Genomic DNA, 72,089 nt, shown 5'->3' with positions numbered 1-72,089 from the left:
GATGATAATAATGATAATAATAATAATAATAATAATAATAATAAGAATAATAATTCTTATTATTATTATAATAAACCAACGAAAATAAGACATTGCTTTTTGAGAAAAACCTGTGTAAAATGCTCATTTTCTGCGTTATTTTCACTGAAACCAAATGTACTGTTCTGATTTCCTTTGTCCTTCATGAAAGCAAACAAGTTATCTTGTGTTTTAAGCAAATCAAGAAATCATGGAGATTGGAGTTGGGGGAAAAAAAAGAGAGAATTATTTTTGCCCATTTTCTGACATGCTGTAAACATGTGACTAAAACCCTGAGAATGTAGTCATTGCCTAGTGACGAGTCGAGAATATATCAAAATTTTTTCCCAAATGACCGCTTATAAGTTTGAAGATATCTTTGATGCTTATCGACACAACTTGAACCTGTCCCTATAATGAAATAATTTTCCAACCTTAGGGTCGTCATCATTTTTTTGTCCAGGTCTCTTTCATGATTTTTAATTGTGTCTCCTGCTATATCCTATTTTCGTTTCTAAAATAAAAATAGAAAATCAAACTTATTGTAATTTTCCTTACCCATCCCAGACAGCCAAACTTCCTGGTGTGGGTGCAGACCTTAATATTGGGAGATGAATACGAATAGATGTGCTGAATTGAACAATTCCTCCAGACTCGCCAACAGTTACCATTCATACAACAGGAAAAGTCATGGCTCCTTGGAAACATATCAACTTTGTGTTCAAATATACAAGCCCAGATTTTGTATAAGTACATGTGTGACGACATTGAGAAAAGATCATTATTTCAATGCCCATACTTTTTATGCTATTTTTATTTGGTGGCTTCCTGTGAGGGTTTTCTTTTCAAGAATAAGGTGCCTTGACTCCAGAGGTTGAAAAAAAAAGAAGATTTAATCATATCTTGTATATTAAAGCTGAGGTACATTAAATGAGATGTTTCATAATTCATATCCTATAGGGATAGAGGAGTGAGTATCAATTGTAATATTATCTACGGATGAGACCATTGTGAAGGGGCTCGTCTCACACATAAAGTAACTTCTTCATCTCTTTAGTCATGGGACATGGAAAATTTTCTGAGTTTGGGCTCTAAACACCAACACATGAATTTGAAATGAAACGATAGATTTGATTTGACTGCAAACTTTCAGCTTTCATTTTAAGGTATACATCCAAATAGATGAGAAGCTGATCATGGCACAGATTCAAAACTGCATCAACATCACTGTTGACCTTTACCGGTATGTATAGAAACAACTGTTCCACTGATGGCTTAATCTCATCAGTGTTCCCAATGGCACATTTTACATACATCCCTCATCTCTGCACACTGACAACTTTATTACAACTATCAGCTCTATCTAACTTCTCATAAGTGTTATGTGCAATACAAGCCAGTGGCCACTCAGACTTTTCTCCTCTGCATTTGTATTTTTGCACTTTTTTTTTTTTTTAAGGCAGTAGTGAAGTGGGTTTTTATTTGGTTTGGTTGCTCTGTTGAGTTAGATAACAATATTTGTAATTTTATTCCATCTATCCATTTCCTGAACCGCTTAATCCTCACAAGGGTCGCGGGGGGTGCTGGAGCCTATCTCATTTGGCAATGGGCAGTAGACGGGGTACACCCTGAACTGGTTACCAGTCAATCGCAGGGCACACAGAGACGAACAACCATCCACGCTCACACTCACACCTAGGGAAAATTCGGAGTGCCCAATTAACCTGCCATGCATGTCTTTGGAATGTGGGAGGAGACTGTAGTGCCCGGAGATGCAGTTTTATTATACTCTTTTATTTTATACAAAGGGAGGCTTTGGGAACTTATTGGGATAAATATGGTACCTCTGGTGAATTATTTGCTGTATCATATGTAAAATATTACAAAGAGGTTCCTTGAATCCTTAAAGGCCCAGTATGCCGGTTTCACTCAGGAAAATGCACTTTTTAAATACAGGATGTACACACTTTAACTTTCTCTCAATCTATACATCTGGGTTTATTTTAATCTTTGGTGGTGATTTCATCCTAAACCACCCCCACCCCCCAGCCTGTATTTTGTCATTTTGTGTTTGTTTTGCAAACAGCGGGCCGTTTCTGTGGAAAGACAGTGTTTACACCCCTCCAGCCAATCGCAGTGCAGGGGGGTGGGGTGGGGTTGGGGGGTCGCAAACGGACCGGACGAACGTGTCGGCTGCGTGACGTCAATCCAGCGGCAATTTGAAAGCACGCACGGATTATTATTATTTTTCACTCACTCACAGACGCTTACGTGTGTGAATGAGTGAGTGAAGAAAAAAAAAAATTCCGTGCGTGCTTTCAAATTGCCGCGGGAGTGACGTCACGCAGCCGACACGTTCGCCCGGCCCGTTTGCAACACGCCACCCCGCGTTCTGGAGGGGTGTAAACACTGTCTTCCCACAGAAACGGCCCGCTGTTTACAAAACAAACACAAAATGGCAAAATACACACTTTGGGGTTAGGACAAAATCACCACCAAAGATTAACATAAACACAGATGTGTAGACTGAGAGAAAGTTAAAGTGTGTACATCCTGTATTTAAAAAGTGCATTTTCCTGAGTGAATCCGGCAGACTGCATCTTTAACCAAACAATAAAATTCAAAACAGGAAGTGCATCGGTAACTGAGCCTTCTAGTGCTTATAGACAACATGACAACATACTTTTATACCACTGTGCTTTCATTTGTAGCCTCAAACTATCATGTGTCTACTTTAAACCAAGGACCCACTTCATGCAGTAAAATTATCCACATTACTACAATTTCCTTTTCTACAGTTTATTGCTTATCAGCCGGAGTGATGCAGAGTGAGACAAACACCAATAATAGTTAATAAGAATGTCAAGTTTAGACTAGTGAGGTCCCATATAACATTATTGTCACAAAATGTTGAAGATGGACTTCCACGTTAACAATACACTAACCCCAATTGGTTGAAGTGCATTTCAAAGCTAACTCTATGAATTTATTTTGACCATTGGCTTAAATCGGCAACTTGAAAAAAATAAAAAAATTGAAACCACATTTGGGTGGCACGGTGGCTAGTGGTTAGCACGTCCGCCTCCCAGTTCTGAGGACTCCGGTTCGAGTCCAGGTTCCGGCCTTCCTGGGTGGAGTTTGCATGTTCTCCCCGTGCGCGCGTGGGTCTTCTCCGGGTGCTCCGGTCTCCTCCCACATTCCAAAGACATGCATGGCAGGTTAATTGGGCGCTCCGAATTGTCCCTAGGTGTGCTTGTGAGTGTGGATGGTTGTTTGTCTCTGTGTGCCCTGTGATTGGCTGGCAACCAGTCCAGGGTGTCCCCTGCCTACTGCCCAAAGCCAGCTGAGATAGACTCCAGCAACCCCCGCGACCCTTGTGAGGAATAAGCGGTCAAGAAAATGGATGGATGGATGGATGGATGGATGGAAACCACATTTCTGAGTGAATATTTTAGCACGACCATAAATTTAAATAGGAATACAAGTCAAAAGTCAAATGCCACACGAAGTTAATTTGAAATTGAGTAAAAAAAAAATATATATATATATATATATATATATATATATATATATATATATATATATATATATATATATATATATATATATATATATATATATATATATATATATATATATATATATATATATATATATATATATATATATGTATATATATGTATGCATCTATTGTAAAGGAACAGAAAACATCAATTCACCATCATTTGTTTGCAGAGGGCAGCACAGACGTCACTCCTTCATTCAATTCACGAAGATTTTTTATTTTTTTATTTTTTTTTTTACGTTTGATGTTCATGATTGAATGGTACTGGTTCGATGTACTTTATTATTGTTTGTAAATGGAAAGTACTGAATAAAGTTAAAGAAAAAAAAAGAGCAAAATCTGAAGGTCAGCACTTTTCCACAATGCACTAGCCAAAAATATTTGTGTTACAGGAAGTTACTCGATAACTATTGTAGAAGATTTCACATGTCTGGAGATCCCCCACCACTATCTAATTTGCCATAGCCTAGCTAGTTTACCTTTGTTGGTGTGCGTCTTTTTCTTTATCCATCCATTTTCAGAAGCGCTTGCTCCTCACAAGTGGTGGGTTTGCTGGAACATATTATTATTATTAGTAGTATTATTATTATTGTTGTTATTATTATTGTTATTGTTATTGTTGTTGTTGTTGTGATTATAGGCCTGCGTGTGTGTGTGTGTGTGTCGGGGGTAAAGGAAGTCCGCACTTCTGCACTTCCGTGCTAAAGCTACACCGATACCCCGCCACAGATTCGGTAGAAATGCATGGATGGGTGGATGGATAGTTATAAAATTAAAAAAATAAATAAAATAAAAGTATTTGACGCATGAGCTTTACAGGGTTGAACTATAGTCTAAAGACAACCGTGAGAAATACAGTACTACTCGTATTGCACCTATATTTGTTGTTTTGCTTTAAGTCGGATCCGCATTGTACCTTTTTTACACCGTGTTACGCTTTAATTGTCTCATTTGTTTATTTTCATAAAACGCCAAATCTGCGACAGTATGCAAATGTTCCGCTTATGAAAAAATTAAACATTACAATTGAACGTGATGCGGCCGAGAGAGATTGCATTTGAACGTCGGGATAAAGACAATTTTTTTTTTTTCGTTTTTAAAACTTCTATATCATTTCGATATTTCTATTTTTTAATTCGTTGTTGTGACATATATTTTTCCTTCACCGAAGGAGAAATATAGAGGTGTCATATTTTCTAAATGTATGTGTGTTTTACACTCTTAAACAGTTCACTCCCTGATTTTTCACAATACAATTTAGAAAGCATGCCGAGCACCTCCGTTGTTTTAAAATGGCAAAATGTAAATTGCTATCGTTATTTCTTTTTAGCACGCTGATATTTTCGATGTTATCTTTGTTTTTAAGCCGTGGATTCAGCTAACTCCAAGTCTTAACATTCGACCTGCACGCATTATTAAATAAAAGCGGACGAAGTTAGGAGAAGTCATATAGGGGTTACGAAAATAGATGGAATTAATTTGGAGTGTGTCACATTTACGTATATATAAATAAATCAACATCCATAAATTCGTAATAACGTGTTTTAACACGTCGTTATAGTATTGTAATTACGTTGACATTGTGAGATGAAATTAAATATATATATATATATATATATATATATATATATATATATATATATATATATATATATATATATATATATATATATATATATATATATATATATATATATATATATATATATTAATAGTAAGCCATCCTTTTTGGTTTTGTTTTGTTCAATCTTCTGGCCGTTTTTGCATTAAAGGGAGACTCAACCATGCTTGTGAGTTTTTTTTTTCGCATTGTTGTTACAACGTGTGTATGTATGTGTGTACGCGCCCGTGTGTGCGCGTGCGTCCCCGCGTGTGTTTGTGCGCGCGCGCTGAAGAATTTAAAATGCGCAGAGAAAGAATAAGCACATTAGATCTTTAGTATTTTTAGAAAAAAATATCGAAAATTTGCATCGTTTCTTTGCAGTAATATGAGAGTACTTTTCTTAATTTCCAAATTTTTTATTCAAATATGCGAGGTGACCAAGACCAGGACCATAGGATAATAATAATAATAATAATAATAATAATAATAATAATAATAATAATAATAATAATAATAATAATAATAATAATAATAATAATCAGCTATATTCAGTAGACCCCGTGCTCATGAAAATTTAGAATAGGGCCTATGTTTGTAGGAGGCCACGTTCATATTTAAATGTATAGAGATCACAAACAAGACGGAAACGGAAAGACTATTTGCGACCGGACTTGTGTTTTTATCTCGGTGGCCTAAGATCTCAATATCCCTTTCTCCCTCGCTTATAGGAAAAACGACTTCGTTTTGTTTGGCTTTACGTTTTAGTTTAGCTCTAGAAGCTATACTTGGAGGTGGAAACATGACTATGACATCGGATGGACAAATTTAATAGATACCAATTAAATCTCAAACCTAAACGCTGGGGATCAATGAGCAACTCACGTTGAACTTATGTGCATGCATGTTTGGTTGCGCACTGCTGCTCCTCGTAGCCATGCGTGCCCTCTTCGATTCCCATCATCTCCCTTCTGCAGCATCTGAAAGCATACCTCGCCCTCATAAATAATAATAAATAACCGCGATGGTCCAATGAGATATGCGGAGCTCACATTGAAGGGAGTTGGTTGTAAATGAAAGCCATGCAGGCTTTAGATTTACTGCACTGATTAGCAGCCTGTCAAGCTCAAGAATTCAAGACACGTGATCATTTGAGGAAATAGCAAAACTTACATGAAGTGGTCAGCAACAAATCCAGAATCAAGTCGGCCCACTGCTCCAATCTGTTGTTGCTTGTTGGGCGTTCTCATCTCTTTTTATTCCCTTGATCCATGGTGGGGATCGCACAACCCAAGAGCTGTTATCTCGGAGCAGCCTGACCGCTGAGTGAGATGTGCCCTTTCCCGAGCAGAAATAAGGTGCAACAATCCCAGTAGTGTTTACAGTCTGCACTAGTGCAAGTCATATATCAGCACTATAAAACCTTAAGCAGTCGCCATGAATTTTATTATGGTTTAAACGCACTAAAAAAATAGTTGAAGTGGCTCGCCAGCAAAGGCAAGGGCACGATCACGTGTGCTAGCGTAATGGTGCTCGTTAACAAAAGTGACTGTTAATGTGCATGCCAATAGAACAATGACAGGGATTTTGAAATGCACATGTAGAAATATTGTCGACGAGGAATCACGTGCCTGCAGTGTGAATTTATTGAAATAGCTATTGGAGTGGGACAAAAGTTTGAAGCTTTTTGTAATTGATTCAATAGCATATTGTGAATGCGTTTGATTTGGATATAAATGATTGAAGAATAAACATGATTATAATATAGAGAAATAATCAAATGTAATTTTCCGCATCATCCCCACTCATGCATTCAAATAGACTTCATTTAAACGGTTTATCTACATCGACCGCGCATTACCAAAGACGACCTGGCAATATATTTTGTATAAGGCTTTTACATGATGTAAACATGGGAATATATATGCAGGACTGGAGAAGGCGATCTATTTGAGGGGGGGGTGGGGGGGGGGGGGGGGGGGGGGGGGGGGGGGGTGGGGTGGGGGGGGGGGGGTTGATTTACGCTCCAGCGAAGCTTTAACCCTTTGTCGGCGTTAGCCAATCAGTTTCCTCTGAGAATGAAGGTTGCAACACTTGTAGCGAGCAACTTGCTTAGAAAGAAAGAAGGGGGAGAGCGGGAGAGGCAGAGAAAGGGGGGGAGAGAGAGAGAGAGAGAGAGAGGAGAGAGAGAGAGGAGAGAGAGGGAGGGGGGGGGGCGAAGTAGCAAAGGGCAGATGAGGAGAAGAGAGAAAGAGAAAATCTCCTCATGCCTATCTTCATCTTCTCTATTTAGTGAACTCGTAAGTGTTTGATAGATAATGTCCGACAATGTCTATTTCTGGGACTCTGAGCAAACTATTACGTGGACTCCATCATAAGTCACGAGAGCGATGAACTTCCGACCCCTGCTCATTTTCCCAGCGTCCAATATTCCGGCTCCAGCTCCGCAGCTGCAAATGGGTGGAAGGCAGCCCGGCTCGGCAGCTTCATCGGAGCATCTCGCTGCCCGACTCCTACCCATCCTGCAGCTTCCAACCAAAGCCTCCGCTCTTCTCAGCACCCTGGAGTCCTTCAGTCCGCACCACCATGGCGCGAGCGGTCTTCCGACGGTCTACCACCCGTACATACCGACACAAACACGTCCCTTCCACGGACACTCGCTACCTCCGCTCGTGGCTGGAATGCGCGCCCGCGCGGCTCCGACTGCTTCCCGGGCCAGGGTCAGAGCGGCCAGGTCAAACTGGAGCCCCACCTCGGCCATCCTGGCGTGAAAGCCCACCCAAAATCGGCGGGGCAGGACCAGCTGGAGAGCGCCACATATATCCTGGAGTCCCGATCCACGGCACCGCCGGCCGCCATCCCCGGTGCGGGCTTCGGAGAAAATAATGACTCTTGCGAGGGGAGCGAAGACAAAGAGGGCCTAGATCAAAGTAAGTTATTAGGGCAGGAAATAGCACTTTGCAGAGAGACGCACGATGATTGTGGAGAGCGATTGTAAATGCTTTTAATGCTGCTGTAAAACAAGAACAAAGAGCCGGAGAGCCAATAAGCCACTTTGTGCCCTCGAACCATTAAAGCTGTACTCAAACACCAAGAGAGGATAGCTGGTCCAGTAGAAGGGACCTCTGGAAACAGTCCAACATTTTAATTGAACTGGACTCTAATTGATATGTTGTTTTTTTTTTACGTTTGTGATTTTGTTAACCCTGCAATTAATTGACAAAACATTAAACGAGGGTTTATAGGTGCTACGAACAACTAACTTCTCAAAATAAAATTCACAATAAGTTTAAGATAGCTGTATTACTATTTTTACGCACGAGCACGCACGCCCGCAAAAATACGTGCCCCCCCCCCCCCCCCTCCCCCCCCCCCCCCCCCACACACACACACACACACATACAGGAATTGTGCATCTCGCGTGGTTAATATGCCTCTCCCCTCCCTCACACATTTCAAAAACAGCCAAGTGCAACGTATTTTTAAAAAAATGATGGATGGTAAATGAAACGTGCTTAATGTACTTTTCCTAGGCAGGATGATGTTAAATCACTTGCTGCTCTTGATACATGTTATAATAGCATTTTTGCTCATTCGTGCAAATAATGTGCAGTGCTCTATATGTGTTTACATATCTACATGGCAGAGTGGAGTAAATTTGATACTTGAGAGTATCTATCTATCTATCTATCTATCTATCTATCTATCTATCTATCGATCTATCGATCTATCGATCTATCGATCTATCTATCTATCTATCTATCTATCTATCTATCTATCTATCTATCTATCTATCTATCAAAAAAAATATCACACATCCTTCAGCATAGGAGATAGCCACGCTACCAATTGAGATACGTCACACCTTCTGTTTGCGAATATATTGCTGGTGTGTCCAAAAGGAGACCAAAAATGGTCGGCGGTAGGAGAATTCCACCTGACTCCAGCCACTTATACTGACACATAGTAGGCGTGTCATGGCTCAGCTGGTAGATTGGCTAAGTTCTGCAATTGTTCCTGATTAAAAAAAATAAAAATAAATATATATATATATATAATATATATATATAATTACTCTCTTCCAAATGTAAAGTAAAGTTTACTCTGTTTAGACTGCTACTTAATATAGTCTTTTTTTCTTCCAGTAAAATTGCCGAAATTGACTGTGTCACCGTTCATAACAGTTGTGTATGCATGCAGTATACGTTCATATGCATGCAGTATATACGGCAGCACATAATCTATCTATATATCTATATAATCATCTCTATTCATTCCACATTATCCTGCCTCGCTCTCTCTGGTCAACTTGTGGCTGTTTTGCCCTGGTCTGTGGAATGGTTTTGACATTTTGGAGAGGATGCTTATTATCTTTCCTTTTGCAATGCAAGCAAGTCACCCCTACTGTTGCCCAAGTAGCAATTGCCAGCAGCTGGATTGCTTGGCTGCACTCAAAAGTGAACTGACTTGATGGACATACTGTTCGGAACATTATAGTTCTAGTCTTTCTTAATGTTAGCAAATTTAAGTGTAGTGTCTGTGGTTAAATGTTGGTTGGAGTGAGTTTGTGACTTCTAGTGTTTATGAACGGAATCAAGTACTTTTTCAGCGTGCAAGCTAATCACAGAAGTAAATGTAAGGACATTTTCGAGTTGTATTGTGTACAACTTCATTGTATTCTGAGTACTACTACAGACTGCAATATTTTCCAACTAAACATTGTGCCATGTCATAGAAGAAGAAGCTCTGTCATAAACTGACAAGCAACTGTATTTCTTTCTAGTTGGTATTTATTGGCAAGGTGTAGGTTTGGTGATTTCCCCAAAGGTATAGATAGCACTTCTCAAAATGGCCACTATATGTGTAGAGTTAACCATAAAGTTCGAGCTATACCTTTCAATACACCACACTAATTAAATTGAACACCCGACAACGGATTATTTTCACATTACTGGTGCTGGGCAACCATCCAGAACAAACTACAATATTACACTTCAATCTTTGTGCTGCTGTTACTGTTGCCGGCAGAGCTGGGAAAATTATTACCTCTGAAGTTTATTAAGTTATCACAGGGTGAACAACCCCATTAATTGGCGTGCTGCTGTTGGTGGTTGGGTGAAATGTACAAGAGGGGGGGTGGGGATAAAATACGACAGAGAAATGTAATAACGTGCCTTGGGATATATGAGGGGTCAATTTCTGGAACTATTAAGGTGAAATTGCAAGCGGAGGGAGAAAAAGGCGAGAGACGGGATGCGATATTAATCCAATAGGCCTTCCGCTCACTGTTTTCATGCGAGCTGCATTCATCATGGTGGACACATGCAGGAAAAGACACATTGGTCAGCAATTGAATTTTTCATGTAGCACAGCCACAGGCTATAGCAGCCTGCTTTATGGGAGTATCAGTCCCTTCCATCTACGTGTCTGTCCATGCCACATCTCAGCTGGACATTTCCGTTACAGCTACAAGAACCTCAAGACAGTAATAATGCACCAACAGCACACATTTTCCCCCTGTCTGCTTTCTTTCCATTGGTCAAAATCGGTCCTATCCTCTCAAGTAAACCATCCTCAAGACCGTTCTGTCTTCCTGGGTGACAGCCATGGTTGTGGCGCAGCTTACACAGTAATGGATTGTTCTAGAAGTGATTATACACGACTGTAAAGCAGCCACTTTAGCGAGTGACACAAGTACTGCACACCCAAGTCTCGTCATCCATCTTCTCCTCGCTTCCCTACCAGGCATTATTTTCCCTCGGAAGAAATCGATACCTTACGTTTGAGCCATGTTGGAGTTAATTGATTACACAGCGTATTAAGGACATATACGAACTGGTGATGGCCACTGACTAACTGTTGGGGAGAGTCGAGAGCTGCAACATGCAGCAAAGATATGAAGGCTCCCTAACTTTCACATCGACAGTTTGCTGAAATTGCATTTTGATTTGTTAAAAACAAACACATTCTTATTCCATAAGATCCTCTCTTGCTTGACTATGTGGTTCAAAATTATTTATTTTTGACGCCTTTCCTCACTTCCTTCACAAGCTTTTTGCCAGTATTGAACACTGCTCAAAATACTTTCATTCCATGAGTGGCATAATTGACAAGTTGAACTGTATTATATTAATAAAAAAATAAATATGAATTTTAATTAGTTTTTTTTTTCAATTGGGAAAAAGAACACCAATGGAGGTCCTGTTAACTCATTCACTCCCAAAAACATATTTATACGTTTTTTTATACGTTTTTTTTTATGTCTTTTTTTTTTATGCAAGAGCATACAGAAGGCTTTGGTGCAGCTTCTGACATGAAGAGGTGGCTTAAAATAATGGTAGTTACTACAAAAAATGGCCAGCAGATGGCGGCAGAGTGAGATCAACAACAAGCTCTTTTTGATAGTGTTTTCACCAGAAATGTGAATATCAATTAAATGAATCTATTCTGATTGCTACAAAACGGAAACATACAAAAATATATATTTTTTTCCTGATGAAAGAAAAGACTCGAATGTTCCTTTTTGTAGGTTCCATGTTTTGATAGCAATAGAACTCAATATTCTGTGGGGCTTTTAAAATCAGTCAAAATCCAGTAAAACAGCTGGGAGCAACGGGGGTTGCTTCAGTGAAAATGGCCGGGAGTTATCTGTCCCTCCCCCCCAAAAAAACTGAAGCAGTATTATCACTAGTATTTTTCACGATTATTAATAACTTAATGTTAACCATTTCATTTTAACCATGTCTAAATACTGAATTTTTAATATCGTTATTAGCTTTGCATGTTGGTTATTGTGTGCACCCTGTAATAGAAACTTGCATGTCCTCAATATGTCAAATATGGGTTATTGTAACACTGTGTGTATTATCAGTTGTGTATAAAAGACAATCACGATCACTGCCCATCGCAAGTAGCCTATGATATATGACTGCCATGGGTGTCGAACTATTGCATATAGCAGTTTTAATTTTCTGCTTGCATTGTTGAAATTTCATGCAGCAGAGTCAAGACAAATGTTTTCTTGCACATAGCACTGGGTATCAAAAGGAAGTCATTAAAAAAACTGCATGTGGGACTAGCCGTAGGCCTAGTAGGCTCTGTCTTTAATTGCAGTCTGTTTGGATGCAGTGGTGTCAAATAAAACAACCACTTCGGTCACGTAACCCTATTATTAAAACAATGTTGTTGTTTTTTTTCATCTTAATTAAAGCTGAAGGAAATTGAATTTTAAATCGCTACTGCCACTGTGACCGAAAAATGAACCAGCATGCACACTCCTTTCTTCACGTATGCAATGCGTGCATGAAGTCACAACCGCAGATTGAGGGCGGGAAATTCAAATACGAATCCAGTCTGAAAACTATTGGCCAGAAAAGAGCGCTAATCGTGACCCGCTAATGTGTTCATATGCTAATTATCAGATGTTTGAGTCATAAATGGTCAAATAAAAATCCTATTGTAAAGATATTTTTGGGCAAATTTCTACATTGAGCAGCTTTAAAGTTGGAAAGTTGATTTTGTGCTTGTTTTTGTTTGTTTGTTTTTTAATGCACACCATGTATGTATTTGTCCTTCATCCATGCAGATGACCCCTCCGCCAATTGGTTACATGCACGCTCCTCCAGGAAGAAGAGGTGCCCGTATACCAAATATCAGACACTGGAGCTGGAGAAGGAATTCCTGTTCAACATGTACCTGACGCGCGACCGTCGCCATGAAGTGGCGAGAGCGCTCAACCTGACCGAGAGGCAGGTCAAAATCTGGTTCCAAAACCGGAGGATGAAAATGAAGAAACAGAGCAAGGATCAGCCTAAGGATTAACAGGATTTGCAGGAGCGTGCGCACGCACTTATAGAACCATGCAGACCGACTTCATCCTGCACGCTCACACCCCGCGAGAACACTCAGTCCACGTTGTACGATTAGTAACAAAACCTGCAACCTCAACGAGAATAAGCATCACTGCTGACTCCATTCTGTTTCCCTCCCAATGATCGTTTATTGTTAGTTGTGCATTACGGAATAGATCATGTCTGCAAAGCATGTTGTCTTCTTGGAAATCGAAGGGTCTACACCACTATCCTCATGGACAGAACTCGTTTGTTTTGGACTCGGACAGATGCGTCCATGCACTTTTGGTATTTACGGTGGTGCCACTCACATCAGGGCACACAGAGAAAATCACGTGGTCATTAATAACCTCGCAGCCAGTGTCTATCTTTGACACGGGGCTTTTCCTTTTGAAATGATTCCATTAGAATGGACCAGGTGGCACACGTTGATAGCCTACATATTCTCAATTTAATCTTAGTAATGAGCAGATTTAGAGTGTTAAATCTTCTTTCAAATGGACTAAAAAGCTATTATAAATTGGAACTTTTCGACTCGTTCTTAATTCGATGTGGCAGGCTCTTATTCCATGAATTATAATTTATCGATTTTTCCTTCGAAAACAAATAATCGCATTATTGTTGAGAGCCACTGAGGTGATGCGCCTGTCTTTGGTCTGCCCAGGCCACGTATATATAGAAGGGCTGTCATGTTTTGGGCCCGTTTTTAAAATGCACGCAATTTCTGATGCTACAAAACAAAAAGCACATTGAAATTGCCTGAAATAATCACGTGCATTTCAGAAAGGCGCTCTATTTTTATACACTTCATATGTTTCTGCTATGCAAGTAATTTCAAAATACAACATCGCACTGAAGAAAGGGCCAACACATAGAATATTTTTCAATCGCAATATCGATGTTATTTTTCTGATAATGGCATCGCTTGGAGCTGTATAAGTCAACATCATTCAACAAAACATACAGTAGGTTTATGTACAGTTTTATTGATCGGAGAGTTGATGAAAAGGGCCATGTTAGAAGGTCATCTTGTTTTATGATATTTGAAGTGTCGTCGTATTTAAATGGCGTGCGGTGGCAGTTTTATGGGCGGACCATAAACAAGACATCGGCCATGCAGGCGAGCCTCTTGCCGCACAAGTCTTTGCAAAGTGAAGCGCTTTGTACAGACACTTGATGCACAGCGTCACATGCATATTTCAGGTTAAAATGTTTACATTGATTGCGCATGCCTCAAATCGCTCTATATGTGTTATTTTCGTTAACTCTTTGTAAGTGGCTGAACGTCCAGAGGAGAATGCTTGCATAAAAATAATAATAATAATAAAACAAAACAAAAAAAATAGGCTATAAAGCTTTTAAAAATGTGTTTTTTATTTATTCTACAGAACATGAGTAATTTGTCTTTTTGAGTTGTCTACATTTGTCCTCTTGAGAAACCAAATTTCCTCTTCAAATTGTTGTTGTTGTTTTGTAAAATGCTCTCAAATCAGTCATGCCTCTGCAGTTATTTGAATGAAAGTTGGTCACCAACACTGAACTAACATTCAATTATCTCATTTCACGCCACGTCATATTTACGCTTCCTGTGATTGATAGAAATGTTTACACTTTTTGATAAATATGATGGAGCCAATTCGTCTTCAATGCGGCAACTGGAATCTGTGAAGAAAGGTTGACAAGCGTCCCGCATAATCGTGGCGCTCTCAAGTCCCTTCATGAATGTTATCGTCTCTCTGTTTTTTTTTTCAGTGTTATCACTTGTTTCTCTAATGCTGGATTTCTATTAAAGAGACTTAATTACGGCAATGTTTCCTGTGACTGCCTTGCACTCCGCTAATTTAATGTACAGCGTGAAAAGAAATTTGGTTTGTTAACAACTTGCAGGTTTCGGAAACGATAGAATTGCTTTGTTGCAAATCGAAAAAAAGCCAATGAAAATAACAGTCCAATTAGTTCCCATGCAGGTTTCATTTAGGCCTATCTGTGGGAAGAAATGAGTGGGAGCGGAAAGACGGATAACTACAGACAACCGCAAGTAAGGGCGAAGGAGAAGATGAAGCATGAGCATGTGTTGAAAATATGTCTCCTCGGTTGCACACTGGAGTTTAAAGGAGAGGGGCGTCTGTTTGGCTGCAACACCAAAAGACTGTCATAAAGCCATAAACGCCGCAACCCCCACACGCAGATGATCGGCGCATTCATTCCGGGCGTCGTCACGTACCCTGCATTGGGATCCTGTGGACGGAGGTTGGCTTCTGAATTTGGAAGACCTCATCACTCGCAATAAGGCCTATAAACTCCGTGCTCATGTGGTATACATTTACAATTATATGTGTACCAATGAGCTTTGGGTTGTTGTTCTTATTGTTATTTTTGTTCCGAGTAAATAGTTTCGAAATTGTGGGGCAAAAAGTCAAAACATACCATTAATTATTTAACACAGTCTGTAGTGGAATAAATAAATAAATAAATAAATAAATAAATAAATAAATAAATAAATAAATAAATAAATAAATAGCATATAACATCACAAGGTTCTTACTGATTAAATAAAATATTCGTAAAAGAGTCAAAGAAACGATTCCTGCTGCAGATATTGAATATGGGATTATGTTTCTGAGACATGATATAGTTTGCCTCCTTAAAACAATACCCAACGCATTCAATTTCAGTATTGAATTGCTTCTTAGTAACTGTATAGGCCCACGCGGCAGCAAAACAGTGTGTATTGAATTGTGCATGTATAGATTTCCCCTTGAGATATTAATAAAATTGAACTTTTAAAAAGCGCATTGAATTTTTGGGGAGGATTCCGAACGTATGTTTACATCATTATTCTTTATTTGAGAAGCACACGAGGACACATTTTTGGGGTCTCTTAAAAGTGCAAATCATGCAGTCAAATGCTGTTGAAATTGTTGAAAAAATGAATATAAATGATAATGGTTTATGGGTTTCAATCCCTTCTTCCTGTATTTGCTGCATCCTAGAATACCGCATCCGAAAACACGCTAATTGGGTTAATTGAAAACTCTTAATTGTCCGTGAGTGTGCTTTTTTTCCCCCTTCCACTATGTCTGCATGCGTCATAATAGTCTGACGACAAGTCCAGTGTCTTATCTAAAGCCAACGAGGATATCCTTTTTTTTTTTTTTCTTTTTTTTTAAATAAAATGCTCAACACAAATAGGCTGCATTTGTGTGTTACCAAAATCATAATTTCATTGGCCTATATGAGTAGAAAATATTTCCATATCTCTATTGCAAATTTGATTTTTCAAAGTGGATTCACACACACACACACACACACACACACACACACACACACACACACACACACACACACACACACACACTAAAGAACAATTTCCCAACACTTTATTTAGGGATGTTCAATACCACTGTTTTTCAGACTGATACCAGTATGAATACCCAATTCTTAAGTAGAGTCACTGATACCGATAACAAGTGCCGATACCATTTTGATGCATAAAATTCATCCGTAACAGTGACGGATCATTTTAAAGGAAGAACTACATAACCCAATTTTGCATGTTCTCTCAAAAATTGCATGGAATTAATGGCAATTTTCTATGATCTTTTTTTATGATCTTTTGTTAATAAAATATGTGTATTGAACACACAATACAATGAATCTAAATAAATAAATGAGTTCTTAGTGGGCATCTTTCAGACATGTGTGCCTTATGCTTCTGATTGTAAAACATCTACAAGACTACAAGAGAGCGAGCACCACAAGTACTGATACCTTGAAATAAGTCCTCGTATTGGCCCGATACCTGATATTGGTACTCGCCTAGCCGTACTTTTATGTAATGCTCCAATGATGCAAAAATGAGTAGTCTTATAGCGAAATAATTGTTTAGATTAAAATAAATGAATATTATTCCCAAAAATTCACCTAAAAAGGAAAAGGGTTCTAAATGCTATGCTATGCTATGCTATGCTATGCTATGCTATGCTATGCTATGCCATGCAAACAAAGTTGTTTGTCTTGCCCGTAATGATGAGGGACCACTTTTCTACTATTCTTAGTAGTCCGATGCAGTACCAACCGATTATCCAAAGGTTCTATATAGCACCAAATGAAAACCAAATGGCTCTTAGATATTAATCTTTGGATCACTGGAAAAATAAAGGTGCTTCTAAATTGCAGTCTCATTTCTAGTGGTTCCATATAATGCTATTGTACACCAGTGGGGTTATTAAGGACTTAATAAACCCAAAAAGGAACCAGAAATTACTGTTTTGTTTTTTAAGTTGTTTTTTTTACGCACCAGCCATCCTATAATCACTAGGGATGTAACGATGTCCAAACATCACGATACGATATTGTCACGATATGAAGGTCACGATACGATAATTATCACGATATTGTGGGGGCTTTGGCGATATTTAAAAAACATCACAATATTGTAAAAAAAAGAGCTCATACTAAAAAAAAAAAAACACAATATTGTGCTTTCGTACATAACAGCAATGCATATAAACCACCTACAATCTCTCATAACAATATTGAGGCACTTACTTGCTAATGCAAGCACACAATGATCGCTTCACAAGCAAATTAGGTTCCCCTTCGTCTGACAATTAACATATTTTAAACATAGAAGATTAAAACATAGATTGTAAACATAGAAGGCCAAAACATACCTAATTAAAATTAAATTACACTAATAAACTAGCCACTAGAGGGTGCTAGAACTGCACAAATGGAAATCAACCTGACTTTTTTAACAGATGTGTTCCTTTTAAATATTGTGAACATGACGACGACGATATTGTGGCAGTTTTAATATCACGATATCACGACATTGCCCTTATCGTGACATCCCTAATAAACACACCTAGTGTCATCATCGCTGATTGATCTTCAGTTCAAAAAGGAATACTATAGGTAAAAGTGTATACCTTTCAAACAATGGTCCTCATTTCTATCCAGTATGTGTGTGCTTGCCGCCTTCCAACAATGTTGCTGAACAACACAGACTCTGTGTGAGCCCTCAATGTAAGGCTGGACCAATGAAGCTGCAGCCTTTGAGCGGATTTGCTGCGGTCCCAACAAAGCTATCCCATAAACCATCTGTGCACAGGACAGCAGATGATTGTGATACTTCACTGAGGTCTATAGCAGGGTCGGGGTTTCATTAAATCCAGACAGCCTTCCCTCTGCAGCTGCAGGCCTCCCTCCAGCCTGAGAACGCTGACTGCAAGCTGCTTCGCCCCACAATGTGTGTGTGTGTGTGTGCGTGCGTGAAGAGGTGTGTTTGCTTTGACACGCGGCACAGTAAATCTAAGAGAATGCAGCCGCTCACAACAATACACATTCATTTTGAATTAATAGGTAAGATGATAAAGGCAGTTATAAAGGCACACCGAGAAGCGTGAGAGATGCTTTGTGAGCATCCAATGGGAGGAGAGGTCACAGTTAGAGAGTGATCAGTAAAGCAAAGGTACACAATTATTATCATGTTCATTCTATTATCAAGACAGCAGTTCATGTTGTGATTTTTGTTTTGTTTTGCATACAGTGTGATGTCATGTGTGCTGCTGAAGTCATCGCAACAACACAATCACTAAAACTGACTTCATCTCAATCTAGCAGACTGAGCCTTTTTTTTTTTTGTGAATGAGCAATAAAACTAATGTTGTTCCGATACGTTTTTTTGGCTCCCGATACCGATACCCAGCTTTGCAGTATCGGCCGATACCGATACCATACCGATACTTAAGGGTTTTTTTTCCTCAACATGAAAAAGCTGTCCTGCCATTGGTTCAGAGCATTTAAGGGCCAATAGGATATCTTAGATCGGCACGCAGTGAACATGTCACATATCAGTGAATGTTGTGCACGAGCAAGACACAAGATGCTGCATCCAAAGTCCTATATTAGCATTGGAATTAATGGTATCGGCATGTTACTTGTGAGTAGTCACCGATACCGATACCACTGTTTTTATGCAGTATCGACACCTCTGCCGATACCAGTATCGGTATCGGAACAACACTAAATAAAACACATCAATGTCTGCAGTGTAGTAGTAGCATGCTTCATCATCATTGTGAGAATCTAAAAAGTCTTCATATTTTAATCTAAGTTCCAGCATCAGTAAAATAGATATTTGAAGCCAAGCCAAATGACCAATATGTCTTGAATTTCTTTTCCCTTTCAAATCAATATCTCTCCGTACCTGTCTACAGATACCCGGCATGTGTAACAGTCTTTCTTCGCTCCCTCAACTCCTTTACGCTTCCGCATCAATAATTCAACAAGCAGATATTATCCCTCTTCCTCAGACCTTTATAAAACAGAATTATCCCCCATGATGCAATTGGCTGTAAGATGCCATCCACCATTGTGGACTCAGTAAGCCAACCGCTGCTGGCTGCTCTGCACATGTTACAGCTGCAGTGACATGAACAGAGGAAGCGCTTGTATGATGCCATCAAACAGAAACACTAGGAGCGCATGTTGCAGCTCCCCCACAGTGTGTGACCTTAACAAATACTCATTCATGTCTAATACCATTCAAATGAGTAGACAGCAATGTATTTGTGGTTTTATTTATTTTGTTGTGTACGTATTATGACAACAATGACATTTCCATGCTGCACTATATTGTCATCATTTATACAACACAAACTGTATCACACAAGGCCATCTTATGAACTTTGTTTTATGTATATTAATGCTGCTGCTGCTACTGCTAATGAGAAAAATTAGAATTACAATACTGTTGTGAGATTGTGCTGATTATATTCCATAGGTCACATTGATTTAAGGGGAAGTCAACCCCAAACTATTTTTTACATTAATGTGTTATATGCACTCCTACTAGTATAAACACGACATTCTGATTCATATTGTATTATATGAGTTAAGCACCAAAATCCACCCGTGTTTAACCATTTTTCCGCTTGCTGTGGAAAATTACATCACAGTTACTCAGGGCTCAGGTAAGGACCAATCAGCTCAGCTTGTGAAGATCACATGGCCAAACTCATAGAACAGGTGAGCCGTGATTGGTTGTTTGTTGAGCCCTGAGCAACTGTGTTGTCATTTTCAGTGGACACCAAGTACCAAAATGGCCGCCCCTTGAGATGAATACAAAATGGGTGGATTTTTTTGCTGCTTAACTCCTATTCCACAATTTCAATCCAAATACAATATAAGTGGGGCTTCATAGAACATACTATTGTAAGGAAAATATTTGTGTTAACGTCCCCTTTAAAATAATGAAATGTTACGTTAATCTGTTGTATATCGCATAGGTTTATATCGGCTTTTTTTCTGAGTACATTTAATTATATTACAATGTAAAAATAATGTTGATTATAATCCCATACATAGCATTTCACTGATTGGCAGGGATTTATCTCATATTTGGGTGAACAGGGACCATTTGAATACCAATTAAAGTTTCCATGGCATCTGGTAGATAAAATGTAAGCCTAACTGTGTGATGTCTGTGATATGACTTTTAAATATGTGCCTACAGATTGCCTTGCGACCAGTCCAGACTGACAAGACCGTGAACAGGATAAGCGGTAGCCTATAGAAAATATTGCCTCATGTTTTTTGGGGTGCTGCACAAGAACATTCATTTAAGAGTGCATGTGCAGAAGATCATATCATAAATCCTGTCGTGACCCCTCTGTTGAAAACATGTGGCGTGGAAACTGTGCATTGGTCTTTTGAATCAAATGAATCCCACTTATGTTCACGCAAATTGAGACAAGATCTAACAGATTCTTGCAACCCAAAAAAAAGCTTTTTTTTTTTGTATTTGGTGTTCATAAAGTTGAAGGAGAAAATAGTGTTTGGGTTTTTTAAATAATTGCGTTTTGCATCGTTGAAAACATTTAAAATAATATTTGTGGTACTGTAATACATTGACTCATAAAGAGCTTGCCATGTGTTGGGTCTCCATCTCGTTGTTTTGCACACTTGCTATTTTCAAACACGGAAACAAACAAAACGAGAGGAGAAGGAAGTACAGCACGCACCAGGGGTCTGAAAGAAAAAAAAAAGGGGTGGGTGGGTATGAAGGTGATGAGGGATGCAGCATTGGATGGTTGGAAGAAGCCGCCGACTGTCGTAAAAACAGTAAGACGGCAAAGAAGAGCAAGAGAGCAGAGAGAAAGGGAATTCAATGCGGTGTGCCGCAATAAAATGATATGACGGCAATAAAAGTTTATAGCGTATAAATTTCTGAAGGTTAAGAACTAAACGGCTGTAAAGCAAACACGCCGAGAGAAAGGGGAAGGCGGCAGTATGGAGACAGACACACTGAAAGTATTAGAGACAACGCAGAGCCCCTTCTTCAATTTTTCGATGATGAAATTGATGGGAGGAGACAACAAATATCTGGAAGATGTCATGGAACTTACATATTCCAGATTTTTAATTTAGCTCTTTTAGAGTAAAAACGCGACGTAAAAACAAGTGGCCCGATTTAAGAAAGCGTCTCCTTCCTCTGCCGTGCTTTCAAAGGGGAGTTTTATGGTTTTGCTGCCGTTTGCCATGTGGGGATATCTTCGCAGGCCGCTTGGGTCTATACGTGTTGCTGTGTCTCTCCTCTGTTGTGTTTCCCTTTGTCTTCCTCACTTGCATCCTTACAGCGCTGGTCATAAAATCAGCCCCCCTAAAGAAAAACACCCAGAGCCTGAAACGCTGAAACGCTGGGGCCCTCACCTTCCGGCCCAGAGGGCAGGACGAGGCCCAGGCTGGAGCCACAAACGTTGGGAGTGCAGTACAGAGCAAATTCTCGGACTGCAGTCCGAAAACGAACGCGCATGCATTCAGAGGCCTTGTCGGCTTCCCAATACATGTTCGGAATTTTTTATTTTTTATTTTTTTGGGGGGGAGGGGGGGGGGGGAATTTTATGTGCTACTCTTGTGCTCTCTGATTTCACTGTACTCGTCTGATAACCACTCAGATTTCCAAAGGCTGAAAACTCAGGAACTGTGCTGCAGGCTCTTCAGATAATGGGAACAATTGCTTTTTACAGTCCGTTTGCAGCCTATAATTTAACAGGCTGGCATACACACACACAGATGCGCGCACGCGTACGCGTATATGCACGCGCAAGACAGACAATCGAATGAGTTAAACAAACACCAACGTTTTGATTTTTAAAATTAATATAATTGTCATTTGATTTGTGCTGTGTTTCCGATCATATTTTTTAAACAACAATTTAAATGAAGCGATAGGTAATATTACAATTGTTACTATTATTCACATTAGTTTAACCAATAGATATTTCAATTTAATTTCATATTATGATTATGAAATTGTATATTAAGTCAATTTAATGCTTAATTATTGATAACATATAACGTATTCATATTCAAATAAACAACTTTTTTCAACATGTTAATAATAGCTATTTGTTTAAATGAAAATTCACATTTCCGTTTAAAAAAATAATAATTAAACGCACTTATTAGTGTTTTTATTGTGTTTAGCACCAGTTTGTCATTTGTTTTGATTCCAGAAGTTCATTGTCTGCAGGATAAAGGTAGACTAATAATGACAATGAAAACACGAACGGTCTCGGCCATGCAGCTTGCCTTTCGACCAAAGTCCAATTGGGTGGCCAACAGCTTCCCGTGACGATGAACACAATAGGAAAATTGACTTGGCCTACTCGTAATAATAATAATAATAATAATAATAATAATAATAATAATAATAATAATAATAATAATAATAATAATAATAATAATAATTTATAATAATATGGATTTGACGTCGTCGGTTGACATTATTAATTATTATTTTTCATCATTTTATATTGAATTGATCAGTAATCATTCAAGTGATCTTCTGATTCGTCGTCGTTTTTTTTTTATCTCTATTCCCCAATCACTCCAGCTGACCATCTCCAATGAGAGAACACACTTTTATTTTAGAACCGTCTGTATGTCTTGCGCAGAATTAAACTGAGGCACACGGACACCACTTCTAGGGCTTTAATTTTAACTGGCCACTTGATGGCGCCCTTGCACCGTTATTAGGAGAAGGCAAATACCGCTCACATTTAAACTCAGGCTCTGGAAAAATATAGAAAGCTATATGCTATTTACATTCACAAAGTATATTATTCATTTATTTATTTATTTATTTGTTTGTTGAAATTGTGTGGATTTGTCCACTTTTATTGGTTGCATGCATATTCATGCATTTATTTCCCATAAGAATAAATGGCGAATGGAAAGAACTCAAGAAATGCAATCAATACATGCGATGTTTTTGAGTTTATTGTGTTTACACATAGAGGAGAAGCAAACAACAAACCAACAAACATAGGCCTAATCTTACCAATATGCTTTGAGGTGACAATAAGCAGCGGTTGACCACATAGAAACTTGTTTTATGGGCAAGTGAAAACGGCAGGCTTTAAAAAACAACTATTGAACTTAACCATTTGATGTTTTAAATGCTGTGCAATGAACTTTGGCCAGTCAGTAATAGATGGGAAAATACTGCTGTAGTTTATACTCCTTGTGAAATTGAGCGTACTAATATGATTTACTCAGCAGCCATTTCAAATGGGAGCTGCGACATTTTGGGAACACGTGCAGCGCTGTATAATCTTCAATATAGAGCCAACTTCACTTTTGCCTGATATGAGCGCGTTCAAATGTCACAATGAGAGTCAACACCATCAGGAAAAACAAAACAAAATACAACAGATTATTCTCATATATGTGGAGGAGCACGTTCAGATGTTGAAGAATGATTCAAGGCCTGATAGGCTACGTGCCGTCCACGTGAAATATTCTTCGGGTTTAATCAGTGCACCTTTGTCATCAAGCGAGAGGATGTAAACGCAAGCCGTCCTACAACTTAACCCTCGTTAGGAAGCATCCCTTCGTCCACAGCTCACACCTCGACAGGAGGCGCGACATCTGCATGACGAAACGACAATTAAAAGCCGTGGTATTCTTGCTCGGTTAAGGCCATTTACGGCCTCCGCTCTCGCAAAGGGCGCTCATAACCCCCTTTGTGCTTCTCTGCTGTGAGGACGTAAACAAGCAAACACTACCGCGTCAGCTTTATGGGACTTTATAGTTGCTTAAACTGTTTACAGCCGTTTCTCGAGCTTATTACGCAGACCCTCCCTTCTCGCATGTATATGAAGATCATATTTATAAAATGATCAGAACGCGCCGTCCAGACCCCGCGGCTCGTTTATTTCCGAAGCCAAAGCCACACTTGCACTGACACATGGGAGAGGAAAGAAGTGCTTGGCAATTAATGGGGACGTGGTGTTCTTAATGATGCAATGCATTGAAAACAACCTCTTATCTTCCTTCAATTATAATTTTCAGACTGTGGATGTGTGTGCAATTGGTTAAAACTTTTATTAACACACACGCACGCACGCACACGCGCGCGCGCGCAATTCTCCGCCTCATTCTCTCTCCTTCGATCTCTCCATCCTTCCGCTCTCTTTGCATTAGACGCGCGCCAGCCGACGCCAGCGGGAAAGTGTAGCGAGTGTGCACACGCTCGTGCATGTTTGTTCGTGCACGGAGAAGCCAATGGGACGGAGAGCTGATAATAGATGCAAATTATCCTGAAACACACGGAGACGGGGAGAGGGGGGATGGAGAGAGAGTGAGCCTGCGTGTGAGAGGGGAGAGAGAATATGAAACAAGTCATTTGCAGAAGAGTAAATCACAGAAAAGCTGTTTGAGAGCAAGACAGGGCTCCGGCTTTCAACGCAAACGCCGGAATTGTGATGCGAGCCAGCCTTTCCTCCTCCACTTGCCCTTCTCCGCAGGTTTCGCCGTCGCTGGATCTTTCATGGAATCGGCGTGAGAGTTGCAGTTTCTGCGGCGGCCGCATTGTCTGGTCCCGCTCCGGCTGCTCGTCGTCACCGAGATCAGCTCGTCGGTTGTGGCCGTGAGGGGGAACACCACAACAGACCCTCGCTCACTCTCTCCCTCCCCTCGGTCTCTCTCCGTCCGGGGCTGTTTCTCTCGCCTGAAAACACAACCGAAGCAGACAAACACAACAGAGCGTCGCCGCTCACTTGAACTCTGACTCGCCAGACGGGGGGGAAAAAAAGAAATCAGCAAAAGATGAGTTCATATTTCGTCAACTCACTCTTTTCCAAATATAAAAGCGGTGACTCGTTGCGTCCGAATTATTACGAGTGTGGCTTCGCGCAGGACCTCGCCGGTAGCCGGCCCACTGTCGTGTACGGTCCAGGCTCCGGTGCCACCTTCCAGCACGCTCCTCAGATCCAGGACTTCTATCACCATAGCGCCTCAACACTGCCCAGCAATCCGTACCAGCAGAGCCCTTGTGCGGTGACGTGCCACGGCGAGTCCGGCAACTTCTATGGATATGACGCCCTGCAAAGGCAGACGCTCTTCGGGGCGCAGGACGCAGATTTGGTCCAATACAGCGACTGTAAGCTGGGAGGTGCACCCGGACTCGGCAGCGAGGACGCGGAGGGAACCGACCAGAGCCCTTCGCCGACGCAGCTGTTTCCCTGGATGAGGCCGCAAGGTGAGAACTTTCTTTCTCTCTCTTTGCCGATCATCCTCGTAAAGTCGAGCCAATCTGTGACCTGCTACTCCGGAGGAGAGGGCCGAATATTCGCGAGTTTAAGGGAGGCGGTGGACTCAAGTTGCACATTCACTATAATGAAGGTAATTGGGGCTTCCTGTGTTCAAAGCGGAAGACAAAGACATGTTTATGGTTTTGTGACCGGCACCACGACTTGTGAATGACTTCAGGGTTTAAATTGCACCAACCATACTGTGGTGGATGGGCTAACACATAGAGAAGGGAAGCAGATTCTGGAAAGAATGGTGTGTGGTGTGTGTGTGTGTGTTGGGGGGTGGGGTGGGGGTCGTGTGTGCGTGTAGGAAGAAGTGAACCTCATCAGAAAGCCCCGTCTGCACCAGATGGGAAATAGAATATAGTTGTTGGAGGTCCAACAGTATTAGCAGCTCTCAAAGACTTGCTTTCGACAGGCGGTTCTGACCTGGGTTAAACTTTTACTGCATTTTCTCTTTTACGACTTACTTGTGCTCTTCTGAATTATTCAGCTACACGGGGGCCATGCTGACTGCATGTGAGCGATGGGGGTGTAAGGAGAGAGAAAAAGAAATGAGATTCCTTTTTATGTCAGTTTTTAGCACACGCACAAACACAGTGTGTGCAAAAGAGGGAGAACTGCAGCTGTAAATGAAACTGAAACATTCTTTGATTCAAATCGGATCGGTGGCACAGCACAGCAGGGAGTCTTTCTGCACACATTTTGTTTTGATATTTCTTGGTTCAGGAGAATCTTGAAAGTGTCCTCCACAATTTTACAGTATTGGCTTATAGTCAAACAAAAATAACAATCAAAGCTAAACAGCATCTTTCCCTCATGTTGCCCTCGGCAGTGATTCATCACTGCTGGTATAAAATGGCAGTACAAGTTCACTTAATGTCTTCGCGCCCGTTTCACAAGCCTGTGTAAACTGCGGTGCCTTCGAGCAACGTGTTGGTCCTTTGTGTATATTACCAGGGAGCTGGATTGTGTGGGTTGTGCCTACTAATTGTCCTGACACCTCTGCGCGTTTCCCGGCTTTTAATATTAACTAGCAAAGACGAGATTCATCTGAGGGCTCCGTGCTACAATATTAGTCCGGTGATGAATGCTCTTGTATTCTGTGTTCAGTGGTGAGAATCATAACAGGAAAAGGCGCGCCGTGTTCGTAGCTCTCAGCTCCATGTCCTAAAAACCATGGTGGGAAATGCTGCCTTTACACACACACACAAAAGAAGAAAAAAATTCATAAAAAAAAAAAAAACACAGACAAGACTCTTATCAATAAATGTGTCAGCACTAAGCGCAGAATTGTCCATGTGAATTCATTTTTGAATGTTTCTTTTTCTTTTTTTCATTGTTGTTATTTTTGCAAGCTCAAGTTGTAGCCTATAGCCTATTTTAGTGAGAACAAAACGGGAACAACTCGGTTGTTTTTCTTTAACGTGAGAGGAGCGTGCTTCCGATATGTTACTCATGTCTCGAGGTAACTTGTGTTGTCAATTGGTGCTATAAACACCACTGAATTAAAGGGAACTGTGCAACAATATATGTCCCCAAAATGAGCTGTGATCATTTACAGAAACATCTACGCTAACTATTGCAAACTCATTTCCACAACAATTTTATTCAGTTGAAATAATTGTCGCTTTTTTTTTTTTATCTTAAAAATTCTTGGATAATTTTTGTTCACCAAAAGTGATTTACGACTCTATTTATTGTCTGATCTTTATGACGAGTGGCATATTTGTCCGTGTGCCGCATCCATCCCCTTTTATGGTAGGCTATCAAAGCGTAGGACAAACAGTTTTATGGAAATATAATCACTCACATAAATGCCCCGTGTGTGTAATCTGTCGGGAGTCGAACGCCAAGCATTCCCTATTAAATGTGTTAATTTTATTTTATTTTATTTATCCTTTGATGTTAATGGAAGCGGTTTGTATGAGAAATCATGTTGAGTTTTTAAATTAAAAATGTGTATTCCATTTTTTTGTTTCACTGCACCCCGTTGAATAAATGCACTGTTTAAAATTTAAATGAAACGATCACAGGGTGTGGTTAATAATAACGGCGAGTATTTGGAGTGAAAGCGCGTACCTATATCCTTAGAATGAACTGTGGCCTGCAGTAGGTAAATTAGTAATTAAAAATCAGTTGGGTTTATTAATAATTTATAAACTTAATATTGAAGTTGTTGTGAATTGAATTGCTCTTCTGGCAGCGCAACAAATCTGCAAGACCTTGCGCAGGTCCAAAATCCATTCACGATTCATTTGCAATAATTGGTCTTTTCCCCTCCATTATTATGTGTGTGTCAGAGATCCCTTTTGTTTTTGTTTTTTTACATTTAAAATCCTGCTTTGTTATATGCACATGCTCTGTTTCGATGTGTAATGCAAGCCATCCCTCATTATTATTAAAGCAACAAAAAGCATATCGTTTTAAATAATACACTTCTTTTATAATACTGCCGTGGACTCCATAATATTCGTCCTAATGTTTGCGGGTTTACCATGGCGCAACCAGTGTCTAATAATACGTCCCCCATTTCCCTCCTTGTTTTCACCCCCTCCCCCAGTAGCTGCGGGAAGGAGGCGAGGCCGGCAGACGTACAGCCGTTACCAGACTCTGGAGTTGGAGAAGGAGTTCCTGTTCAACCCCTACCTGACCCGAAAACGCCGCATCGAGGTGTCGCACGCGCTGGCGTTGACGGAGCGGCAAGTGAAGATCTGGTTCCAGAATCGCAGGATGAAGTGGAAAAAGGAGAACAACAAGGACAAGTTCCCCAGCAGCAAGAGCGAACAGGAAGCGGTGGAGAGGGAGAGGAGGGAGAAGGAGCTCCGGGATGGCGGGGCAGTCGGTGCGGGAGGTGGCGGAGGAGGTGGCGAGGGCGGAGGTGGCGGAGGCTCGGTGCCAGTGGCGGGAACAGCTGGATCACAGGCCGCTTTGAGCGATGATTGCTGTGAGAAAACTCATAAGCAAATGTAGGATCAAATATATTCATTTGGGGAGTTAGTCGGGGAATCGAGGTGGTCTTCTGCTATTTGGTCAGAATTGGAGATTTGGCTGTCCTGCTATAAGCCGGTTTCAATCGACGGGACCGAACTTTAGTTTCCAAAACGGCGACTGGTCTGATCTATCTGGTCTATCTGATATAGGACTGGAAGGGCTTCCGTGCCTGTTCTGCTGACTGTACGGAATGAAGGGGGGGAGAAAAATGAAAAGAATTCAGAAATTCGTGGACAAGTAATTGAATGAGGGGGGGGATTAATCATCCAACATAGTCTACTTTAGTGAAGAAAAAAAAGAATGATACAACAATGATAGCTTCCTTTCTTTGTTGAACACTTGTCGTGGAAACATTTCTATATTGTTCGAAGTTGGTCATTAACAATTTTATCTTTGGCAGCTGTATAGTTTTTAAGTTAAAATGATGATGGTGCACTTTTTACTGTACTTCTCACTCTTATGTTGTTGTTGTTATGGCAATTGTTATTAATGATGAAGTTGATGGCGTAGCAATTAATGAAATGTCCAACAACATGAAACTGCCTATTTATGCCGTTTTAGTAGGTCGGGTCTCTTTTTTAAAACACTCTAATCGTCGTTTATCGTTTTAGTTCGTTTTTGATTGATGGTGTTTGTTTATGCTGTCTTCCTTTTCTCTTTTGGGATTAAAAGCATGCGCACAGTGCGGTTAATAAAGAGAAAATACTTATAAATAAAAACCATTTAAAATGTACAAAGTTAGTGCTGGATTCTACATTTGTTTTGAAGTTTGGTTGTTATCTTTGATCCATTTTTGCGATAATTTTTTTGGTCTACTTTGGAGGTGATTGATGACAGACAAATGGTCCCTTGTCCTCTTTTTCTTTAATAAATTCTCATTTCGGAATTGTATTTTATGTCATAACACAGACTGATAAAACTGCAGTTCAAGCCTCTTAAAAGAAAATACCCTCGCACGCGCACACACACAACCCTCTGCCTATTCAAACACACTTTTATTTATGGCACACTCCTCCAATTATATCGTTGCAAGTCTGTGTAGTCGCAGATTTACACTACCCTCAATCATCATCATACCAAACACTTGCAGCAGGGTTGTTTCCATATGGAAGGATCAAACGCAAAAACTGAGCATAGGTTTAAGCATAAAACCCCCACCCAATGGTTTAAAACATGCAGTCATAAAAGCAGGAAGTGGTAGTAATTTGTAATTTGGTCAATGTTGTACTCGCAGTATAAACTACAGTACTGCTTTAATCCAAATGGAACACAAAGTGATTTACTAAAAAAAAAAAAAAAAAAAGTGGGTTTTTATCATCAAACGTTTACAAAAGCCGTGCTCACTTGGAAGACAAAACCTCATTATCAGATACCACACAACCCATTTGATCTGCATAATGGCATCATATAAATGGTTCTTACATCAGTTCTGTGTTCTTATAGGCACAAAAAGGCATATTTTGTGTACTGGATTACACTGTTACCTCCTTCTCTCTCGCGCATAAGGTTGGTTTGTACACTGGACAGGGTGTATAATTCATTGCACAAGGGTTCGAATGTAACATTGTAGGACCCCTGGCAGTGCAAAGTGCTTACACCTGAGTCCAGTTATGCATGAGGTGCTCGTCCTTCCAATTTAATTCTGTGGTGCAAGCAAAGCCCACTTTAATGCTCAATAGTTGCAACACAGAGCCACGAAAAGTGATGAAAACACATTTGCAACAACGTGTACAGCTTGCCAAGGAAAAAAAGGGATTGAGTCCTACCTTCTTTCAAACAGTTAAAGCAATCACCAGAATATTATGCCACCAAATCTGATCTATACTGTATTCAAAAGGAACCAAGTAGGTGTTTAAACCTGTAAGGGTTGTATATTCACAGTCAACCTCCAGTTTGCAAGGACTGCAGAGAAACTGTTTCCATAGAACACAAGAAAATAGAAATAATGGGAACAATATGCTCCACGGCCAAAACTACCACCAGTCTGAAACATTTATTGACTGGAAAAACAATTTTAACCAATCACTTTACAAACTGAGGAATTGTAGTTTGTTTTGAAGTTGCACCTTACATAACCATTTTTAACTGTCACTCAAGTGTATATAATATAACAAAATACCATGCCTTAACATTTAGTCTATTCAAAATGATTTCTGCTTTGTATCTCTTTCCATAATTGGAAGATAACAGACACCAACGGTTAAACAAAACAAAACAAAACCAAAAAAAAAAACAGAAAAATTGCCCTTTTTTCAATATAACTTGTAGGTATGTCTTCAACCAAACAAAAAATGTATAATGTAATGTGGCTTGTTTTGCGCAACCATCATCTGTATACCTTTTATGAGATTTTTTTTTTTTTTGTGGCCACATCATTTATTGTGGCAACTGAAATATCTTTAAACAGTACTTCTGAATAAATAAAAATAAAGCAAAAGTTCCATTCAATCTGAATTGTCCGGCTACTTTAATTTTAGAATTACTTTCATTACAATAACAGGGTCGCAAATCAATTCTAATGTTCACATTTTTGCCGAGTTATGCTAAAGGTCAATAACAATCTTAACTATAAGAACAAACTGATATAACATGATAATGTGACTGACAGTATTGCATTTATTTGGATGACACGTTTTATAACCAGTGAAAATGTTGAACAAATAAATGAAAAAATAATGTAAAAAAAATAAAAATAAAATAATAGTGGACTTAGTTCGAAGCATGGTCAGAGAAATTAGCTTGACGAAGTTACGTGCTGAGTCATGTACATTGTATACCACTTGTATTCTTCATCAAGATGGCCAAACATATTTTAGTAGTAGTGTTGCATGTATGTTGAGATGCAAGTTTGGTGACACAAAAGGTGCCAGGGTGCTTCCGGATGCTGATATTTCTCTTCCAAGCAAGCAGAGGGGCTTTCATTTTTTTTAGTGAAGGGTATCTTCACTCCCTCATCATGCAATTTTTTCCCAAATAACAAAGGAAATACGCATCGCTGTCTGCTGCTGAAGATGTAAGGAAAAGACAAGAAATGCCTCACTCACTTCGACCAATTGTTTTTGGACATTGTTCCTGTCATTCAGGGTAAGAATGAATTTTTATTACCTCATAGTTTCAATGTTTTGTTGGCATTTATAGTAAATAGTAAGTCAACAAACGTGTGGATGGTTAGCTACCCGAAGCTATCGTTAGCCTTTGGCTAAAAACAACAATGGAGAACATTACCTTGGTGCAGACATTGTAGTTTCTAGTAATCTTGGAGAGATTCAACTGGTCGTGTGGTCTTCCACAACATTTGATCCAGTGCGGACATTTTTCATAGTTGTTTGAGGGTTTAGGGAAGGGAATAAACTGGACAGTGTCTCTCTTACACAAGCCGTGACTACAGCAGGATGCCAGTTAGTCAATCGGGATAGCGGCTCACTCTTATACAAGCTATGACTACAGCGTTGATATTTATATAGATTTTATTTTCTTGGCTTTAGATAACCATGCAATGTACCACCGGGAGCTGGATTGCTTTGTTTGTCCGTAACAAAATGCGCGCTCGACGCAGACATGACATCTTGCGTCTTGATTGGTTTACTCGGTCATGCAGGCGTGGTTTAGGTAAGGTCATTTGGGGGTTAGAAGATGGTTTGCAAGTGCCCATTCCAAAGTAGCCAACTTTACACCATCTTTAAGTGGAGATCTTAAAGTTCCTTTTCAATGTTGCACATGCCACTCTCCTGCATTACATGCCACTGGACCGCATGTCTGTGTTGAATTTAAAGGGAATGAGAGGACCCACTTCCATTGGCTGTCAAACAACTTGGCTGTGTTCCCTCCCACAACAGCACATAACAGTTCCCTTCTACTCACATCGCTCAGTCTAGGCAAATACCAAAAGAAAGGAAACTCCACCCATACCATAAGTTATTTTTGGTAGTCCATCCATCCATTTTCTAAAACGCATTTCCTCCCGGGCTCTGCAGATTGATCCAAGTATCGATAGAATCAATACTATCGTGAGTATTGGATCGATACCGGAGCGCTAGTATCAATATTTTATATTTATTTATTTATTTGTTTTGGCTTCCCTTCTTTTGATCATAGAGAAGATTCCAATTTGAATTTGTTTTTTAAATACACTGATAGATCATAGTTAGATTTGCTGTTAGGACAATATTGCTTTTATTGTCCATCGAGGGCATCTAAAATAAAAATAAAAATAAATAAATACAAACTATACATGTATGGAAAGGTCTGATGCCACTGAACATTTTGAGGGGTCGAAAGTAAAAAATATATATATATTCAGAAATGACTTAGTTATCACACTTCCAAGAGGGAGTCAACCCTAGGCTCAAATTGAACACGTGTCACAAAAACATTGAAATTGCCGTTGTCCAAAAAAAAAAGAGCGTTCCAAAAAAATGTTGTCGTTATGATTTATTAACATATTCAAGGCCATAAATATTCCAATTTAATTCTCTCTCTCTCTCTCTCTCTCTCTACATATGTGTGTATATATATATATATATATATATATATATATATATATATATATATATATATATATATATATATATATATATATATATATATATATATATATATATACTCTCCAAGAAGTAGGTGTATCAGTATAGTATAGTAAGTGTACCATAAAGAGAAGACATCATGAGAGTAAGGGTTATGTCTGAACGAGACAAGCGAATACGTCAGGCTTAGTAAACATATGATGAAGATGAAGCGCTATTTAAATGCATTAACTCTTTTACTGCCATACATGATCAAAAAACAAACAAAAACCAAAAAACAGTGCCAGCCGATTTTGAGCATTTTAACTCATCTTTCAAGGCAAAGAGAATATTGTGTACTTTTACGACATGTACAATGTGGGTACCAAATGAAAGCTCCCATTCCATTCTTTCATTAGAAACAAAAAAAAAACGATGTTTCTACCTTATTCCGTTCGTTAGTAATAATAACCATTTGAGAAGAGGTCATTTGAGTGACATTGAGCAAAAATTGAAAAGATGCGAAAAAAAGCTTTTTGTGAAGTTACATTTTCTCCACAACAGTCACTTTGACACAAAATATTTTTGTTTTTTTACGCTCTGCAAATTAGGTTTAATGTGACAAAGGCTTTGATCATTCACGACATCCTTGAAAATGTTTGATTTCATCCAATTTCATCAGATTCCATCATGTTTCATTGTAATTCAGTACGCTATTCAGCCCCTTGTAAAGACATTCAATGCTGGCATCTGCTGGCCATAGTTAGTTTTTGATTACACAATTCATTGACCAGGCAGCGCTCCACTTAGATGTTGCACTTCCCATTGATTAAAAAACAAACAAAAAAACAAACAAAACAAAAAAACATAGTTGACGTCATTTAACGTTTATGGCGGCTTACATTGCGATTTTACTTATCGTTATTAAACGTTTTTGGCAGTCAAAGAGTTAATATTGTGATCAAATTGGATTTTTCATTATGTTGGACTATGAAGTGATTTTCAGGAAAAGTACACTAAATAAGTGATTCGAATTTATTCAGGGCTAATGCTAATCGTGATTGTTAATCGTTTGGCATAAGCTAATTTTGTTGGTGTTTGTGTGATATGTGCATATGTGTGCAGAAGATAAGGAACAATGAGTATTCATATGCACTAAATTTAACTCAGGTCAGGAATTATTCGGCTAAATATGGCTGTAAGAAAAATTGATATTGCATGATTTTGATCCTTTAAGAGAATATTGACATACAACATAATGGATTTTCAAACGGTGTACATTGAACTAAGTTGTGCAGTGGTATGAGGAGATGTTCTCACATGGCAGTTACGGCCATCAAACCTGATTTTCATTTAATTGTTCTAAAGTCATAGGCTGAAAGTGCTTCTCATACAAATATTTAAGAAGAATATCACTGCTTAGTTAATGAAAGTCTTTGGTGCGTTCCATTTTACAGTACAAATCAAGCTTATGTTTGGCACCTTATAAATGGAACTCATTTCACTATTGTTGGCCTATTCTGTTTGCGTCCTTTCCTGGTCCTGTCCCGTTCTTGTCTGTTCAATACAGCCATGTCCCTCACACATGCAGGGTATACCACTACAGTATAAAACTTGATTCAAATGTAATGATGTAGTCATAAGGTTTTGCTTAGTGTTTCTCTTACGGTTCACATTCCATCTTTACTTGTGCTTTTTTTTTTCTCTCTGTAACCTACTCTCTTCATTCTCTGTCTCTCCACGATCAAACTTTGTTCTGGGTGACCGCAATTTTCCAGAAATATCCATTATAATACAAATAACCAAACAGAGCAAACTGCTCTGCCATAAAAAGGTAAACAGCTCATTCCACATGACCAAGCAGGCAAAGCATGATGGAGAAGAAGATGAAGAAGAAGAGGAAGAAGAGGAGGAGGGCAGCGGTGGCGGCGGCGCCGACGCCGACGACGAAAACGAAGACGACGAAAAGGAAATGGAACTCCTTCCTAAACAAAGAAGCTATTGTAGTAGAATGGTTATATCATTAGTTGGTCAAACTGCCGTATCGTAATACCTTGCAGACAATGTTTTAAGGAACACTTTTACACTCTTAACTCATTTGCTCTCAATAACCTATAAATATGTTTTTTTTTTATGTTTCAAGTGTCCCAAAGACGTATTTATACGTTTTTTTGGATTTGTTTTTTAATGCTAGAGCATACAGAGGGCTTTGATGCAGCCTCTCAACTGCACAGAACGGTTGCAGAAATGGTAGTTATTACACAAACGGCCAGCAGGTGGCAGCAGAGCAAAGGACCATGTTGAAAAAAAGCTCAATTACTCACAATTTTAAATAGATTTGTGAAAATTGATGAAACTTAGCTATATTCTAATGTTAATTGCTGCACAATGGAAACAGATAGAAATACACTTTTTTTCCTGATTAAAGAAGAGACTTTAATCTTTCTTTTGACAGGTTCCATGTTTTTATAGCAGTAGAACACAATCTTCTGTGGCCCTTGCAAAATCAGTCAAAATCCACTAAATCAGCCAGGAGCGAACGGGATTGCTTCTGTGAAAATGGCTGGGAGCGAAAGAGCCTTAAGTGTAGAAACTAGGGCTGTCAAAGTTAAAGCGTTAATAGATTAATTAATCACAGAAAATTGTCACATTAATCACATATTAACGCAGATTAATCACACTATTTTTTTTTGACCGGACTTGAGCCTTGAACGTAACTGCGGATGGTTACATTGAAGGCTGCGCAGGTCCGTGATTAGGTCAATGCACGGCATTTCCTACGCCTGTTGTTCCAAGATGAGAGGGGTGACTCCAGTTGGTGTGCACGGTGGTAAATTTTGCTTTAAAAAACACCCCGACGGGACGTGAGATAAAACAAAAGTAATCATTAATTAAAGTTTCATTAATTAATAATTGCTGAATTGCACCCAATTGATATGATGCTGTTACGTTTTGAGCAATACACGCATGCATGCAATTGGGTACATGCATCTAATCAATGTTTGAAAATGACATTCAGATAATAAAATGTGTTAATGTTAAAATATTACGGTATTTTGTATTTTATATTACGCAAGTAATTTTGCTGATTAATCGTGATTAATCAAAATAAAAAGTGTGATTAATCAGATTAAAAATTTTAATTGTTTGGTAGCACTAATATATATATATATATATATATATATATATATATATATATATATATATATATATATATATATATATATATATATATATATATATATACTGTATGGTATTACTTCTTTAAAGTTTTCTGTCACTGTTTTGGAGGGCAATTTTAGGGATCAATAGGAAAATGCTAGTGGTGTCGGTGTTATTGGGATAGGTATCATATATATATATATATATATATATATATATATATATATATATATATATATATATATATATATATATATATATATATATATATATATATATATATATATATATATATATATACCTATATATCTATATATATGTGTGTGTATATATATGTGTATATATATATTATATTATATATACTGGTATTGGTCTGATAAGAATAGTATCCATCATACTACTACTACTACTACTACTACTACTACTACTACTAATACTACTACTACTACTACTACTAATAATAATAATAATAATAATAATAATAATAATAATAATAATAATAATAATAATAATAATGAGAAGAAGAAGAATATGTTTTAACAGTAAAACACTCACACTCTTCAATGCTGAGTAGGGTGCGTCACAGTCAGGTTAACTCTAACTCTTTTCTTAAACTGGCAATAACCAGATTGATAATTGTGATTCATTCACTCAAGGGAGTTCTCCACAATATCAACTGGGACTGCTCCATTGTAATTTGCGTGGGAAAGGCGGGACATTCTGGACAATACTTCAAGCTGATTGGACAATGCGGCATCTTGTTCATGTTTGTTTTGACCTACCACGGCAATGAATGAAATCATCATCTTCGGTCTCGTCTTAAAAAAAAGGAAAAAAAACAAACAGCATGAACATCTTTACCAGATAAAAATGCACAAAGCGCCGCTGTTCAATATTCAACAAGCAAACGGTAACTCTGCAAGAACAGAATTAATTGCAGCATCCATTCGTCCATGTTAAATTGGTTTGTTTCCCATGGTGTGGGTGCTTCCTGGTTTCATCACAGCTGCATATCCCACCCCCAAACACAATGTCGCTCTGTGATTGGTCCGAACGCCCAGTGGTTCGGATCGGCGGAACTCAATGGGCTTGGTACAAGATGTATTCTACAGAGTTCGTGAACTCACAAATACCGCAAGAATTCAGCTTCGAGAAAGGTTACTTTTTGCTAGCTAAAAAGAAGAAGAAGAAGACGACGAAAAAGAAGAAGAAGAGTGGTTCGGATCGGCGGAAATCAATGGCTGTATTCTCCAGATCTTGTGAACTCACAAATACTGCAAGAATTCAGCTTAGAGCAAGGTTACTCTTTTCTACCTCAGAAGAAGAAGAAGAAGAAGAAGAAATCACTGTCATAAAACCAAAGTTTGTCTGTAAACCTTAGCTATACAAGTGTCGCCTTGGTTGCGCAGCGGTTACTGTCAGTAGCTCAAATATGCCTGACTGTCCCTTTATTTTTTTTATACAACCTCTCTCGTGCACTCTCTGGGACAGCTCTGTGACCTCCATAAAACAATTTAGGACTTAGTGAATATTCATTAGTTTGTATTGTGTTTAAGATTCCGGCAAGGGAGAATGCTGGTGGCTGCCAACCAACTGTCTGGAAGTGAGTCATCCTCACAGCTCCCCAGTTTTTACTCACAATCAATTATTAGCGGAGACAGCTACCGAGGTTCGCATTTCTGTACTTCAAAGATTACTTTGGAGCTGTGAAATTGTCCCAAATTCAGCAGCGATAGACAGAAATAGCGAACCGACGTCAGAATTAGTTCCTGTCTTCTTCGGCATTATTTTCCATTTTCAAGGTGTTAATGTACTGCTTCAATTCATATTCACCATAGTTCAAATCTTCACATGAAAGTCAGATGAACTGGCTTGCAAGAGGGAATGTATAAGACACTTTGATTTAGGCATGAGAATAAACATCTCCCTGCAGTTGGATATGAAGAATTTGTTCAATGATAGTAGTGCAGTGATGATAATAATTAACATTGGCAAGGAGGGGGAAAAAAACATTTAAATGAAAGTATATGTTATGCATAAAAGTAATGTCAAAAATACATGCAATCTACTGTATATTTATGCATGTGCTTATTTTTTTTAAACATTCGTTTTAGCCTTTGTTCTATTTTAAGTCAAGCCAAATCAAGTCATCTTTATTTATATAGTAGCGCTTTCAAAGAATATCAAGTTATAAATAATTATAAAATTTGATTTGGCTAGCTCAACCGTAAACTTTTTATCGGTCCCATATTAGGCACAACCATGTTTCTCAGGGTGAATAAACCCTTTACAGTTAAAAAAATAAATAAAAAATAGGGGTACATTTTAGTTCGATTCTGACTTAAATTCTGATTACAGTAACAAGGTTGCACATCAGTGCTTCAAACGATTAGATATACTTTAGTTACTCTGTGCTAAATGATCAAGAACAAACCATAACATCTTTTTCTGCTCATATGAGTAACAGACTTGCATCAGTTAGAATGACAAACTAGGGGTTGTCTGAAAGCATTGGAAATATACATGAGAAGACTAGCTGGACGTCATTTCTATTGAGTAGTTTAGCTCACTTTATTGTCTTCCTCAAGATGGCCAAAATAGTTATTATAACAGTGTATCGTGTATGTTGAGAAACACAATTTCAGAGGTTAGAATATTTGATATTGATTATTTATATATCGATCCATGAGTAAAATTGTAGGCAATACCATCGCAACACTTTGTGAAAATAAACCTAATGAGTCTGTATGGTAAATTTTGGAGAATTTTTTTTTTAATAAAAATAAAAAATGCTATATTCAGTTCGTAGCGTCATCGGAGTGTCTTCATGCAGAAGTCAAATAGTTTTTCTAACTGTTTATAATTTGTGATTTAAATTAATATTGGCAGTAAATATTAAATTAAATAATAAACGTAACAATAATGGCAAAAAATGTGCGCTCGCTTTTTTAAAAAAGATTTTAACAGCTAATTAGAATGATGACAACGAAGACTTGCATATAGATGCATTTTGCATTTTTTCTTTACGTTATCAGTCGTTTTCACTGTAAATATTCTCCATGGCTGTTTAATCGGGATTGCTGTGTGAGATATGTTCCATACAGTCTTATAATCCACTTTAAAACAAATAAATAAATAAATAAATAAATTCATTATTATTATTATTATTATTATTGCTGTTATTATTAATAATAATAATAATAATAATAATGATAATAATAATAATAATAATAATAATAATAATAATAATAATAATAATAATAATAATAATAATAATAATAAATGAATTCTTTAGGGCCCGCCTATTGGGATAGATTGCATATCCCTACATATAGCTATACCACAAATAGAGCGATGTTCGAACGAGAATGGTTATGAATACTTATTGCACGAGGAACAAGATAGTAGCCTAAATATAAATGGTAATATCGGATGCTATTTGGTGACTTCTTTATTACCTGTGTGTTCCAGAGCTCAGGAGGACAAAGAGAAAACTCACGCAAGCACGGCAAACTTGGAGAGCCCAAAAGAAAAATTCGAGCCGTAAAACTCTCAAATGGGAGGCAGACGCGCTCAATAGCGCTGTACTCCGCGGAAATAAATATAGTGCAACGTTCGAAATCCATTCGTGAACTTGTAAGCGGAATTAGATAAATATGTGGTTGTTATTGGGGTTTTTTTCCCATTAACTAACTGCCCGACTGTAAATAGGAAAAATTGAGAGGAAAATCATCTCTGCTAATTATTATTATTATTATTATTATTATTATTATTATTATTATTATTATTATTATTATTATTATTATTATTATTATTATTATTATTATTATTATTATTATTATTATTATTATACTGGTCTAAATGTGTATTTTACCCAAGAAAAATTATAGTGCCATGCACCCTGTTGCTTCAACTTAGCCTCATTTCTTTTGTGCATGGACTTATTGAAAATGGAATGCTGTTCTCATCCTGGCTACCCCAACTTTCAAAATATTGGCCTACATCAGTCACGAAATTACCACAATTCTGCATGAGAAAAAGCCCCTGGCACTTGTTTACAACGAAATGTATAGTGAAATTCATAGGATAATGCTGAAGTTATTTTGTTGTTCTATGTTCGAATTTATGACGTATAGGCTTCAACACATGATTTCAGCTGCAGTTGTTTTCTACCCAAATAATACGCAATGACTTTGCCATCGGCCTACATGAAATATCAATACAAATCAAGAGAATCCCTGAATCGGGATCCATCTTTATAAACATGAGTTGTCAGGGAACATTACCGAGCCATGCAGTCTCCCTGCAGGAACCAGACGATTTTCCTTTTTGCTCAATAAAATCCTTATCTAGCTCCGTAATGCCTCTTAGCGTGGCGCTTCGGGCTGCAAACATGAGGGTTTGCCGACAAGCGACTGGTCTGTGGAGCGTGGGGGTTTACAACGAGTCCTGGTGACTTTATTGCACCCGCCAAAGGGCCGGAAAGCCAAATAAAAGGCGAAATCGCACAAAGAAACCAAATGAACAAGGTATCGAGTGGCCTGTTTGCGCCTTCTCTATGTTGGGCTTCCACGGGTTTAAATTTTAACTCGAGACATTTGCAAGAGGAAGTGTGGCGTCCGTTTTTATACCAACTAGCGATTATAGGCCTATATAGGAAAGGTCAAACATTGGCCTACGACAATGCGTTCAAATTAAAGTATACAGTAGGACTTAATTTTGTATTCTTGACTGAGAAAAATAACCCCGAACTAATTGGCGCGGGCGAATTGTATTTTGGGACTATATATATGATTTTTATTTTTCTCGTTCTACTTTGCCAAATTGCCTACATGTCACCTAGCTTGCTTTGCACAAATATCGATCACCTGCCTTCCTGTGGAATATAGATTATATAGACTTCACGATTGGACGTTTGTTAGAAGAAATAATCAAACATTAATGTAAGTCACGTCTCTAATTTCATTGCATTCGATTTGATTCACACATGTACTATACGAAGTTCTGAAATGGAAATAACCATACAGATCATGTGGCAGTAGAGGCCTGTGGGTCGTTAAAATGGTGACGCAGTGCCGCAATGCGAAACTACATTTACGCAGCTTGTTATAGGCTTAAGCCTGCAAATCCACACCTTGCACACTTAACTCGATTCAAAACGTAATGCTTCCCTTAGCAAGAATACAACAACCAAAAGAAACACGTATAGAAGATTAAAAAAATATAGGCCCATATATAGGCCATATATGTTTGAATTTGTTTCTGCCTCTTTTTTTTTTATTTAATTGGTCATGTTTTCCAACAGAGCAAATGACACATGGTCGCTTACACGAGACGTGTGTTTAGTCATTTCAATGTTGTCTGGCCATTTGATGCAATAAGCTAACTTTATCAAAAATATGAATGGAAAAAGCACGTTTTCCTTGTGTGGTATCCATGTTGTGCAATTCCTAAATATATCGAATCTTAAAATGTAGCACGGGGCGGGAAGGGTGAAACGTTTGTCTTTCAGCAGAAGCTGAAGAAAATGGCGGTGAGAGGAGTGGACGAGGGGGTAAGAGCAAGATCCTCTCTCTCAACATCCACACCGAATTGCTATAAATTCTTTGTTGTTTTATGAAAATTTACAACTTTGTGATACAAGTTTATGAGTGGCCGCGCGCGGGGATTGGCCAGCGGACTGGTCATGTGGACGCCCTTAACGTGAACATGAACTTTTTATGATTTCCCAAGTGGCTATATTGCTGCGGCACTGCTCTCCGGCCCGAATCAGCCACCTCCGACAGCCTGCGTTCGTTGGCGCGGTACCGAGCGTCGACCCGAGATCGCTTTGACTGCCCGCTGCCAATAAGAATGTTGGCGGTGGCTGCGCTTGGGAGCCGCGACGAGATGTTGACACCAAGCCGTGCTAACCCACACACCCCTCCTCCTCATCATCATCTTGCTCTTCCGGATCTTGCTGCTGTGTGCTATGGCTCCGCGTTCCGCGTGGTCCCGTGCTGCTGCCTGCTCCGAAACGGCGCACCGACTTCGGGACAGTTCGGCACCGATGACATGAGGAGAGACTTGCAAACGTCTCCTTTTAGTCATTTTGTTAGTGATGCTGCTGGAGAGAGTGGGGGGCGGCAATGAAGCAGACTGAGTTTTTTTTGTTTTTTTTTGGACTGCTGGTTGACAACGCAGACCCCCATTTCATCCTCCTTCTCCTCAACCTCACCTTCAATTTGCATGTTTCCGGTATGCATGCGCCACGACCCTCTGGTTCCCTTGGTAGCCGATACGGCGGGCTACCGTGCTGCAGGTGTTTGGGACTCGTGACGGACTAACAGCAAAGGTAAGAGCGCTTGGTGTGACCCACGGCCGTGGGTGCTGCATGCACGTTGCTGACTTCAGCCATGTTAAATAAGCAAAACAACCGCATACATCTTTGCTGATCACGGTTTCCTCTGGGTGTTCTGATACATTTTCAATATGAATTGCTACTGGTGGACATTTACAGATGAAGCGCAAAGTAAAACTGCATTATTTGATTAAAAACACATAAAAGAATCCATTTTACCGCGTGTCATTTGTTGAGTGACTGCTGTAAGAGCCTGGTTTCATATGAACTGCCACGTGAGATCCTTTAACACCATTTTGCATTCAAACGTGGGAGCATTGTTTTGCCCTTTCTGTCCACGTTGTGTCTTTTTCAAGCTGCAGCCGTCTCTTTGTCTTTCCAACGCACGCGCGCGTGCATGAGCGCGCCCAGCCCACTTTTATGACTTGGCTTCCCTTCTCATTTCCTCCCAGCAGGTGGCTGGTATTTTTCCCCCCCACCAGATCACGTCCTCCACCCACTCCCTTGGCATATACAACCCGCACAAACGTGAAGGCCTACACACACATAACATCTGGGTCTGCCTTTGTTTTGTTTTTTTTTGTTTTTGTTTTTTACTGTATCAAATATTAAGTTATGACCTTTGGCGTGATGATTGCCTCTAATTGAACACGGTATCAATGCACATGCATGTATTATTTGGTATAAAGCCAACCCCAACATTGCATATAAGCTATAGATGCAATAACATTTAGCACATATATGTAAAAGGCAGAATGCTCACTGGCGAGTTTTAAGGAAAATACACAAAAATGATTATGTTGAATAGTTAGGTGTAGCTCTCATTTATTGGAACGTCAACGCAAGATGATGAAAAATAGTTAAGTTGGTCTAAATTGACACGCAGAGGGCTTGGGTGCATATAAGTGGAGTGTAAGCATCAAATTTGTGAAAACCTTGAGTTTTCTTTCAGAATTACTTTGTACGTGGACCATTGTTTCCAAATAAGATTGGTCACTATGCCCACAACGTATTTTTGGTTACAAAATCATCCAAGGGGTGAGTTAAAAAAAAATACGCATCTTAAATTTTAGGCTATTCATTTATTATCATTATTTAATTCAAGCACAGGTTATCATCCAAATTCTCGGAATTGTTTCACCGCAACGCTTACTTTGCAAAGGAAGTGCACTCATTTATGATGAGCACAACCAATACCCTAAATCACGGTAAAATTAATACAATCAATGTCCGTTGCGTGGTTGAAAAACAAATATGCAATGACAAACGGTCTTATTGAAATTGTACTTCGCTTTATCTCTTCATAAAGCTCAAGATTAAATAGTGTATATTGTGGTAGGATGTGTGTGTGCGCGTGTAGGCCTATGCAGCTCAGCACATACCGGTGAAACTGCAGTATGTCTTTTCAAACATTTTTTCGCCTAACACAAGGGAAATAAAGTATTTCATTGTTTTTGCTGATTTTAGTCTCAGCCACACGTTGCAGTAAGTTGTTAATAACCGCAATTATTGTGACATATTGAATGGTGGCATTGCTTAAATAATCTGCAGACTTGACGTGCTGCACCAGACAGAAGAGACTTGGTAAAGATTACACTTCTATTAATTTGCAAATTCATACAGCGCCGTGAGATAATATTATTGAAACAGACAACAAACAACAAACCGGTGCAGAGGAACTGTAACATCCGTGTCTGTGTTTATCTAACCTTATATTATTGGTTTATATTAGTACTGTGGAGTCCACATATCAACAATTTTGCAAGTCCACTGGCGATGGTCTCACGGACAACTTAACAACAAAGCTTCACACTTTGCTAGGACGCTCCTCGGTATGCTGCAAAATGCTTTGGTGCCATCTAGCGACTTGCTGGTGGCAATGAAAAACCTCGCACAGACATAAACGCGCTACTGCTGATTCAAAGGAACCGGTCGCTATATGTGCTCTATGTTGGTTAGTGTGTCGTAGCAGCCCGTGTGCGTGTGCGCGTGCGTGTGCGCGCTTGTGTGTGAAGATAGGTAGATAAGTCCTGCATTGTCTCGTCTGTTGACAAACTGATGCCTCTGATATTGCCCATGCACACTGAAATGAAACTATTGAGAAAGAAGCGAGTGGATCAAGGCGGTAAGGTGTAGCCTACCCTCTAACCTTTTGTCTTGCTGCTCGCGGCCTTTTTTCATTATTTGTTTGATGTGAAGGCAGCTATAGAGACAGATGGGTGCCTCGCCAAGGTTAGGCATAGCCGCTGTTACGCTGTGTTGAATGAGGCGTGAAGCATGCAGACAACTGTGCCATAGTGGACTGTGGGATTGCACGCCATGAATAACAAGCTTTGGGTGGAAAAGTTTCTCCCGGTTGGTCAGGGTCGCTGTTTTGATAATCACAGCCAAGCAAAGCTTCTGCGCGCGTGAATTTTCGCGCACGCTCACGCGTTAGTGTGAAGGGCAGCATGGGGTGGGACCCTCAATCTGTGTCGCCGCTACTCACAATATATGCATGCACGTGAGCATAATTTATGACTCCGTCATCGTCAGACGTCAGAAGGGAGAAAAATCAGCTTTTTTTTTCGCACATGGTTGACAAATCAATATAAATCCTCGCTTTCCTTTATTTATGCTTTGGTCAACAGCCAACGCTGTCACTGGATTTGCTGTGTAATTAGATTACAAGTGTGCTATACATCACGAGTCACCTTTTAAACAAGTGAAGCCCATGCGCATGCAAGTCAATCATCAGGGAGGCATGAATATAATGAAACACCAAAAAGCAGCCACCCTAAAATGTTGCTGCATAACATTCGTATCGTATTCGTAGTAGTAGTAGTGAATAATAATAATAATAATAATAATAATAATAATAATAATAATAATAATAATAATAATAATAATAATAATAATAATTATTATTATTATTATTATTATTATTATTATTATTATTATTATTATTATTATTATTATTATTATTATTATTGTATTGAACACTCGCTATATCGTCCCTATGAGCTTGGTTCAGTAGTCGTAATAATAATAATAATAATAATAATAATAATAATAATAATAATAATAATAATAATAATAATAATAATAATAATAATAATAATAATAATAATAATGAGAGCCTGTAGTAACGGTTGACCAACACAGACACAAAACGGGACGGATATTATGAAGTCTGGAAAAAAAGCAACCACCAGCCTGCACCTTTGTTGCCGTGCCTTGACCGTCCCTTTAATTGTTAACGTGCCCTGGGGTCGGTTTGGCTCGCTGACACAAACACGAGCTCATGGTGGCGTGAAGGGCGAGTTTTCGCTCGCTGGAAACGGACAGTATATTACATCACGAAAATTCAAGTCACTGAGTTTCTATCAGTTTGTTATTAACTGCTGCATGCTGCAGGGGTCGGTTAAGAAAGACGCGCGCGCAAACGCTCACGCACGAGCGAGAAAACACAGGCTGCGTTGAGGATCGGTATATGGTAAACATTAAACCAATGTCAAGTAAAACAAAATAGGCTGATGACAAAAAAAAGTACATTTAAATGACTCGTGGTAATAGAATTGAGCTCATGCAGTTTAACTTTTCTAAAGAGATGGCTTCCGGATCTGAGAGGAAAAGTGGGATTCTAATTTACTGCGTTAGATTAACCAAAATGGAATAAATTCGCTATAGCAAATTGCAATTAGATGCCCAACGTTTTCTCCATCCACTGTTGGTTGCATTTAAACGCGCGTGCGAATCCTTTTTTTCGCTTGCAAAGTAAAATCACCAATAAATGCAATGTACGAGTAAATCATTTGACAATAATTGTTAGTAAATAGCCTGTCGAAAAGGCGGTGTGAAAATTGCTCAGGGCCACTGTGCGCCGAAAAGAGAGGCTATGTGTGTGTGCTGCTATTTTTATTGCTTTATGACTGTTATTGACTCCTTGTAAAATCCAAGGAATGGGGACAAGTTAAAAAAACAGGCCTGTAGCAAACAGCAGATGAACAAATGTGCTGTGTAGCACAAAGGACAACGCGCATGCACGCTCATGCTCGCGACACACACACACACACACACACGCACGCCCCCCCCCCCCCCCCCCCCCCCAAACACACACACACGAGGTGGTGAAAAGAGCAATAAAGCCATAAAAAAGACTCAAAAGTTTGACTCCATTGTAATTGAGTTGCCATTAAAATTCTTTAAGTGTATCTGCAGATTCTTTTAAGTTTCTTTCTGTCGGCGTTCAACGCATATTTCCGAATTGAATCATCCTGCCAAAATACAGGCTAGACCATATTGTAGGAAATTATTTGTACTAGTTTATTTGTTTGGGTGAAATTGTTGTAGTTCCTAAATAGATTTTCTTTCCTTACAGTCTACTTTATTATACGAAAAAGAAAACTAATGTAAGTGAAAATGAACTTAATAAGGACTAATAATAGGTTGACATAATTAACAAGTATAAAACACCTTGTTTAGTAAATATAAACAGACCTTTATATTTATATTATTTCTGTTTTTCAATGACTCTTTTATTTGTTAATTCAGCATATGACACAACTGAGAGCAGCTAGAACAGGCCAAATGCATCAGCCCTTCCTTTTTCTTTTTCTGCTGTGTCACATGAGTTGATTATGTTTGTTCAAAACAATGGAAGTATTATTACGTCCAAATGTTTACGTGTTGACAATTGACATTCGAGTTCTGGAACTTCGTCAAGACCAACCAGTTTTCCTGCACACATTATATATTTCGTATTCATTATTTAATAACGGTTATTTATTGTAATGGAATTGTGGCAGTCATTTAAGAGAGAAGGATGCCCGTCTCTAAACGAAATTGATTGCCAAAAACAAAGGACTAAAAATAATAAATAAATAAATAAATAAAAAATGTTTTTAGTGACACTGTAGAATTCATTTTCACAAAACAATATCCATATAGTAAGTGACTTTTAAAAATGCATGCGGCTGCAATGTCTCAGCAATGTGCTGCTGCGAAGTTACCGGTAACACTGCACCATCCATAGCCCAAATTGTGCAGTTATTGTAGGCCTATATGCAATAGCATCCATTGCCGTCGCGCCTTCCCGGACTGTAAAGGCCAAGCCTTCGCTCTCCCAGTGCAGCTTGCTAGTCATTAATGATTAAACCGCAGTCAGCTCCAACACAATACTGCAGCTTCCCGTTCCAAGCAGAGAGGAAACGCAGCGTCCTGCCATTGCAGGGTGAAAAGAGAGGGAAATATCGGGAAAGGGGGTGGGGGTGGAAACGAAAGTTAGGGAGAGTTCCTCCATCTGTCTACATGTGATCTTGCACAGAAAGCGAGGTTTAAACTTATTATCTGACCGGTGTTACTTCGCAGAGCCGCAAGAATGCATGGGGCTATTGGTGGGGGTGGGTCACAGCCAAGTAAAAGTAAAAATAGACTCTTTGTCTATTTGTCAGCCACACGAAATCTGCAGTATGCCCATTCAGACAAATCGGGGCAAACAACAAAAAGAACAAGACACAGACTGAGACTGGCTGTATTTATTTCAAGAATGCAGTGCACATTCACTTTGTAAATGTCCAAGAAATGCAGACCGGCTCTTCTGGCTTTCTTGTAGGAACAACGAAATTAAGACAGAATCCATTCCATAGACCCGTGAGTGGCATTATAAGGTCTATCTGAAGACTATATGTATTTCTTTCATCACCAAACATTACATGCTCTCTTACTATTATTTAGACTCATGTAATTGTCTGCGGTTCGATCATGTCACAAAGTCACAAATCAACACAATAATTCACAGGGGATATAAATCAAATCATGCAACAATTCTTCCTTTCAAAACAAAACAAAGAACCATCTCACCTTAATCATACTTCTGCATGTTCACGATTATGCAAAGTCTAAGGCACCCATGCACTTACAGTATGTCCATGTACACTGCAAACCCATGACAGATTAAGTCCAGAATCGCACGTATTAGAACCCATCACCGACACGCGCACATCAGGTCACGCGCGAGCGCTTGCTTGATGTATTCTCGCTGAAATCATTTTAATGTGCTATGTATTATTTGCAAAGTGCAAGGAATATGTTTTATTATTCCCATTTAGCAACCCCTCCCCCCTCCCCCCACATACCCCCTCGGGGCTTGAGTCCGCTTGCGCTGCCATACAACATAAGTGCGTTTGTGAGCCGCCGGTTGTTATGGGGCCCAACAGACGGCGACACAGTGAGAAAGAGAATCAATTTAACGCGCCAAAGACTCCAAGTCTGATTGCGCAATGTCACCGGGAACCAGATGACGATTGTAAAAGTAGATTGGAGAATTAGCAAGAGAGGAAGGGAGATTGGAAAGTGGAAATGGGAAAGAGCAGTGTAGCAACACGCACGCGCGCGCACACACCGTCCTCTATTCCGCCCCGGGTGAGGAAAACGGGTGAACGAATGCAGGCACAGAACCTTCCCATTGGCCAGGGTGTGGTCAGCTGGTGCCTGCTTGCCTCCACCTCCCATCCCCTTCGGCTCGTACCCCTCGTCACCCAATGCCGCTTTCCATACACACACGCACGCACACAACAATGCGCGCGCGCGTGATGCCGCCTCTCCCTCTCTCTTTCTGCATGTGCTCCACACCAGCCAGACTCCCCGTGTCCCCTCTAACCCTCATCAACCTCACCCCTCCTCCCGATCAACTAAGTGATAGCAGCAGCCCGTCGAACTGTCGCCTATAAAACACAACAAATCATAAAGTGCAGGCTGGGGAAGCAGATGAAGCAGGGCTGGAGGGAGAAGCGTTAGCTGTTAGCGGCTAGCCCCATTCTCCTCCTCCTCCTTCTTCTTTTCATACCGCGTGCACATTGTTGTTGTTTCGCGCCCTCCTGTCCTGCCCTCTGCTCATCTCCTCAGTTATTATCCACTTGCCTTGCCTACTGTCCTCATGAGTTCCTATTTTGTCAACTCCTCTTTCCCCGTTGCGTTATCGGGAACGGCTGGAGGCGGGCAGGCGGCCGAGTCGTTCTTAGGTCAAATTCCCCTCTATTCCTCCGGATACGCCACTGATCACCCGCTTAGACATTACTCGGGAGCTGCGGCCGTCACCGCTGCTGCGGCGGCGGCGGCGTACAGCACGAGCGGCGGAGGCGTGCAGGAGAAGCCCTACCCGGCTTCTACCTACTACCAACAGGCGGCCAACGGAGCGTATGGGGGGCATCGGACGGCGGCGGGGGTTGGCGTCGGCGCCACGACGGGAGCAAGTGCGTGTGACTATGCGACAGCCGCAGCGGCGGCTGCGGCGGCGGCGGCGGCGGCGGCCGCCACGAGCTTCTACCGGGACAAGGACTACGCTTGCAGTCTGGAGGAGCATCCCCTCGCGCTGGGCCAGGATGGCGTGCACCGCAAGACGGACTGCGCGAGTTTGAGTGGCAAGGGGGTCTTTGGCGACACCATAGATGACAAGCAAGCGGGGTCAGCCCACATTTATCCGTGGATGCAGCGAATGAACGCCTGCAACGGTGAGCTTCCCTTTTTTCCTCCAACCTATCTTCCTTGCATATTTTATGATCCCCGTCATAAAACTGACGTTTGTTTCCCCGTTGAGTTTCTCCCTTTCCTCTTCCTCCTCCTCCTCCTCCTCTTCTTCCTCTCCCACGAGTTGTTTTACGATCGCCGTTTGTTGGCCCGTCACTCACTGCTCGCTAGTTTACTGTGCATCGTAAAAACGGGTTTTGTTTGGCTTGGAACTGTGAATGCAGGCCGAAGCTGCTACCGAGCACACAAGAAGAAAGAAATCAGATGATGAAAAGGGGGACGTCTTCAATTATATCTGTCACTGCTACTACTACTACTACTACTACAACAACTAAATTAATAATAATAATAATAATAATAATAATAATAATAATAATAATAATAATAATAATAATAATAATAATAATAATAATAATAATAATAATAATAATAATAATAATAATCTTCAATGAAAAGGTAACCATTGGAGTAAATAAATTAGACCTCGAGTCATGCTGACACTTGACTGAGTGAAACTGAAAGAACATCTTATTGATGATGTCATGAGCGATACTGCGAGATGCTAAACTTCTGATGTCCAAAGCATGCATGCAGAACTTAAGATTCGGGAGTGGAACTATCGCCATAACAAAGCCAAGGCAACGAGTAAAGTGAGGTGACAAACAAACGGAAATTTGACCACACACTCAACAAATGACGTTCTTTTTAAAGTATGAAGAAGCAATTTATCTACAACTTGACTCACATTAACACGAAAAATATAACTGCTAAATAGTGCATATTATTATATTATTGAGGTTACTTTGTCCTTATATATATATAAGGACAAAGTAACCTCAATATATATATATATATATATATATATATATTTTATTTTTTTTTTATTTTTTTTTTACTGCCCCATATTGTAGATCATAAATGTATTTTTTGTTTCAAATGAAATATTTCTGACACGTGACATTCAAAGCAACATCCCAACCCAATAAATTTTAAGTGAACTCATTATGTGTTGAAAGCATTCACGTGCTCACCATATCTTCAACCCTTCTCCTCTTTCAGGGGTGTTTGGCAGTCCCGGCAGGCGTGGGCGGCAAACCTACACCCGCTACCAGACACTCGAACTCGAGAAGGAGTTCCACTTCAACCGCTACCTGACGCGCAGGCGGCGGATCGAGATCGCGCACGCGCTTTGCCTCACAGAGCGCCAGATTAAAATCTGGTTCCAGAACCGGAGGATGAAGTGGAAGAAGGAGAACAAGCTAATAAACTCTTCCCCCTCCTCTTCATCCACAATGAACGGGGTCGATGAAGAGGAAAAACGGACGGAGTAGGAATACGCTTATAAAGAATAAAATAGACTCATAAACAGGGAAGAAGATGGTAGAAAAGACATTGTGATGAATCCATTCTCATCGCCTTTTTAAAGCTCATGCATTCCTCCAACGCCCTAAGTCTGAACTCAAAACTCTTGAGCAACCATGCGCTTAATTGCATTGTATTGTTTTACATAAGAAGAAACAAAGGGTAGCCATACATGACCACCATCCCTCATAGTTAAAATCTTTTGATAGACCCTATTTCAATATCTGCGGTCTGAAAGGAAAAGGACGGTGCCTGAGATGGTAACGTGGATATGGGTGAGATGGTGCATTTTGCTTTGTGGATTTTGATGGTTTAAAACCAATTAGTAAAGAAGTAAGCCGTAGACGAACGTGTGCTGTTTAACAACACAATTCATGTTACATTCCGAAAAGGTGTTATATCTCTTCTAGCGTCTTTTTTTTAATTCTAGGCACTTGAACGTTGATCATTGTACTCCAGTGTTTTTTTTTTTTTAAATAATTTACCAGTTTTACTTTTAGTTAGGATATGGAGAGGAGACACCAAACCTAAAACTGATCTAAATCTAAAACGATGTATCGTTTGGGACTCATATTTAATATGTACTGTAAATAAAAAAGCAGGGTCAAAATCCTTATAGCTACATAATGAGCACATCGCATCATTTTGTAGGGCAGGTGGAAAATAAAGTAACACTTAACGGCTTTACTTTATCAGCGGGATGGAGGTGTGCGGTGGGGGATAACATATAGCTGTGTTGTTATTCCTTAAACTACCTAAAATTCAGGAATGTGTACATTTGGAAGTTGTATATTTTATGGGCTTTTGCATTGTTTAGTTATGTGTTTGTCAAATACTTAACAATACTACATGTCCAATAAAGTTATAAGGGAATGTATGTAAGTGTTCAGCGAGACTGTTTTTTTTTGGGTCACGCATCAATATAAAAATAACAATAATAAGGCTAATAAATAATAATAATAATAACCATTATTATATTATATTATATTATATTATATTATATTATATTATATTATATTATATTATATTATATTATATTATATTATATTATATTATATTATATTATATTATATTATATTATATTATATTATATTATATTATATTATATTATATTATTATGACGCACTGGTGTATATCCCCCGGACAGATGAGACGGGGCAATATTGCCGGTAGTGTTGGTCTGAGGTAAAATTGATGATCTGGCCGATGCAGGCGAAAGTTGACCTGGCCTCGAACCGAGCAGCCAGACACGTCACCCATAAACACACACTTCACCCAGACAAAGTGGACAATGTCCTTCTGACCCTTTGAACCTACTTGTCCCCTGCGTGACCGGCGTGCCTTCCATCCCGCAGGATGGAAAGTTGAGTTTAGTTATAGTGCTCGGGCAAATTGTTTTTTTTAAGGTCTCATTGTCGATGTAAAATGACGTATAAAATGCATCCATGAAAAGAGATTTCGCTTTGATGAAACATAAGACGACTTTCTTAAATTTGTTGTCAGATTTAATAATTTTAGAATGCAAATATGTTCACCTAAAGAGTGCATGCAATGTATGGCCTTTTTAGGCATAATGTTTCGACTCATCTGAAATGATGAATAGGCGGAGAAGTTTTGTTCTTGAAGAATATTGTGAATGTTTATTAGCAAGATTTTGTTTGTTTGTTTGTTTGTTTGTTTGTTTTTGCCAGGGAAACAAAACATCTGACGAGTCAGGCAAAGCGTGTTAAAAAATATTTGTCATATTCCAGCAAGAAATTCGACTAAATGATTCAACATGTGGGCCTGCATGCATATACGATTTGCCGATTTGGTCAAGTAAGAATCACAAAGGCTGCTTCAATGTACTTCTGTTAAAACGTTTACATTATGTTCATATAATTGACATTAAGGTTCCAAGATTAATAGAATGTATCTTACTAATATTAAAATCAAAATTAAATATCGACACTCCCTGGCAAATGGACTTGAGCAGCATCGGTTGGCTTGAACTCGCAACATCCAATGCACCATACATGTTACAAGTTGATATACTTTCACGCACGTAGTTTATTATTTATTGGTAAAGTCTGGGATATCCAAACTTGGAAAATAATTTTATAGCTGATAATTCATTTTTATGTGTAATATTTCATTCGGAGAAGCCAGCAGCTTGGCCCTAGCCCTTACACGGCAGTGAATTTGACTAGTTTTGCGCATATTACACTTCTGGCACATATTAACACCCCACCCCCACCCCCAGATGTCTGTTCTAACTATAGGCTTGTTGTGTTATGAATCTCCAAATGATCTTCATGGCCAACATGAATGACAGAGTGAATGTGGTTTATTTAGGATATACCTCTAAAGACTTGAAGGCTCTGCGATTGAATTGCATCACACCTTGGAAATCAATTCATCATAAATCAACATATTCTCATCCATTGCGGTATGGTTAAATATTCTTCATATGTCTTACGGATAGATGGAGAAAGAAGGCCAAAAGAAAGAAGGCTTGATATTTATTTGCTGTAGACTTCAGGACTGAATAACAATATGACATAAAGTAATAAAATGTTAACCAAAAAACTTTGCCTTACTCTTTTGCATTAAAAAAAAAGTCAGCATTTATTATTTACATTGGTTGTTTGCCTTGATGTTTTAATTGTAAGCAGGCTCCCAAATCGATGGCCAATGCATGGTCAGTTCGTTTCCCTTTCATTTTAATCTGCAATAAATTCAAACAGCAGTAGGTGGCACTCTGAGCTCAGCTGCATAGTGTGTGCAGTGTGCGCGCGTGTGTTTGAGTGACAGAGAGGGAGGGTGAGAGAGTTTGCCCCCGCCCATGCCTTTATCATTAGAAACGTCAGAACATGAATTACCTATCCAAAGTCATCGGGGAGAATTTACGATGGGTCAACAAAACCACGTGACTGCTCCCTTCAGCTCTCGAACCCCCCCCCCAATCCCACCCGCCCTACCTACCCAACCCACTCCCTCAAACACACACACTCACCACCCCACCCCCATATTTGGACGGCGCATACAGCTAAAAACCCAAGTACAGTCCATCGCCATAATTCACTCATACTGTACATCATAAATCGATGAAAGTAAGGACCTCGGGGATTCCTACAAATTAAGATACCCTAGAATTTAACTGTAAGCGCAGCTCTCCAAAGCAACCTAAATGAGCTCTTACTTTGTAAACACGTTCTCAGGGCGCTACCCAAATGGCCCCGACTATCAAATGCTAAATTATGGAGCCGGCAGCGGTGCATTGAACGGCGGGGCGTACAGGGATCTTTCCACGGCCACGATGCACCATGCGACTGGCTCTTACGGCTATGGCTACAATGGCATGGACCTGACGGTCGCAAGCCGGGGAGGGGGGAACGCCAACGACTCAAACACCGGACACTTCGGGAGAGATTCGGTCGCTGGAGGCTCTCGGAGCTTTAGCCCCCTGGACTTCAGGCAGTCGTCCAGCTGTTCCATCGCCTCCGTGAGAGACTCCATCTCGCCAACTTGCGGAGACAGTAAGCAGAGTAGTCGGAGCTCGTCTCCCCTCTCGGAACAACCAGGAAGCGGTCTGTTGAGCGCCCTTAACCTGCCCTCGCCCGCGTCCGGCGGGGGAGCGACGCAGCGGTTCACGGAGCTGAACGAAAAGGCGGCAGAAGCGGGTGAAATGCAACACAACCCGGTCAGGGGCGGTCACGTTACACAGACTGTACAGAAACAAGAGGGCGGCTCGAACCCCGGCAGCACGACGGGCAGCGAGTCTCCACAGATATTCCCCTGGATGAGAAAACTGCACATTAGCCATGGTACAAGAGTGTTTATTTTTCCAGCATTGGCCGTGATACGTTGTGCTCCGTGCACTTTGCTTACACTTACACAAAAAATACTAAAAAGTGCATGCAGGCTATAGACCTATAGATAATCAGCAGGCTTGCTGCTTGTAGGGAAACCTGCATCCAGATCCTCCAGAATATACTGCGGAAACCTGATTCGATTCTTAGATTTACATTCATTGAAAAACAGAATCAAACTGTGGCGTTTGTAACATTGGGTGGCGCCATGTTTCTTATTCCAACGTGGTTTGCTTTTATCCTTAACTTGTGATACAACACTAAATCAACAAGGCATGCATTTTATTAACCCTGAAACATTCGTTTTGTGCTTTCATTTATTCATTGTCTGTATTTAGAAGCCAGCGATGCGAATCGTTGCCCCCGTCTTTCTAGTTTAGAAAATTCCACAAAAGTGTCATAAATCTGCCAAGAAAGCGACAAGCCGGGCAGTAAAAGCTACGGGAGAAGTGCAGACAAGACGCAGCCGGGTGGGAAAAAGAGGACAAAAAAAGAATTGAGACCATCAAGGCTTGAGGACGGTTGCTGCTTTGAAAATGCAAGCTTTATTTTACGTGTGGGCACTTTATTAGGGAAGTGAGGCAGAAGATGGGGCTGGGTGAGGCACCCCCTATATACGACTGGGGAAGAAATGGGGTGACAGTGATGCAAAATGACGTTAGAAAGCGAGGCCTTTAGTCTGGAGGGAGAATGCAATATAATTCCGTTGTTCCCATGCAGCCCTTTTATTTGGGGGCAAAAGCAAATAATTCATTATATGCGTCTGTGGGCCTATATGCAGTTGTAAGTGAATTTATTGTCTTGTATGTATTCCTATTAACGTTTCTCTAACGTTCATAACGTGTTGCTGCTGCTAACAGCCCCCCCGTTTGTCCGCTTCACAACCTTCAGATATGACGGGCCCCGACGGGAAACGTGCACGGACGGCGTATACCCGCTACCAGACGCTCGAGCTGGAGAAGGAGTTTCACTTCAACCGCTATCTGACGCGCAGGCGGCGGGTCGAGATCGCGCACACCCTTTGCCTCACCGAACGCCAAATTAAAATCTGGTTCCAAAATCGAAGGATGAAGTGGAAGAAGGACAACAAACTGAAAAGCCTGAACCTTGGCACTACCGGGTCAACATTCCAACCGAATTAGCATATTGATCATTTTGATTTTAAATTATCCGCCCATTAGGCAAGAATCTCATCAATAGAAAATATACCAAGACAGCAATGAAGGCAAAAGACCCCGAACCAGACTACAAAAACCATATACGGTGTTCAGTACACACTTTATTTGAGACCCATATTTACTGTACATCAACACCGCACTTTCATTTCTTCTACATGGTGTTTCAGCTAAATGTTAAAATGTTTATGTGGTACTTGCATGTGCTGTCATTTTTGGAAAAACAAATCGTCATTGGGGTTGGGTACCAAAAAAAAACAAAAACAAAAACAAAAAACAAACGTATCATGTTTTAACCATCAGTCTCGAATTGTTGGAAACTGTTTAGGCCCTATGCGTACAGTTCAAATTTTAAGATGTTTATTGTATAAGTTATATGAGCCCCCGGTCTCAAGTTCACATAGTTGAAGGATGTTCAAATCTGCTCTGGGGTTTTTGTTGTTGTTGTGCATGTGCGCATTTTTTTTCTAACTCTTCTGGTGATTTTGTCCTGTACCAATTCAAATCGTGTTTAAGTAAGAAATAAGTGTTTATTATTGCCATTATAAATGTTATTATGGAACCTATATGTGTAAGTAATGTGTATTTTAAATGCATGGCTGCTGTACATTTTTAGCACCTGCATTGGAAAATCATAATATTGAGTTATTGTGAAGAAAAAAAAATTCCATTACATATTTATTTTTGACAAAATGTTGCTATTGGGCTGTAGTTTGCAGTATAGAACCAAAAACAGGAACCAAACGTCCACCAACATGGCATGAATAAAACTGAAGATTGTGCACGATATCCATATTCTCCATCACGCTTTTGCTTGACGGTGGCTCCAAACAGATCCTGCAATTTTCATTTTGCATTTGGCCGACTGATTCGGCCTAGAGATCGAAATTTATCATGCATGATGTAGCCACAGCACACTCTCCTTCGACAAATAACGAAGCTGACGTAATGGCACGCATAGTTCTATCAAATACGGAAAGATACGCCTGAAATAATAACGAGGATAATAATAATAATAATAATAATAATAATAATTTAATTAATTAATAATAAGATACGCCTGAATTAAAATAATGATAATAATAATAAATAAATACATACATAAATTAATAATAATAATAATAATAATAATAATAATAATAATAATAATAATAATAATAATAATAATAATAATAATAATAATGATAATAATAATAATAATAATAATAATAATAATAATAATGCGTTAGTCTGTTCAAATTGTTAACTGCTGGTTGACCCAGAGTCTGCACATTAAAGCTCGTCCATCACCAAACAAGGTGTTCCAAACACACGCAGAGCAGTGGCAAATTTCATATCTCCTCTTCAAATCTGAAAAAAGAAGTTGCTCTAAATTCTCTGAAGGCTCTGCAGCAGTTCAGTCTATAGCTGCTATTTGAGGCAGTAAAATACGAAACCTTTAAAACTCACCGATTGATGTAGGCCTATACAGTATTGTCTGTCTCCTTTTGTTTCTTGCTATGAGAATAATCCGTGGCCTCCACAAGAGCCATTCCCCGCCTCCGTTCTATATGTGCTCATGAATTGAGATATTTCCAAGCTATCGTCTGCTTTCAACAAAAACGGAGGCAACTTTGACATTTACATGTTGTGTCAAACAGATGAGTGCTTTTTATCTTTAAGTTACATCGTAAAGTTCAGGCCTGCATGGTCTCAGACTGATACCGCTCACTGGCTGCCCTCTGGTCACGTGGGGTCCATAAAGCTAGTTTTATGGTTTTGGGGAGTTGACATTGTACAATATATTTCACATTCTAGAAAACAAGTGACGGTTTAACTGCTTCTCGGGGATCCTAAAGGGGTAAGTAAAGTAGGGAGACAGAGCAACAGAGGGAGAGAGAGCGGATAGCGAACACAGGCCACGCAGGATGGTCACTGCTCCCGCTCGGGAACGTGCACGCATAGGCTCCGAAGCTCGGTCGTGGTCGCTGTGAATGCTGGGAAAATCTGACGGAGGAAGGGAAGAGGGCACAAAGTAAGTACTGTATGCGTTGGTCGCTTGGGGAAATTAAGACAGGCGTGCTTGACTATACCGCGTCACTGTGCTGCATATTGCAAATTAATATTCCGTGTGAATCCGTTAAATTCATGAGGACTTGATTATGCCGCAAAGCGTGCACAACATGATTGATTCCCACTGCCACCAAACACAGTAGTAATTAAATATTTGTTACATATTGTGTATAGCTCTATCATTGTGTGGATGAACTGGAAAACTATTGAGCCAAATTGCAGGCCATGACACAAGGCCTTCATTCATAATGGCATCTACTTTTAAAGTTGAGTTCACGTTAGTTTGCCAACAGACTGGCATGTCAACCGACTGGCATGTCGGTTCGTTGAGCTTCATCATGTATATATTAAATAGACAAATATCGTTAAAATTCATGTTGCATCCGAGGTAGTTTTGGTTGGTCATCTTAAGTGGCGTTATATACGTGCGCGCATAATGTATCATTTACACTATAGCCTATATGAGAATTTAAACCATAAACACATTTTTTATATCTAAAATCACGGAAGAAGTGACTGCAATGATTTTAATTTCTGAAAGAACGAACAAAACTATTTAAAAAAAACAACTTTATTAATTTTACACAATTGTCAGCAAAGATTGTATTTTAAAATGTATTTTCATTCAGTATAGTTAATTTAACTTTGTTAATTATTGGTGAATTGGTGACCTCTCTGATTTCTGTGAGCTATATAGCATTTGGACTCTCAGCTATATCGCTATTAGTGTAATGTAATGTAATTATCATTTGTGTCCTGATTTGAATTGAAATTAAAAAAAAATCCCATTAGAGCAGACAAACTCAGTTTCCGTTTCCTATTCAAATTCATAAAGATAAAAGGCTTGCATAATAAACATGTGCTAACAGTGTCTTAAGTCCTCCAACAAGTTTGTCTCAAGTCAAATTGAGTTGTTGCAATATGCTTACCATTGGGCTAATTTCAGCTTGTCGTGGGCTTTAAATAAATATTCTCTACGGGCCAGACAAGATAGGTAAACTTGACATGTAGGAAGTGTGCTTGAAAATACACATTAGGCAATTTTTTTTATGTATATTTCTGAATAATTTTGAATCAATCTCATCCTTTTATTTTATTGTGCCCTTATTAAAATGTCAAGTTATGAGCCCCACTGTGCTCCTGTTAAAAAAAAAAAAGAAAAAAAAAAGGGGGGGGGGGGGCTGCCAGGAAATTTCGCTTCAGTCAACAGGAAGTCACAATCTCCCCTTTTCCTTATATTCCTTTACTTCCTCTTTTCAAAAGGAACCCCCCACAAAAGGTATCCCCGACCTCCACGGACGGAAATACACGGAAAAAAATGACTCACGCACATGCGCGCCCGTCCACGCTACCCACACGCACACACACGCACAGGCCCGTGAACCCGTGACACAAATAGCTATTTTTGAAGCAAGAAAGATCATGACATGCATGAGAAGGCGTTGGAGCAGCTCATGCATGTATATAGGCTCTTTTGTCTCTTTCGCGCGCGTGTGCGTGCGTGGATGTGTGTGGGGGTGTGCGTGCGTGTGTGCACAGGCAGCTCCACCCTGCAGAGCTGCTTTTCCACCATTATGTGTATTATGTGCTTAAGCTGTGTTGCTCCTTTGAGCCTGTCCACACTGCTAACTTGGCCTTCACAGGTGATGACGAGTTGGGTGAGTAACAAATATGACTCGGCCCCTTGTCTCTTTGCATTGCAGAGGTGTGTGTGTTTGTCTGGGAATTGGACACTCCAGAAGCGATCAAGGAGTGTATTGTTGCATTGACTTACGCACGGATACAGGCGTGACTCTGGAATGAACACAGCCATAATGTTGGTCGTGTTGCAGTCGTTTTGACCCTTTTTTGAAAATTTTGCATCTTTGACGTTTATGTTGCTCATGGGCATCCAAGTCACAAAATACTCCATTGTTAGTTAGAGGCAAACATTTATTCCTACTGGTTCTTTTTCACATCCAACACAATCACACACACCTCGCTCTAAATATTCCACTTCAGTATCCTAGGATTGCTTGTGAACTGCGTCTTCCGCATCCTGATGACGGCTCATGAATAATGTACCAAGCAGGAGTCATTGAGAGGTCATCAGACAGGCTCAGCCACACTGCACATGCGCGGGCTGGGAGGAAAGGCTCATCAACCCCCTCCCATGTGTGTTTGTACATGTCACTTACATGGAGGAAAGAAAATACCCTAACAACTCACTGCTTTTGTTTGTGCATCAATGTTCCCAATTTCCAGGTCACAGGGAAAGGAAGTTTACCGCAGGCAAACAAATTGCGCACCAGGCCAGTTGGATAAATACATACACATCACACATAATTGTAAAACAAAGGAGGGCTCACAACTGGACGACAATAGTGATTGGGTAGTCATTGTTGCTGGTGGCGGTGTATAAAAAAAAAAGCTATAGGATTTCTGATGTGTTGTTTAATACAATTTGTATAGCCTACTTGTATTCTGCAAATGCAGTGTTTCTTTATTGGTCATTTGGCAGCTACTTCACGTGAGGAAAAAAAAAAATCACGATGGGCTCCAACATGAAAGAAAAAAAAAAATCACAGAAAATATAAACACAGAAATAATGATGACCTTTTCTCAAAAGTGTGCTCATTTCAGTCTGAGTCTCTTTAATGGAAGAGCATTTCATCATGGGTACAGATAGATGAACATAATGCAGTCGTCATTGCCATTTTCAGGCAAATGACATGAAATTGTGGCACACCTGAAGAAGTTTCACGGTCCACTATTGTTTCCGTGACACTCAAATCCATCCAATCCTCTATCGGCCTGCAAGGGTATTTGGTGGGATTGTCACATTGGAAAGCTGTGCTGAGGAATATCCAAAGAATGCAGCTCTCCCCCACTGCCACCAGAGACCGCTTGAGACCAGGAGGACAAGAGGAGCCATGCAGTCCACAGGGAGCTTCACCTCCCATATAGCTTCACGTTAAAATCCACACATCAGTCTTGTCAAGAATTGAATATCGCTGCAGTTCTAATGACGTGCAGGGAGTGTAAAGAGAGGTGTGTTTTAATTATGTCTTGGAGTGTGAAGTGCGGATGTGGAACATAAGTGTGTTTCATTCGAACTCTTGTTCAAATTGACTTCAATTTGGTGGTGGTCTCATTCCAATGTCAAACCTTGCAATGCCGCAAGTCATTCTTTTCACCCGGCTTCCCGCCTATATCGAAAGAACTATAACACCCAGCCTTATTATCAGAGCAGAATTCCTGCGTGTCAACTACAGCCCGGAGCAGAAGGTTCAAGGAGTTGAAGGGTCAAAAGTTTACCCCCGTGCGTGGGTTCCGCCCTTGCATCGCACTCTTCTCCAAGCCAATTGCTGTAAGTCAAACACAAAAATGGGAGGGCGGCGCATAGGAATGGATGAGATGGCAGAAACGCTGACAGGAGGCAAACGAGAGGTGAATGCATGACCTTCCTTTTCCAGGGACAACGTATTGAGTGAGTGAGTGAGTGAGTGAGTGAGTGAGTGAGTGAGTGGTGAATGGAAAGTAAAACTGCGGGGTCGGATAGAGAGATCAAGGGTAGCTATTGGGTGACATGGAGATGGTTTGGTGTGAGCTGCAAATTTTACTCACACCTGGTAACATCTATAACTTAGGAACAAGCCAGGCACATGAAGTACATGCATATACTTCCCTCTAAACGGAAGTATTGCGTTCTTCTTCTTCTTCGTTTGAGGTAGATGCTGTCACGGACTTCCAACTTCCGGGTTTCTCACCTCAGAGTCGTTTCCGGCCACTGCTGGCCGTGTTCCAACTATCGCACCCCCACCCCTACGCCCAGCAGTCAGCGCGCTCCCGCTGTTGGGCGGGACTACGCAGGGCGTCTCAGATCTCTGAAATGCATCAGATAACTGAGACAGACACACTAACATTCGCACCGTCGACGGGAACGCGCAACCGAAATACACAAAGGCAGAAGGGCATGAACTGGGACGCGGCTCACACTTCTCAACAGGAAGCGGAAACAAAGCTGATATGTGGAAACCCGGAAGTCCCGCCTCCTCCGTGGCATATACCCAATTATTATTATTATTATTATTATTATTATTATTATTATTATTAACGTATTGAGGTATTCATGAAAACATGCATACTTTATTGTTTTGTATTTATTATTAAGATACAATAATAGTTTATTTCGTTTCACACTCTATTCAGTCACATGGCAGCTGCATCCTCCAACTATCCAATTTTTGTGTTCCAATCTGTTTTATTTTGATTCAAGAGCATGCAAATAGACACGATGCAAGCGGGAAAATGTCAGGAATAATTTTGTTAAATGCGGTAAGACAACGATGTCCACATCTGCATGGCTATTAAAATCGATTTGAATAAAAGTAAAAACAAAACAAAACACAACAACAACAACAATAATAATAATAATAATAATAATAATAATATGAAGAAGAAAAAAAGAAGAATATAAAATTCAACGCCTCCGGAGATTTTTGATTTGTCCTTGAAATATATTTTTAAGTCAGCACATGGTTTTTTTTTCTCGTAAATATTTTCTCATATCGTAAAGCCAACCGTGTGTCTTTAATTGTTTCACGACAAAAGGAAATGAGAAACGACATTCGAAGAGAAGAAAAATCTGTTTTAGAGAGCGATATAAAGACCAGCAAACCCCCACCGCAGCCATCGGCCATTTTTCTTCAAATTAATGACTCTCAACTCAATTTGCTATGACAGAGTGAGCGAAAATCACAATGCAGAAAGAAAGAGTATAGAGAGAGATGGGATAAGTGGCAAAAAAGAAAGGGTGCGGACGAGGAGGTGGCTGGAGAGAGGTGGGGGAAATAAAGGGGATTTTGCTCGGGGTGAACGGGAGGTCAGTAGTCACCATGACGTTGAAAACAGGGGACGTGCCTCGCCCTTATAACAAAGCATGTGCCTTACCGGCAGATTAATTGGAAAACTTGTGTCCACACGCGCGTGCACGCGCGCACACTCACACACACACGCACGATGTGAGTCAATGCTTTGGAGAGCACACATTCGGCAGCCCTGAGCCCCAGCTTGCATTAATAGCAGGCAAATACCGCAAGGAACCTTCCAGACGTGTGTCCGGTCTTAAATAGCGACCGCGTCACGTTGTGCACTGCGGGAGAATCACTGGTGGTGTCACGATGCACCTGCATCTCATCAACAGGACGACTTAAAGGTTTTTTTGTGTTTTTTTTTTTTATTTTTTACCTACAGTCTGCTGTGCCGGTAGTGAAGAATCTTTTCTTGTGCGTTTGTGGGGCTGAGTGTGTGGAAAATTACAGCGAATTCCCATCTCTCCTTCCAGTTTGTTGACACCTTGTGGAGACGTCGACGGACCGTTTCAATGGATGGGAGAGAGCTGAGAATACCGGAGTTGGCTTTGTCAACAAAAGGAAAAGGCGCCCCCCCCCTCCGAAAAAAAGAAAAAAAATGGAGCAAGAGGATGGAAATTGGCTAAACGTGGAGCCGGATTGGAGAGCTACGCAACAGTGAGTATCGAGTCTTGTTGGAGGGAGGGCGGGGATTTCCCCTCTTGTGGTTAGCGTACGTGTGTGCCTGCATGCACTGATCAGGTGGTGCAGGTGGAGAGAGGGTAAATCACGTGCTGCAGATCCTGCTGCCGTGCACAGCTGTGGCGTCTTGCAAATAATTACAACCTAGCCTTCGCCTGTGAATTTAATTTCACCCATGCGCAATCACATTGTGTTACATCCAGGGCTATAAAATTCTTTGTTTCACACTCATTTTCATCCCAAACAAGAATGCTTTGCATGTTTGTTTGTTTATTTATTTATTTATTTATTTATTTATTTATTTATTTATTTATTTATTTATTTATTTATTTATTTATTTATTTATTTATTTATTTATTTATTTATTTTGCTGCTATTTGCAGCTATGTGCTTTAATATATTTCCCTGGCCTGAGAATTTCTCATTTTTCTTTTCTGCACCGTTCACTCTGCATTACAAAAAGAACTGGGAAATGGATGGCTATATATATATATGTGTATATATACATATATATATATATATATGTATATATATATATATGTATATATATGTATATATATATATATATATATATATATATATATGTATATATATATATATATATATATATATATATATATATATATATGTGTAAGTATGTATGTATGTGTGTGCGTGTGTAGAGGGAGAGAGAGATCATATTAAAACTCTTTGACTGCCAGGCGTTATAAAAACAAAACAAAAAAATCCACACTGCCAGCCGCTTTTGAGCATTTTAACTCATCTTTCAAGGCAAAAAGAATATTGTTTGCCTTTACTACATATACAATGTGGCTACAAAATGAAAGATCGCATTCCATTCATTGGAATTTTACTAATCATCATGTCTTTGGCAGTCAAAGAGTTAAGAGTAAACACAACACAACTAGGACGGATTTATTTATTTTTTCGTTTTTTCCCCTTGTATTCATGTCATGTTTGCAGAGGCATGTTTGGATAGTATACAGGACTGTCTCAGAAAATTAGAATATTGTGATAAAGTCCATGATTTTCTGTAATGCAATTACATAAGCAAAAATGCCATACATTCTGGATTCGTTACAAATAACTGAAATATTGCAAGCCTTTTATTATTTTAATATTGCTGATTATGGCTTACAGCTTAAAAAAAACTCAAATATCCTATATCAAAAATATTAGAATATTTCCTCAGACCAAGTAAAAACAAAATGCAGTCGTCAGCAATATTAAAACAATAAAAGGCTTGCAATATTTCAGTTGATTTGTAATGATTCCAGAATGTATGGCATTTTTGCTTATTTAATTGCATTACAGAAAATAATGGACTTAATCACAATATTCTAATTTTCTGAGACAGTGTTGGGTTTCAGGAACTCTGGTAAGAAAATGACCTCTATGTGAACTTCGCTGTGCAGCCTAAACAAAGGCTGCTGCTGACAAACTTGACATAGGCAGGGGAAGTGTCATAGCACCTTGATCGATACCTGCGTTGATGGCACAGTGGGAGGTCAAGGTGAATGCGCCCACACCTGGGAAGGAATAGAATAGAATAGAATAGAATAGAATAGAATAGAATAGTTAAATGGCAGATTTGGTGCAGGGGGAGAGGGGGTGTATTTTCAGTTCCGTGATGCATGGTAACTGTTGGAGAAAGGGGGAGCTGCAATATCGCCTGACCAATAATATCAGTGTCAGAAAATCAATGTGGGAACAGAAGATCATCAGCATTACACTCCTCGGAAATTTTGATGGACTACAAAAAAATAAAACAATTCTACATGATAAGCACCAAAACGTATAGCTAAAGGCTGTGTCGGCCTACTGCGATAGAAAGAAGGAAGAAAGCGAAAAGAACCAAAAAAATTAATTCAAAAAAGAGAAAGAAAGACAAAAGAAATGAGAAAAAAAAAAAAAAAAAAAAAGAGTCCCCACTTTAAGTTGTTTATTGAAAAGTAACTGAGCTTTTTTTTTTCATTACTATTTTGAAAGTACAATAATTCATTGTCTCTTCCATTTTTCAACATGTTTAAATACTTTTTTTTTTAAATTATCTTCTTTGTTTTTTATCTTCTAGGGTTTAAATTCTTACTAATTAATTCGTGTGAATTTGCATGCAAACTATCGATTCTATATTCAGTAATAATAATAATAATAATAATGATGAATACAACAATGTTTCGATTGTATTTATATTAATGATAATAATAATAGAACATAATATAAAGCATGTACAATGTTTCGATTGTATTCTTTATTAATAATAATAATAATAATAATGATGATGATGATAATGATGATGAATACAACAATGTTTCAATTGTATTAATTATTATTATTATTATTAATAATAATAATAATAATGATGATGATAATAATGAATACAATGTTTCGATTGTATTCATTATTATTATTATCATTAATAATAATATTAATAATAATAAGAACAATAATAATAATAATAGAACATAAACATGTACAATGTTTCTTTGTTGTGATTAATAATTACATTATACTTTTTTTCTTGCTAATTCCTACAGTATATTTGCTTTGCATTATTACGTATTATTGTTTATTGTGTTAGCCTGGTAAAATGCCAGTATAGGCGAATTATAAATGCATAAAAACCTCATCCTGCAACCCCCCGGAACGGATGATTTAGTTTGTGTTTGAAGACACTGAGGCAGTGCATGGTGAAAAGGAAGCCAGCAATTTATCAGAGTCTCGTGGACAATCTGGTGAAGGTTCAGGACGGCACAAAAAGTGTACACACGCGTAAGAGCCTATAGTTGAGTGTACTAACTATCATTTGATGCTGCCGAAAGCTGAGAGAGTCTGTCTTCTATATCTACCCTGTAGATCCGGATTTGTGTCAAATCTTCATAGCTATCACAAATTCGCTTCTAGGGGAGTATATAGTAGATTTATACACGACGGCACCGATGGACACTGTGAGAATAGCTCTTATTTTTATCTCAGGTTTGAGATAATTTGCCTGCTCCAAATGAGGCCTTTAGGCCCTAAATTAGGCGGCAAGTGATTTTGTCAATTATATTTGTCCAGCGTTTCTGAAAAAATCTTCCAATTATGAGTCAATTTCTGTTCCTGTTTCTTTTCCAAATTTTTCGATTACTGTATACCCCACTTTGGCATTTACAGGCCTTAATTAATGATTTGTCTAGTTGAAAAATAATGCAGCCGACTGTACTGCTCATCTGGGAGGATGTTGTGTGTGTGGGGTGGGGGGGGGGGGGGGGGGGGGTCTTGAAACAAAGGAGTTGCATGTCTCCATCATGTGAAATAAAATAGCATTTGGAGACACATTAAAATGTTGTGCTGCAATTATTGATATAATGTTCTTTTAGGCCTATAGTTTTATTGCTATACATGCATATAAAATGTGATTCCTAATTGTGGCATTAGTAATATTCATGGCTATATAGTGAGGGCTAAATATATAGGGAGTGGAAAGCTGAAACTCTGCAGACATTGAAATGTGGTGATTAACCGTGTCAGGAATATTAATATGGTCGTGTGTGTGTGTGTGGGCGGGGGGGCGCCAGTTTGTAACAGGTAAAGAGCAGCAAAATTAAACTCTTGCACTATTTTAGTATTGCTGTTAAATATGGAAATAACGCCGGCTCGTTGCTAATGAAAGGCTCCTATTGCGATTTTAGTGTAACCTTTATTGGTTGATGAATTTTCCCAAATATGATATAGACTTGTCTCTGACAGACATACAGCTTTTGGGTGGCCGCATATGCCATTGTCCATCTCCCACATTATCAATGACAATTAATAGGGGAAACAATGATAGACTGTTCACAGGCAATAAATGATCGATGTTACGCACATTTAGTTTAATGTCCGAGAATTGGTGGAAACTCGTGATTGTGTGTCCTGTTATTGCTCCGCTTCTCTGCCAATATACTTTGGAGGCATGTCATGTTGAGGTGGGAGGGCAGCATGCGTGAGGTGGGGTCGGAGAGGCAGAGGAGAAAGTATGAAGACTTGTTTGTGACGGCATAAAAACGAGAGCAGGCCGTGTGTACACTTAATCTCATTTCCTTGTCCATGGCTCGTCATGCTCCTGTCCCATTGGCTCGCACTTGTCACGTGGCCGCTTAACTTTGTTCACTTGACAGAGAGGGTTCAGCGGAACAGGAATGACCGACGAGTAAAGGGATGAGATATAAATTTGAGTTAGTTGATATATTAGCTTCAATTCCACAAAAAGAGTGCCGTTAATGTCATGAGCTCCTATTTGATCAACTCCAACTATGTGGAGCCTAAATTCCCGCCCTGCGAGGAGTACTCACACAGCGACTACCTACCCCGCAACTCTCCGGACTATTACGGCTCCCAAAGACACGAGCCCGTCGCCTTTCATCCGGACTCTGCTCTCTACCATCACCAGCATCACCAGCATGAGCGAGCGGAGCCACAATACGCGCATTGTCATCGCGCAGGGCAGCCCGCCTCGGTGGTGATGCCCCCCCGCGGCCTCGCCATTCCCCAGATTGGAGTTGAACTGGACCGGGACTCGGTGACACCCAGCCCGCCTCCGCCTCTGTCGCGTGAGGAGCCGCCTCGCGGCCAAAACACGTCTTCCCCGGCAAACACTAAAAAGGACCCCGTGGTGTATCCGTGGATGAAGAAAGTCCATGTAAACATTGGTAAGTGTTGCTGTACATACAAACTTCCTTCTCGCTCTCTTGATCTCTAGTCCAAGTCCACGCCGTCGTCTTGCTATGTCCACGGTCACAATCTACGGCTTCCTCTCGGTTCGACTTCGACTATAGTGGTCCTTGGAGATTTACGATCGTCTGTTTTCACGGCCAACATAATTACACCCGCCATAAATTTTTATTACACCTCTACGCTGAGGTGCCTTTTTGAAGTCCGATCTCAGGCTGGAGTCCTTGCTTTATGACAACCCAGACTGAACTCATAAGTTAGCTTTTATGCTGTGGTAATTTGATTTTAAGTGGTAGGTTTGTATAAACTGTGCGCTCCACACTGTCGAACCTTCCTTCCCCACTCCATGATCCAGGGAATGGCAAGTTTTATGGCCACTGAAATATTCCTGTTTATGGAGCACGCCGTAAAACACTAATGCAAAGGCAAATACCGCCATCTATTATATCTTTTCAGTGTTGTCGTTGCACTGGCTGTCTGTACACGCGGTTTGTTCTTTCGACGATGTAAAGACAATTTTAGCCAATGTCTGGAAACACAATGCAGCTATGGGATTTAATTAAACATTTTTCATGTATATTCAGTCATGATCGCACCCACGCCTTTATGCCAAGACAGACAATCAAAACCCCTAGCTCGCAGTTCAACATGTCGTCCAATTTAAACGAGGGGAGGACAGTCTGCAGTACGTCGTGGCATGTGTTTGTCCCATCATCAAAATCAAAACCAAAACCAGACGTTCTGATTCCATCGTGCGTGCATAGCCAAACGGCGCGGCTCTTGCACAAAATGTATAGGCTACATTTAGCCTTCAGTTTAGTCTCAAAAACGTCTTCTGGCACTGTGACGGGGAGGCGTTAAAAAAAAGCACGTGACCACATAGGCTATATGACAGAAGCAGTTTTTTTTATCAATAGAAATTAATTCGTGTCCATTACACGAGTATTAATATTTAGAATCGCAATATTTTAATTGGCACCAATCAAACATTTTTATATGTTGACCCTGAATGTGCACCATTATGTCACACCCCCCCCCCCCCCCCCCCCACACACACACAACTCTGTCTGCACTGTATGATGATGATGATGATTTTTTTTATGATTGCTGTATAGTAACACGATGTTCCTTTCTTCTCTACAGTGAGTTCCGACTACACAGGAGGCGAACCGAAGCGCTGTCGGACAGCTTACACCCGCCAGCAGGTTCTAGAGCTGGAGAAAGAGTTCCACTACAGCCGTTACCTGACGCGCAGGCGCAGGGTGGAGATTGCGCACACACTGTGTCTGTCAGAGCGCCAGATCAAAATCTGGTTCCAGAACAGACGAATGAAATGGAAGAAGGACCATAAATTGCCCAACACCAAGGTTCGCTCTGGGAATAACGCAAACGCCCAAGCTTTAACTGGCTCCACCTGACCACATGTAAATCGAGCCGCATCTGCTCTTTGCTGCATTTCTGCCATCCAAACCAACGAAGCTGTAGATAAAAAAAAAAAAAAAACTGTGGACCGGAATAACCTTCACTGACTTGAAAGCCTTTTAGCCGCCTCTTTTAGCTTGCACATCGTCAGTGATGTTTCACGTTACGGCGCTGTGACACAAAAGGGAGCACCTTACACTAAAACACTCGACAATTATGAGCTTGACTGAAAGACAATGCACCTTAAATTCCCAATGCATCATATTTTTATGTTGTGTGTTATATGCACCCTTGAATTATAGCCTATCAAAACTAGCTATTACACTGGGAAAATACGTCACATTTGAAATAATGACTTCATTCAGTGGCTCTAAAGTTAAATCAGTGAATGGATGGGAATGTGATTCAACGCAATTCTGCCGTTTTCAAGCCATGCACGATGCACCATGCAATTTAACAAAGCTATCTTTCGATCAAGATATAGATAGTAACACACTGTAAACATACAGTAAAACATGGTTATGTCCATCCTTGCCAAGCCGCCCCAAAATGAAATACTTGTTTGTTGTTTTTGTTTTTTATAAGAAAATTAAGCGATCATTATGTATATAATATTTATTGACCAAATATAGACTTTTGATTGTTTCATTTCCAATGCTCATCATTGTTCGCAAAATAATGCTTTACGTTTTGTTACGACAATGACAGGAGCGCTCTTTGCTATATCTAACACAGACATGATCCGAAGTGCAGGAAGAGACTGTCATGCAGTTTAGCAGATACCCAGAAGACACTTATCACTTAAAAAAAAAAAAAAAAAGCTTCATTTTCGGTTGCACATGATTATTAACATGTAAACCGAAATAACTAAAATAAATATATTAGTTAAAGACATTTTCATCATGTGCAACCGATGCATAAGGCATATATGTGTGAAATTAAGTCAATCCAAAGGATTGTTTTATTACAAAATATGTCCAAAGTATACGCACTACAAATACAGCACTATATACAAAATGACCTCAGCTGCACATTGACAACGTTTTCTTGCATCGTTCAATGAAGTGACAACATTTTCAAGCATTCTAAGTTATTTTGAGTATTATATGCCGAGTTGTACTTGTTACAAATATTACTTGCAATGAAATGCTCTGTTGAGATCCTTTTGTCATTTTCAAAATATAATATCATAATGTCATATTGCTCTTTTCAGAGACATCACAAAAACTAAGGAAGCTTTTATTGCAGGTCAAAACGATTTGTTACAAATATGCGCAATCCCTTTTTATGCCATTTATCACAAGTGTTACTTCTATTGTGCTATTTTATTTACTTTCCAAAGATCTGTTTTATCGTTAATAATAATAATAATAATAATAGGAGACATGCAGACCTTGTTGAATAAAAGTGACAGTGTTGCACGTGTTACCTCACGATTTGTATGTTGTATCTTTTGTCTTACCTTGCAACGATTTGTAAATACAAAATAAATACATGCATGAAAATGCGTTATATAGCCTCTATTTTCTTCTCTGAAGTTCCAATTTTATTTTCTGATATTTTCTCCTGATTATTTCACTGGTTTTAAAAATGGAATAAACTTCGGCTAATTCGCCTTGACAGCTGTCATCGGCAAGTGATGTTGAAAGATGTGCATAAAATACTATATGTACGCAATGCATTGCCTATTATGATTTCCCCATCAAAAACAAAAGGCGAATTGTCTTGAGAAATCAGGGGCTCACGATGATTAATATTGCCGTGCCGCTCGTGATCTTGGTACATTACGTCCTGTAATCTCGTTTTAAATCACAAAGCGTCCCTCTGTTTCACTCCCTTTCCCCCTTTAAATTAAC

The 72,089-nt window shown here is 39.6% G+C and overlaps 4 protein-coding genes and 1 pseudogene across 5 annotated transcripts; all 5 read left to right on the top strand.

Annotated features, from left to right (window-relative positions):
• Nucleotides 1–7,511: 7,511 nt before the first annotated feature.
• On the top strand, nucleotides 7,512–13,004 carry LOC144027746 (homeobox protein Hox-B9a-like; annotated as a pseudogene).
• Nucleotides 13,005–24,773: 11,769 nt separating this feature from the next.
• LOC144027636 (homeobox protein Hox-B8a) lies at nucleotides 24,774–28,853 on the top strand. 2 transcript variants are annotated; one of them, XM_077535476.1, is made up of 2 exons: nucleotides 24,774–25,586; nucleotides 28,205–28,853. In XM_077535476.1, the coding sequence occupies exons 1-2, from the start codon at nucleotides 25,154–25,156 to the stop codon at nucleotides 28,609–28,611; spliced, it is 840 nt and encodes a 279-aa protein (XP_077391602.1). In that variant the 5' UTR covers nucleotides 24,774–25,153; the 3' UTR covers nucleotides 28,612–28,853. The 2 variants fall into 2 exon arrangements, with proteins under 2 accessions (XP_077391602.1, XP_077391518.1); XM_077535392.1 differs by having other exon boundaries at nucleotides 28,202–28,853.
• A 20,554-nt stretch (nucleotides 28,854–49,407) lies between these two features.
• On the top strand, nucleotides 49,408–52,187 carry LOC144027574 (homeobox protein Hox-B6a-like). Its single transcript, XM_077535262.1, has 2 exons — nucleotides 49,408–50,126; nucleotides 51,202–52,187. The coding sequence occupies exons 1-2, from the start codon at nucleotides 49,553–49,555 to the stop codon at nucleotides 51,471–51,473; spliced, it is 846 nt and encodes a 281-aa protein (XP_077391388.1). The 5' UTR covers nucleotides 49,408–49,552; the 3' UTR covers nucleotides 51,474–52,187.
• Nucleotides 52,188–54,597: 2,410 nt separating this feature from the next.
• Nucleotides 54,598–57,063, top strand: LOC144029155 (homeobox protein Hox-B5a-like). The gene is made up of 2 exons (XM_077535701.1): nucleotides 54,598–55,310; nucleotides 56,247–57,063. Exons 1-2 carry the CDS (start codon nucleotides 54,674–54,676, stop codon nucleotides 56,495–56,497), a joined length of 888 nt encoding a protein of 295 aa, XP_077391827.1. The 5' UTR covers nucleotides 54,598–54,673; the 3' UTR covers nucleotides 56,498–57,063.
• An 11,139-nt stretch (nucleotides 57,064–68,202) lies between these two features.
• hoxb4a (homeobox B4a) lies at nucleotides 68,203–71,649 on the top strand. Its single transcript, XM_077535702.1, has 2 exons — nucleotides 68,203–68,789; nucleotides 69,955–71,649. The coding sequence occupies exons 1-2, from the start codon at nucleotides 68,366–68,368 to the stop codon at nucleotides 70,227–70,229; spliced, it is 699 nt and encodes a 232-aa protein (XP_077391828.1). The 5' UTR covers nucleotides 68,203–68,365; the 3' UTR covers nucleotides 70,230–71,649.
• Nucleotides 71,650–72,089: the final 440 nt, after the last annotated feature.

The sequence above is a fragment of the Festucalex cinctus genome, chromosome 1 (genome assembly GCF_051991245.1).
Source record: "Festucalex cinctus isolate MCC-2025b chromosome 1, RoL_Fcin_1.0, whole genome shotgun sequence".
In the NCBI taxonomy this organism is placed as follows: Eukaryota; Metazoa; Chordata; class Actinopteri; order Syngnathiformes; family Syngnathidae; genus Festucalex; species Festucalex cinctus.
This window is presented reverse-complemented; position numbering and strand designations above follow the sequence as displayed.

Bases quoted from the DNA above. Each gene is read 5' to 3' on its own strand.
- LOC144027636 (XM_077535392.1), top strand. From the start codon at position 25,154: ATGAGTTCATATTTCGTCAACTCACTCTTTTCCAAATATAAAAGCGGT. The intron at 25,587-28,201 runs GTGAGAACTTTC...CCCCTCCCCCAG, and splicing joins TCCCTGGATGAGGCCGCAAG to TAGCTGCGGGAAGGAGGCGA.
- LOC144027574 (XM_077535262.1), top strand. From the start codon at position 49,553: ATGAGTTCCTATTTTGTCAACTCCTCTTTCCCCGTTGCGTTATCGGGA. The intron at 50,127-51,201 runs GTGAGCTTCCCT...CTCCTCTTTCAG, and splicing joins GCGAATGAACGCCTGCAACG to GGGTGTTTGGCAGTCCCGGC.
- LOC144029155 (XM_077535701.1), top strand. From the start codon at position 54,674: ATGAGCTCTTACTTTGTAAACACGTTCTCAGGGCGCTACCCAAATGGC. The intron at 55,311-56,246 runs GTACAAGAGTGT...CACAACCTTCAG, and splicing joins AAAACTGCACATTAGCCATG to ATATGACGGGCCCCGACGGG.
- hoxb4a (XM_077535702.1), top strand. From the start codon at position 68,366: ATGAGCTCCTATTTGATCAACTCCAACTATGTGGAGCCTAAATTCCCG. The intron at 68,790-69,954 runs GTAAGTGTTGCT...TCTTCTCTACAG, and splicing joins GAAAGTCCATGTAAACATTG to TGAGTTCCGACTACACAGGA.